Consider the following 60,948-nt stretch of genomic DNA (forward strand, 5'->3'; position numbering starts at 1 on the left):
ACAAGGAAAACAGAGAACAGGCAACACTAAGTATGTTTGATGAAACTAAAATCAGCTATAGTCCTGAATCAAAATAGTCATGGACAGAACAACTATAAATCACTTACTTGAGAGGAGGAAGACGCAGACTCTGTACCTGAAATGCTGCGGTGAGGGGCATGGAGGAGATATATGAGAAGCAAACTCCGGGAAACTCCAGAATTCAAGGCAGCTGGTAGAGATGAGACCAAGGCATTGAAAAGAAAAGACCTGGCAGTGCCCTTGACGGTTCCCCAGATATGTCTCTTGCTTCAACCATGTTTGAACAAAACAGACCCAGGGATACTCCATCTTCCAGCCTCTGACCACCCTGCAACCTCTTTTCCAATCACCACTTTCAGGTTTTGACTTTAATTCCTTATTACCAAACAATCACGAGCTCCCAAATTTGTCAGAATTATTCCACTGAAGAGGAGGCTGCCATCGACTGCCTGGTCAACCTGCATCTGAGGGTCTCCTATACCTCCCTCTCTCGGGGATTCTATTTCAACTGCAAGGACATGGCTCTGAAGGGCATGAGTCACTCCTTTTGGAGGTTGGCTAAGGAGAAAAGCGAACGTGCAGAGCATCTCCTAAAGATTCAAAACCAGCATGGTGGGCTGCACCCTCTTCCAGGACATGCGGAAGCCTTCCCAAGGTGAGTGTGATAAATCTCAGGACACCACGGAAGCCACTGTGGCCTTGGAGAAGAACCTGAGCCAGGCCCTTTTAGATCTGCAGGCCCAGTGTTCTACCTGTACAGAACCATGTCCTGGGTTCTCCTCATCAAGAAGATGAGCCCTGGCTGGTGTAGCTCAATGGATTGAGCACGGGCTGTGAACCAAAGTGTTGCAGGTTCAATTCCCAGCCAGGGTACATGCCTGGGTTGCAGGCCATAACCCCCAGCAACCACACATTGATGTTTCTCTATCTTCCTCCCTTCCCTCTCTAAAAATAAATAAATAAAATCTTAAAAAAAAAGAAGAAGATGGGTAACCACCTGACTAACCTCCACAGGCTGGCTGGTCTGGGTGCATATCTCTTTGAAAGGCTCACCCTCAAGCAGGACTAGGAGACTTTGGAGCCCAGAAGTCTCTGAGAGGCCGCTCTGCATTTCCCTGGTGTCTGGCTTTTGCCTGAGCCTCTCCCCGAAACCACTAGGCATGCTTTTAACCACCTGGAACCCTCTCTCATACATTGGACAATTGAGAACAATACAGGTTTTTGCAGAAGAAGAGAAGGAAGGAAGGAAGGAAGGAAGGAAGGAAGGAAGGAAGGAAGGAAGGAAAGGAGGGAGGGAGGGAGAGAGGAAGAAAAAAGGAAGGAAGGAAAAAAGGAAGGAAGGGAGGGGTGAAGAAAGGAAGGAAAAGGGAAAGGAAGGGAAGGGAAAAGGAAAGGAAAGGGGGCAGGGGTGGGGGAGGGGAGGGGAGGGGAGGGGAGGGGAGAGGGAAAAGACCTGTCTGAAAGTCTATGTATATGGAACACTTAGGCCCTAGGTCCCACTCCCACCCTACACAGTCAGGTAACTCTCTCTCCAACTGCTACCACAGACACAGGGAGTTTTCTCTCTGACAATATTTCCCCTGGAGAAAGTGAATCAGAGAGACCAGACATGAGTTACAGAGAAAGGTGGGAGTGATGTTCTGCATAGTAAACAAACTACGCCTTCAGATTCTTCCCTTTCCTGAAGCTCAATGTGAGAGGAATAGAAGCAAGAAAGTATTCTACAACCCTAACTGCAGGAAAACACATTGATAAGCTTTTTGTGAAACTGTTGGACAGTATGGGAAGACTTCAATATATATTCTTAGAAAACTAAACAAATGAAGAAATTAAGTCACTTTAAATTATCACCTCCAGGTAGAAGAAAAAGTTGTACAAAAGAAAAAAAATAATCATGGCATACTACTTGGCTTAGTGGACAAATAACAGTCATAACAACAGAAAGACTGAACATTGTATTTGAGCAGAAACTGAGAACTATATTGGAGGAAGTCTGTAAATATATGAAACTGATAAATCGAAAGACTGAAATACAAGGTTAATGCCAATAAATACATATAAAAGAGTTTAAAATTATTGTTTCTGGGGATTAGGGAATGGGTAGAGATGAAAACAGGCAACCAGTGTTTTCTGTGATAAGCCACTCAACATTGTTTGGCTTTTTAACTACTAATAGATACTACTTCAACAAAAATTTAAATTAATTTATTGAATCCACTAGAATTAGTTGGAAGAATAATAGTGTCATGAGCACTAATGAATTTTCACTACACAGCAGCTGCGAACTGTTAAACTCTACCAGTGATGACATACACGTGACGGACGGTATCACAGACTCACCCCAGAGCACTCGGTTTTCACATCTGTAATAGGATGATGATAAAAATGCCTTGAATACATTGCACTGAGATCTCTCCTTTTGCTTTAAATTATTTGGGCAGTAAATTAGGCATGAAATAATTTCAGAAGTGAAAATCCTTTTAAAAATTAAAACTGACACATTTGTGAGCAGAAACTGACATTAGTAATTGCAATATGGGACAAAATGACAATGTTATAATTGTACTCATTTCACTTAACACACAACACTTTTAATTTAAATGATTTCATAGAAGATGTCAGTGAAACTAAATATAATACATTCAAATACAACATTTACAAACTAAAATCTCAGTAAAAATTTATTGATATAAATGTAAGCATTAAATATACATTGTCATTCTAAAATACTCACAAATAATATTAATAAAAATAAAGCAATGCTCAAAATCAAAGTCACCAACATGAGGTATGTAAGAAATAGTAAAAAGTTAATAAGGAATAATATTTAATACTTTCAAATGATATCTTTTTAAAAAAATCAAAGTGTGCCATCTTTAAATAACACAAATTTTCATGTAAAATTTTCCAGCTGTTGAAAAAGCTTTTTCAGCTTCTAATAGTCTGAAGACTGGTGAGGAAATAATTTTAAGCCAATTTCAAATATTTTCCTTTGTTTCTTACATCTTCAAATAATACCATTTCTTAAACTTTTTTTTTTTTGCAAAAGCTGTATTTTACTGATAGCAACCCATAGTTTTGTTTCAAAGAATATATTTATGGCTTGTTTCATCTATGTTTAGAGTTCAATACTTTCAGTACTATTGTGTTCATATTTCACTGGTTTGAGAAAACTGGACGAAACTAAGAAATATTCTTGCAGTAGTTCGCAATACAATACAGTTGCTCAAAGCCTCTCTACACAGAACAAATCTGTCTAGACTTGTAGACTGTGTGTCAGATTGTCTTTTCATTTCAATTGAAAATTGAGTCATTGTTCTTGATCTTGAAATATAATTGATTCAAATTTCAGATATTTTAGTACTACCAAGTGAAATGTGATGATTTAGTATGTTAAAACAGTACAGTATACCAGACTACTGGAATATTGAAAGCCAATAATGCTATCCTAGTAGGCAGAAAATTTAAGTGTTCTATACTCTGGTCCTCAGTTTATCTTAAAAATTTGAAGTGTTCACTTTATCCATAATACAATATTATTTCAACAACTAGTTTATAAATATCAGTTTGTATCAGATACAAATATCTAATATAATCAGAAATTCTCAGTGTAAATATGCATTCTGGAGAAAGAAATATATGGTTATGATCTAATCATAATTATTTGGGGAAAGCAGTAATTCAAAATTCTTGTAACCAGACTGGGAGTACAGAGATGTGATTTTGCCAGAGTCACTCAATATTAATTTGTCAAAATGTCACTAAAAGAGAGTCTGGGACCTAATTCCTGGAAATTACCAAGTATATGTTGACATAGAAAGAAATTAGCTTAAAAATTAGTGATGGCTTCTAGTCTCTCCTCTTGAAGTCTATTGAAACTGTTTCTCAATTTACTATGTGCTAAATAGTGAGGGAACTTGTCAATCTATTCCCCACCTTTCTGTCCACACTGAAAAATAAACAGATGAAGCTCTTTGAGTAAGCTGGTATATGAATAACCTGAGTGGAAAATTCCCTAGTGGATTTTAGGGGTTGCTATAAACATGTGCCCTGCAAATGACTTACGTCAATCAGATACCACAAGAATCAAAGGCCATAGGTAGATATTCACTTCTGGAGTTCAGCACTGTCCTCTGTGCTCAAAACTCTCCTTCTGCAGCCTCGGGGCAGGAAGCACGTTCACTCGCTATTCTCTCAGTGTGGACTTGGGCTCCAGGTGATGGCAGGACAGAGATGGCGCACAGGACTGTACTCAGTGTGAAAAAATGCAGAAAGGAGAGATCAGGAAACCAAGGACCATCTCTCCTGGCTCTCAGGTTTTTTCCTGGGCTCAATCTTAACTTTCTTAGTTCAATGCCACTCTCTACACAAATCCCCAACTCCATTTGTGCTAGGCTCATCTCCACTCTATTTACATTTGGAAGGGTCAGCTGCCCACTCCCAGCTTTGAACCAACAACAACCTGAAGTTAATGCGGTGTCCTCACAAATCACAACAGGAAAGAGAAACCACTCTGAGTACTGACAACACCGAAGAAAAAGGACTGCAGAATGAATAAATGCACAGAGCGATGCATTAATGATTTGACACTACACTCTTGAAGTTTGGGAGGTTAAAAATACTTCTCATGGATGTGCCCGGTCTGTCTTGGTGCTTCCTGTTTTATACATCGAGACTTTGGCATACAGCAGCTGGACTTCTGCTGGAGAAGGTACGGAAAGTGGGAAATACTTCCTTTTAACCCTCTCCAGATAAAACACCCAGTTCAGCCTAATTAGTTATAGCATTGCACAGAATTCTCTTCTGAGGACTGGACTTAAAGACAAAGAGGATCCTCATGAACTGGTACAGATTTTCATAAGGTCAAAAAAGTGGCAAAAAATTACAAATATAATTAATTTGAAAAGGTAATTTTGCATGATAGACAAATCTATGAGGAGCAGCATCTTTGTGGAATATCCCGTGCAACACTGAGTATAAACCTCTCTGCAGATCATCCCATTTGGTTTTCTTTTTAAATATATTTTATTGATTATGCTATTACAGTTGTCCCATTTGCCCCCCTTCACTCCACTCCACCCTGCACAGCCCCTCCCACCCACATTCCCCCCCTTTAGTTCATGTCCATGTGTCATACATACAAGTTCTTTGGCTTCTACATTTCCCATACTATTCTTACCCTCCCCCTCTCTATTTTGTACCTACCATCTATGCTACTTATTCTCTGTACCTTTTCCCCCTCTCTTCCTCCCACTCCCCTGTTGATAACCCTTCATGTGATCTCCATTTCTGTGGTTCTGTTCCTGTTCTAGTTGTTTGCTTAGTTTGTTTTTGTTTTTGCTTTAGGTGCCATTTGGTTTTCATCATGCATACATTATAACATAATTTGAGTTTAATATGCTCAAAGACAGCCTAGTGAGATAAGACTAGCCTCTGCCTATTTCATTACATTTCATTATTTTCAACCTTAGAAGTAATCGTCAGAGCATAGAACTAGGATCTTCCTAGGGGAATGTGTGAACAAGAGAGGTGAGAGGGAGACCACGGCCAGATGACCTTTAACCCAAGGGGTGAGTCAGAAAGTGCTCCGGAGTGCAGGCTTCCTGGTAATGTGAAGTGACCTTATCTACAGCTGGTCAAATTCAGAGTCAAAGAATGATCCTTATTTCAGTTCACTGGGGAGGGAAAAAAACAGAGACAAATACAACTACTAAGCAAGTGTCCAGTTATACAGTGAGTAGTGAATGCAGTTCTATCAAATAAGCTAAGAGAGTCCCTCAATGTCCGGCAGGGGGCCAGATTCCCTTTCAGAATAAAGACATCAGAGCAACAGGAGAGGACCTTGAGTTCTGTATGTCAAATGGAGGGCACATATCCTAACCTAAATTACAAATGAGCTTCTTGTCATCAGACCCAGCAGCAAGTACAACTCCCACAGCTGAGCCCTACCTAATGATGATGAACCAGTAGCACCAATTCTGATTTTCTCATCTTCTTGTGTGCTGTTGCTGCTGATAACTGGGCTAAGACTTTAAGAATAATGTTAAACTAAAGGAAAATTAGGTGATCATGAGACATTTCAACTCTTTCTCTTTGTTCCTAGTTCTCAACAGGTGTCTTTTTGACAGCTTTTCAAGGCTGTGCCCTAAACATTGCATTTCATCAGTATCTTCCCTTCCAGACCCGACCTCTGATTTTATACACCAGGCAGAAGTGTTTCTTCGCCTGGGGATTCTCGGGTTGCCAGACTCGGCCGAATGGGAGCAGCTTTCCTTCTAGACCACAGTCCTGTGGCCCACCTTGGAGGCTGAAATAAGGCTACTGTACTCAGCCTCCCAACCTCCCCACTGCCCACTAATAACATCTGCTTTATAGCCGTCATTCCTACAACCTGCTCTCTCCTTGGCTCCCTCGTCCTCTGGGAGAGGATGTGCTCTACTATGCGGCAGGTCTGGTGGAAAGTTGACAGTCTCCAAGCCAAGAGCAAACCCAGCCAGCCTCGGATAAATGACTTGAAGTGCTTTCTCAAGGGACCCTTTCCAGGTACAGGAGCCCTTCTTAACCAGATTTGGCCTGTGCTGGCAGACAGCCTTGTTCAGGAGCACATTAAAAATCAAAATACAGACACCGTTTGGAAAGCATAGAAAATTTGACTCTAACATCTTATGTATTAAAACATTGTTACATAAAAATGACCACAAAGCTCAAAATTCATACTTTCCTACCTTGTGAGACCAGTTGCCACCAGGAATAAACCTGTGAAAGTGTGAGGTCGACTACAGAACCTCAAGAGGCCTGGGGATACGCCCGGGGGTGCATTCCAAGCCTTGGGGGTAAGATCAATGCCTTGGCCCTTGAGAGCAGCCCAGTCTGAAGCGAAGTGGGTGAGCTGGTACCCTCATCTCACCACACGATGGGCTGGGGGCAAACACCCAACCGAAGCCAGATGGAACCGATAGTCTCTTCCGTGGCCCCCTTTCATCTGACTCATAAAGACCCAGACAAATTGGCACAGCTCGCAGTTTTTAATGAAGCTCGGGCTCCTGGCTGGAGCCGAAGGGGCATTACAGACTCAGAATGAGGTTCTTTCATATCCTCTGCGATGGTGATATAGAAGGCCAGCCTTCTGGAATAACTTTCTACTGAGGAACTCAATACTTGTCATATAACTCACTTCATTTTTCCTTGTCAAATCTTAGTGACACCCAGAATGGATCATTTCCAACTTTATTGTGAAGATCTGATGTGAGGCCTTAAATAACTGAGTTAACAAGCTAGTACTGGGGCTCAAATGGGAATCTCCTGAGTGCTAAGTAAGTGTGAGGACAGGTACAGAGAGCTTACAAGAGGCCAAGCAAGCACTGCTAAGCTTTACATGCATTACCTCATTCAATCATGGCAATATCCCTGTGGGAAACTTAGCATTTCCCTTTTATAAAGATAAGAAAACCCAAGTATAAAGAATTGAAGGTCACACAGTCCCATTCTGTCCCTCCTTAATAGACATTATGCCCTTGACCTCTGTTCAGATGTGAATGAATAAGCCATGATGTAGATGACTTGGAAGACAAAGTATTTTGAAGTCAATTGAACTTTGTTAAATCCTGACTCTAATACTACTCAACTGTGCAATCCTGAGAAATCTGTTTCTTTATTTATAAAATGAGGCCATCTCTAGACTCAGGGCCTCTGCCCTGGAAAATACAAAACAAGAGACAACAACTTAAATGGTGCCACCTAGAATTGTATCCATTGATATTTCTGGACAGATATTGATACATTGGACAGATTCTGATACATTGATATTGATACTTTGATTTGGAACATCAAAGTTCCAAATCATTGATAAATGGTTTGCCTTTTTTCTTTCAGAGAGAGGATATTCGTTGGGGTGGTGGGGGGTGGGGGGCAATGCACTTTGGAATTGGTTGTTCTTAGGTCTGAGTCATTATTCCTCCATCTACTGGCTGTATGACCTTGAGCCAGACATGACCCCGAGTCTTCATTTCCCACCTGGACTTGAGAAGAAACGTGTCCATCTGGAATAACTATTGCAAAGCTTTGGATACTTGGAAGTGGAGCACCGTAACAAAAACCTTGAATGTGGGAACAGCTATGGAACGGAGCAGTGGGTGGAAATTGGAAACGCTGTCAAGACTTTGAAGAGTGTTAGTGTTGAATGCACCGTTCATATCCTTTCAATCTTCGCAAAAACTCTCAGTGAGATCTTAAAGGAAATTGAAGAAAATTTCATTGGAAACTTGTTTGGTAGTGGCAGGAAGTTCAGCAACACTGTCACCTGCAGCTACAGGGCAGGTAGAAAACGTGTCCAACAAGCTGGGTGATTGAGCTAAAGATATCACCAGCCAGGGTGTCCGAGCGGCACCTGGTTTCTTCTCGCTGCTCATGAGAGATAAGACTGTTATATGAAAGACTGCTAAACTGAACACACCAGCAAACCATTAAAAACAATGGCTTTGAACATTCTTGGCCCTTTTGAGATGGCAATCAATTAGAAATTGTAGAAAAAGCTTCTAAGCCAAGACAAAATACAGAATGCTCACTTCCTGGAAAACATTGTGCCTCAGAGTTCTAGCCATTTAGACTAAAGGCCCTGTAAAGACTTTTTTTAAGAGTTTGACTCAGATTTGTTCGAAAAGGATGTTTAAGATGCTTGGGGACATAGTTCCTCAGTAGAAGCTTAAAGAAGAGCCTCTCTCAAAGAGTTTTATGGGTTCTTATCTAATGGAGTAAACCCCAAAAGAATTCACAGAAGGCCCATAAAACTTTATAAAGAATGATTTCAGATAGTCAATAACATTGTCATAACTACATAAAGTGCTGGTGGGTAGAAGAGCACTTTGTAAAGTAGATGATTACCTAACTACTATGATGTATACTTGAAACTAGTACAAAAGAATATTCAGTGTAACTGTAATTGAAAACTAAAGTTTAAAAATAAAACTAAAAAAATAAAAGTGTAACAGCACAAGAAAAAAAGGAATGGCTTCAGCTTTGACTGAAAGTCACAGAGAAGAGGACAAAATAAAAAGTGGCCATTGCCTGGCTGGTGTGGCTCAGAGGATTGAGCATTGGCCTGTGAACCAAAGGGTCGTTCATTCCATTCCCAGTCAGGGCACATGCCTGGGTTGTGGGCCAGGTCCCCAGTGGGGGGCACTCGAGAGGCAACCACACATTGATGTTTCTCTCCCTCTCTTTCTCCCTCCCTTCCTCTCTAAAAATAAATAAAATTTGTTTAAAAAAGAGGCATTGGACCCCCAAAACTCTACTGACAAGGAGCAGGTTGAGAAAAATACTCAGCTGCAACCATGTGCTAATTTTCCTCAAAAAGGAAGGATGCCTCAGAGGACAGAACCAAGAGTCCGAAAGGAGAGCCAAGAGTGATATAGAATAACTCCTCACCACGGGTATGACTGAGTCCTAATCAGGGAACTTTCTGGTTTGCCCCGTTGAATTTCAAGACCACTAGGGACTCCGGTATGCCTTCCACTTTCCCCATTTTTAAGCAGAAATATCTGTGGTGGCTATCCTATGTCTATCTAAACATTGATATGAGTGTGTGGGGCAGATGACTTGTCTTTTAGTTCACAGGCTTGCAGAGAGAGAAGACGGTACTTGAGGAACTATACATAGGAAACTCATCTGAGTGCCTCATCTGAGCCCAGGCCTGACTGAGATGATGATATTCTAGACTTTGAGCTGATATTACAATGGGACGGGACTCTGGGGCACCTTGAGAAGGGGTAAATGTATCTTGGACGTGCAAAGGATATAAATCCTTAGGGCCCCGAGGATAGATGTGGTAGCAAGCCTCCAAGATGGCACCCCATGATTCACACCCAAGTGTAGTCTCCTTTCTTCTGTACCAGAATTCATCTGTGTGACCAAGAGAATATGGTAGAAGTAGTATTATATCATGTCTGAGATTAGGTTATGGAGGACACCATGGCCTCTGTCTTGTTCTTTCTTTTGGATCCTCACTCTGGGGAGAGCCAGTGCCAAGTCACAAACAGCCCTAGGAAGAGGGCCCACACGATGAAAAACTGAAGCCCCCACCCAATGGCCATGGGAATGGGCTTAGAGGTGAATTCTTCAGCCCAGTCAAGTTTTCAGACAATCGTAGCTTAAGCTGACATCATGAATGAAACTTCATGTAACATCCTGAGACAAAATTACTCAGTTAAGTTGCTCCTGAACCCTTGAACCTCATTTCTGAGGTATGAATAATAATTACTTTTAAACTGCTAAGTTTTGAATAATTTGTTATGCAGCAAGAGAACAAACACAGATAACTAATACAGAAAAACATCTTTAAAGTGTTGCATTAATATAGTTAAAAACAACAAATATCTATGTGGTCAAAAGGATTTATTATCGAAAGATGAATTGTACTAAAAGTTAAAACATAATAATTAAAACCCAAATAAAAATAAAATAAAATAAAAAAATAATTTTTAAAATAAAGCTCATTTGCTACATGTCACTTTACATATGTGAAAGACATAAACATACAGAAATACTTTCTAGAGTCGAAGTGTCATCTCAAGAGAGAGGGACACAGACCTATATACCCTATTAGTCTTCAGGTAGGTAGAAATGTTTTGCTTTTAACAGTATGCCAAGAATGGCTTCTGAATAAATTCCTATTGATACACATTTGGTACCAGAACATCTCTATAATTGGTGAAAAATGCTAGTGTTTATTATTTTGCATTCTCCCCACCTGGGGGTAAGGAAGGAGGAGACTGAATCTTAATCCACTTGAAAGAGCCCAAGAAGACACAGGAGTGAGTGAAAGCAGGGGGTGGGCATTCTAATTGCTCTGATCCCCAACCTCAGCAAAGGGCTTCCAACCCAGTGAGACAGCTGGCCCGGGTGGAGCCTGGGAGAGGAGAGACAGAGGACTGGAAGCGCCTAAAAAGAGTAAATTCTGTGAACCAAAGTTTCCATCCTACTGAGGATAACTGAAGCATCTCCCCAGTGCCTGACGGTGACAAAACAAGCTGTAACTGGCTGTAACTAAATAAAGCAACAGGAAAGGGAGGACATTCTTGTCAGCATCCCCAGTTTCAGCGGGATGTTTTGACTACAGGGTGAGTAGCACTCATCACTGAGAATGGACAAGAATTAACCTTTTCACAGTCAAAATACCCCTCCTTGGGTTCTTTTATTTCAGAAAACTCTGTCTCCTGCTTCATTCTGACCACATTAGAACGTGGAGTCCTGGGGCCCAATTTGCTTTTGGTCCTGTCCACAGAGCAGTTAGATGTCTTTCTTTTTCATTACTGTCTTCCTCTCTTTCTTCCGAGTATGAGTCTAGTGCCAGTGAGAGGAGCCAGATGGAAACTAAAGCTCTCTGTTTATGGCTGAACAGGTACACCACAAACAGCAGGGTAAACGTTCCACCCCTCTGCCTCCCACACACCAGACGGCCCCAAACCCCTCCTGGAAGGGCCCGTTTCTAGCAAGGGGACGTTGGTTCCATTTCTATGCCTATTGAGCCTGGTAATATTTGTTTAAGGACAACATTTGAATAGAGGCCCCTCAGAAACCTCACATTTCCATATTTACTGGGGGACTTTTGTTTATTACAAATGGGGTTGAGAAATCATTCTGTATACTTGCTAAGCGAAAATAAGCAGCCTACAAAAGAGCATGCTAGGGATCGTCACACGAATAACCATCTGTTCTCATTTACTATACATCAGGACCTGCGCTGGCCGCCTAAGGTGGGTCATTTACACCCCGTTGATGACAGCTGCCTCCGCGGAGGAGGGTGGAGGTGCGCGAGAAGGCATTTGGTCCTCTTTATATGGTGAGACATTATTTCCCACATTTTATTATTTGGTGCATTTCAAGTGACAAGAAAAAAATTGCATTAAAAAGAGGGGGGGAAAAGCATTTGCTTAAACTCACAGAGCTAGTTAGTAGCCCAGGCAAACTCCAGAGCTAGTTTATCGGGTGCCACAGCACGCAGGCTCCTCATCCCTTGGCGACCTCGGCCCTCTTGTTGAGAAAGGTGATCTGCAGACATTGACCTGCACGGCGCAGAGCGGTGACCTCCGGGAGGGAATCCCGGGACAGAATGGCCACGTAAGCTGTCATCCAGAGGAAGTCCTTCTCAGAGTGAAAGGAGGCGCTGATCGGACTGGAGCTGTCCTGGGTGCACTGGGACCCATGGCCTGATTGCGGATGACTGTTTCCATTGCGCTATGCATACCCCAAACGCTCTGCCTTGAGTGTGTGTCGTTAATAAGTAGGGGGTCAGCACAGTGCATCACTTTTTTTAAACGAAGACACTTTTAGTTATAACACTTGTGGATATACATTTTTTCATTCAAATAATAAATCAAAATTTGCATAATTCAAATTATTCACCATCACCATCATAGCATGCTGACAGCCATAAATGTGGTAATCATTATTACTGAAATGTTAATGTTTAGTAGAAGTGCTTGGAAACCTCTACCTAAGTTACCCGTCACCAGCGGCAGGGCAGCACCCCTAGCACTGTGGCTTTCACGGCGCAGGTGGCAAGCCCGGAGGTGACAGAGCATCTCCCCAGAGTGCCCCCGAGAGTTAGTCAGCTTCTGCTCCACCTGCCACCAACTCCCGCTGCTCCTCCAAGCTGAAATACGGTTTCCACTTCTCTGCGGCTATTCATCACTCTCTCCAAAAAAATAAAAGCCAGCTCTGGGAGAACATATGTGTTACCTTGGCTACACAATGCACCAATACACAAACACAATTTACATCTAGGCAAGACTATCAGTAAATAATGTAACTTGACTCAAAACAGAGCATGAACATTTCTCAGTAGGGGCAGCCTCGTCTGGACCAGTTCAGATGACTAAGGAACCTCAGGAAGTGGAACCATGAATCAGAGGGCAGCCTCCTTTCCTCTGACTCAATGCTGAGCTCATGAGCCCAGGTGGCGTTGGGGGATACTGTGTTTCTGGAGGTGCTCAGCTCCTCGCAAACATACAAAAACTAGGGAAAAACTTATGACCTTCACTAATGCTCCCTAATAGACCAGGCTTTGGGATCATACTGTACAGATTGCTTTACATGAATTATTTTATCTCATTATAGTATATGTTCCAGATTATTGCCCCACTTTAAAGATGAAGAAACCGAGCCTCAGAGAGCTTGCCGAAGCCCCAGGCAAGTTTGCCCATTACCAGTACCGTTTCTATTATACTACACTGCCTCACAGTAAGAAACAATAAGCAAGAATTGAAATGATGTAAAAAGTCATGTGAACCTCCCTTCTACTTATAACTTTTACCATGATTTTTGTCACTTCAACTTAGATAAAATGTATCAGTAGTAATACAGCTTTTAAATAATTTCATTTTTTCCATTCTATTCATGAACATGCAAAAGTACTACACAATTTTGAGTACAACTATAATCACTAGAGTATGGTCTATTTTTCTCCCATATACAGAGAGGCCTAGCATATGGCAGTGAATTCCTAAGAAAGGAATAAGCAGCAGACTCTTCCAGGGGGTGTATTAACTCCAGCCTCAAAGGTGGTGTGTCTGGGGCTCATGTTTCTCTGGGTCCTCTGAATCCCCGTAATGATAACAGAGCCTCAGCTGACCACACATGACCCCTGTGGTCACGCAGGCTGGAATTTGGCCATCTAACCCCTCAAAAGCAGTGTGAAGCCTCTTGGTATAAGCATAGTGCTTGCAGTTTGGATTTTTACCACTAGGTGGATGGTAATGCTTTGTATATTAATGGTTTTGCTGAATAACTAGTAAGTTTTCCCCAGGAACTGATAAAAATTTTAGTTTATGAAGTCAGTTATGTCAGCTTTAATTAAAGACCCTGAGCTCCACTGAAACATTCTATATTTTAAAATGGGTGACAGAATAATAAAACCATGTAGAATTTTTAAAAATTTAATTTATAGTACTAAATCCCACTTAATTATGCTGTCTTGTAAGAAAATAATAATAGTAATCTCTTATGCATAAAAACTAACTAAAATGACTTGGAACAAAGAGAAGCTTTTTAAAAAATTGCTATAATTTGATGCCTTTCTTACAAAATTCAAGTACTACTGATTATGATTGATTCTAATCTTGGTTTTACTTTTTATATTTTTAAGATGGAAAAATGTTCTCTCTCTCCCCCTCTCTCCCCCCCCCTTTCCCCCCTCTCCGTATGTGGAGTTTCAGTTGCCAGGAGAGTCTCAGACTGCAAACGTGACTGAAGCTAGAAGCTCCTGCGGCCTCTCATGCTGTAGCTAACGCACACCTTGCAGACTCTCAGAAAGATATCACTTTCCATCCCTCCTTAGTCTTACATGGTTTATCAGGTGACAGAAGATTTCTTTAAGAAAGACTTAAGTTGCTTTGATTTGTTCCCACCCCCATAACTGTCCTTTACCAATTATAACACTTTCTTTCTCTAAAAAACTCCCCATTCCTATTCCTAGACCTTTGTATCTTAAAACCAACAAATAATAATAATAATAATAATAATAAATGCTTACATTGTACTTAAAATATGCAAGTCACTATACTAAGTATTTTATATATTTAGCTCATTTTAAGCTATGACACACCAAATATTAAAGATCAGTGATAAAACATCCCTAAATAACTTCATACTTCCTTTTTAAAATTTGCTATTTTTGCAGAATATCTTTTGAGTAGTGCCATTTTTAAATAGTGATGGCTTACATATTACCACATATCTTACATATTCATATACATAAATACACAGCCACATATGCACACCTCTTCCACCTCTTCCTTGTGCCCCACTTTCCCAGGTGCCTGGCGGCTCTCTGAAAGGTCATCTTCCTTTTGGTCACACTCCTCCAATGTACCTTTCCACTCAAGGGCCGGGTTCTCTGACCTGCAGCGTCTGCGTTCACTAGGAGCCTGTTAAAAAAAGCAGAACCCTGGGCCCCATCTCAGCCAATGAATCAGAATCTGCACTTTAACATGATGCCCCTGTGAACTCTATGCATACCACCATTTGAGAAGTGCTGTACTTCCCAACACATCTGATGAGGAACGTGATCACCGGACTCAGGAGTTAGGCCTCAGAAGTGACTGGTGGCAAAGTCGAAAGCAGCTGATAAGTGACGGGGGCATGAATGAAATGTGCTGGCACATGAGGAGGGCCACACTTCTCATAGCGAGGGGAGGTAGTGAGGGCAGGGCGGTTGCTTTTTGGTCTTGGGGGTAAAGTGAGGCTCCTTGTCCCAATGCAAAGGAAAGCGTAACAATAGTATCAAAACACAAGAAGTATTTCCTCGAATAGCTGATGTCAGGGACAAAATATTACACATCAGCCATGTCTCTCTTTTCAAAGATGCCTATTCAAAAAGTTATTCAACTATCTCGTCCTTTCCAGATTAATTCAGAGCTAAATGAAGCAGGAACTATGCAGAAGTGGCCACGTGTCATGAGCAGCATTTGTTTCTTGACTCTTCCCAGTGGTTTAATTCAAAAATGCGGAAGGTGAGGGTGGGAATTGCGGTTACTGGAGCATCTGAGCACTGGCTCATCCGTAACCTCAGCAAAACTCTCCAATGTTCGGGGTAGTCAATTGAAACTGAGGCGCACTAAGATACATTCTTTAGATGCCCAAGCGCAATGAGTGTTTTCAGCCACCATGGAAGTATGTGTTTGTGAAATTAAAACTTGGAGAAGGAGGTGATGTGCAAGAGGTTACAGCTGCTGCCGCCCTCGCTCCAGAGCGGCTGCTAAGTTGGGGCTGACAGTTCTGAACTTTAGGAGACAGGAAGGAATTTACGCGTCCTGAGAGAGCAAGAGAGAAGGGACGAAGGGAAGGGGGCTGTGTAGGATTTGGGTAGGGTGGCACCCATTTTCACTGCTCCCACCCCGTGTCAGGACTTCAGAACCTCTTGTGTGTTTTACCCCAATTGCCCCTAATTGATCCTCCCGCCCCCACTTCTCCACACCTGTGCATACTGTCCATGCCCAGAGCTCGCAGTGGTCCCCAGCTGCCCACAGCATCACATGGAAATGGCACTGCTCTGTCTCAAGTTTTCCTAAAATCCTGCCTTTACCCATATTACTTTCATGGTCCTGTGATCCAGTCATTTCCTTGGACTGGAAGCTTTAGTAAGCCTCGCTGGTCCCACCCCACGCAGACTGATTTGTATCCTGCCCCGTCCTGGCCCGGGTCCATTCAGCTTCAGAAAACCAACGTCAACCATGTCTTCTCCAAATGCCATCTCCCTTCCTTAACTTCTTCACACCTACTGCCAGCATAGGGCAGTGGTCACTTTTAGTTGCCACCCACTGTCTAATTCCCTCCGTTCCTCTCCCTCTTCCCAACAGCTCCTTCCTGCCCCAGTCCCCCCTACCCCCCCCCAGACAAAATGATGCGTACATCCTTTTGCTCCTTTGGGGATCCAGGGAAGCTGATTTCAGCTCTGGCCCCAGGGGCAGAGCAGTGACCTTCAATAAAGCAATCAGCCCATTCAACACAATGTCAGTTCAGTGTTTCCTAAGCCACTCCAATCAATCAATGAGCCAATCAATAAGTAAATTTAAAAAAAAGCATAGTCACTTAATAATATTTGTTGATTAAGAATTTACCACATGTACCCTGGCTGGCATAACTCAGTGAATTGAGCTCGGGCTGCGAACCAAAGTGTCGCAGGTTCAATTCCCAGTCAGGGTACATGCCTGGGTTTGCAGGCCATGACCCCCAGCAACCGCACATTGATGTTTCTCTCTCTCTCTCTTTCTCCCTCCCTTCCCTCTCTAAAAATAAATCAATAAAATCTTAAAAAAAATTTACCACATGCAAGTGAGCACCAAATGTGCTAGAATTTAGGACACAGACAGCTTTAGAACAATTAGGTGTCTAAGAGGGAAAAAAAACTTCACCAAATGATACAATAAAATCTATTATTTCCTCACCCATTGCTATGAGTTGACTTGTGTCCTCAGGAAAGATACACCACTACCTCAGAATATGAGCATATTTGGAAAGGGGGGTTATTGCAGATACATTCGTTAAAATAAGGCCAAACTAGGGCACTATGGGCCCTCGGTCCAATATGCCCGTTGTCCTGATGAGAGGCCAGAACAGCATATGGAAACGGAGGCCAGGTGGGGGCCGTGCAGCTGCAGGCTGAGGAGTGCAGGCCACAGCCAAGGGCTGGGAGCAGGCAGAGCAGCATTCTCTCTGGAGTCCCAGGGAGAGCATGGCCCTATTGGCACCTCAAGTGTGCACTTTCAGCCTACTGTGAGAGAGTAAATTTTAAGAAAGAATAATATTTTAAGCCACACAGTTCGAGGTACTTTGTTACAGCAGCCCTAGGAAATGAACGCAACACCGATACGTGGATTTAATAAAGATCACATCTAAACACCAGTCTGTGCTCCATCCCAACGTGACCTAACACCGCACGTGCTCTGCCCCCGCTCTCCACGCCTGCTCATTAGGCCAGAGCCACCCCTTCCTCCTTTCTGCCCCCACCCCATCGTCACCAAGGCCCTACCTTCCTCCAGGCCTTCGACATGCTGTTCCACCCCCTTGGTGACAGAGCTTCTTTTCCTGGCCGGCACTTCTCATCCCTCAGCTTCAACCTCCCTTCCTAGAAAAGCTGGTTTCCCTCTGTCATTCACTTTCAGAACACGGTTCTCTTTTACCTTACAGAATGAATCACAATTCAATTTACATGTTAACTTCTGTGTTTACTTCAGGCCTCATCCCTTGGGCATGTGGCCCCACAAGGGCTGGTTCCGTGTATGTCTGAGGCACTGTGGGAGGTGTGAAGGAAGCACCAGCACCTGTACACACAATCCTATTCCAATGTCCTATAGGTGCCCCATGTCAGGTTCCGTGGCGCCCATGTGCGCATACGCTGGGTGGTACAGATGGCCATAGATTTTTAATGTGATGGGTGCGAAAACATCGCAGTAAACTTTCATGGCTTTTCCCTGTCCCAAGCTTTCGAGGAGCCCTTGGACCCAGCCAGCAGGCCACTTCAGGGCTGGTGAGATGGAAAGACACAGGAAGCACCTGAGAGAGAGGCTAACTCGTTAATGTAAGTCAGGGGGTGGAGGTACGTGTTGAAGAACAGGTAAGAAGCTGGCAAAGGGGAAGAGAGTTCGGGGAGCGCCGAGGAAACTAGAAGGGCGGAAGGGTGAGGGCAGGACACGGGCTGCCCGTGGTGCTCTGGCAGGGCAACGGCCGGGAGGACTGAAGTCCGACAGCGCATTCTCTGTGTGGTGTGCGCCTTCCTTGCTCACTACACCTCCAAGAATATCTGTGTTCAAGATTTTCATTATCAGTCTTGTCCACCAAGGAGTTCAGTGTCAGATTTGTGATTCTTTTGGAAAAGCTACTCCATACACCAGATATCCCAGATTGCTTAAAAACCATTCCTCTTCCCATTTACTATCCATCTGTTCCTGTCCTCTTCCTGCTGATGGAGCATCAGACCTTTCCATTTTCAGGTAATTGCATCCAAGAGGCCTGAATTGTGTGTCTCAGACTGAGCAGCTCCTCTGGGAATCAAACGGGAGTTCAGACAATGGGGTTCAAGTCCCCACTTTGCCAATTAGTAGTGGGTAACATTGAGCAAGTTTCTTAGTAATACGTAGCCTTCAGGGCATACGACTATACATACAGACTATGTATGTTAACAGTGTGCATGGCATGTAAGTAGAGCTCAGTGTGTGGCAGCTATTTTTGTTTCGGCTCTTTTATGATGAATAAAGCAACTTAAATAGTCTCAGCACCATCTGTAACACTATTTTCTTCAATAATGTACAAAGAGCTGGAAGTCTTCAGAGTCACAGTGGAATTTTGAAAGCGAGGGAAGGCATAAAAAGCAATCATTCTGGCTAAAGGAGAGTTTCATCACACAAGGAGGTCTCTGTGACCAAATAAAATCCCAAATCCCGAGCTTTAAGAGAAGGAAACACAGAGTCCTCTCGCGGCCACACCCCTGCTTCTCTTCCCTGCAACGAGGAGGGGACACAGAGCAAAGAGCCCCTGAGGGCAGAGCTCTTAGTGGGGGAGCACAGAGGCCAAAGCTCTCTCCCCTTCTCTGGACACACACCGTCCCCTGCTCTCTGGCACAGCTGGACGAGGGTGGGGCGGGCTGTTTCTCCTTGGGCAGCTCCCTTGTCAATAAAGCGACCTGGACCAGCAGTGAGACAGCTTGAAGCAACATACCTTCAGCTCATGGGGACGAGAGTTTTTTGAGTAAGAAAAGAAGTAAGGACTTGGGGTAGATGCTCCGGCCAGGGACCCCCGTAGTGAGAGAGAGCAGTGTTCTCCATGCCTAAGCTCACCAGAACTGCCCAGGGTTAGGTCTCACCAGCTTCTGCTTCCATAACATTGAACAGGTTTGGGAGGTTTACTGCATTAATGAGTCAAAGGCTGCAAGTGGTGCACACCAAAATCTGTTTTCCGTTCTTCCTTAGTGAGACATCCTATATTTGGTTTCATGTGCTGTATAATGATTTATCACAAATTTGGCAGCTTAGACCAGCACCCATTACTTACACCCCAGTCCTCTTGGTCAGACACCTGGCACAGTGTGGTTGGGTCCACTGCTCAGAGTCTCACAGGCTAAAATCAAGGAGTTGACCCGGAGTTCTTGTCTACAGACTCGGGAGAAAAAATCCATTTCCAAGATCAGCATTTCTGTTGTTGGCAGAACTCAGTTCCCTGGGTTTGTAAGACTGACACCCTCCTTTCCTTACTGCCTATCAGTGGGGACCACTCTCAGCTCCTAGAGACAGCCTGTATTCATTGCCATGGGGCCCCCTCCAACTTCAAGCCAGCAAAGGCACTCTGAATCCTTCTTCTGATTCTAATCTCCATCCTCCATCTCTGACTCCTAGGTCTGGGTTTAAAGGGTTTCGAAATTAAGTCAGGCCTACCCAAGTAATCTCCCTCTCTTCACGTCAATCAGTTTGGGACTCAGCATAATGACAGGAGTGATGTCTGGTCGTATTTGCAACTTCCACCCACACACAGAGGGAGGGGATTACACGGAGGATGTCCTAGGGCTCCGTCCACCACCCACCCCTCTCGTTTAGCTTGGCAGATGGATCCCCATTTCTCAGCCTCCCTTATAGCTAGGTACAGCCATATATCTAAGTAGTGGCCAAAGAACTGTCGTCCAAATAAGCAGCTTCAAGGAAACTTCCTTAAAATACTGCCAGTGTCCAATGTATGTTCCCTTGTTTTTTGATTCATTCATGCCACCTGGAATGTATAATGTAATGGCTGGAACATCGGCAGCAATTTTGGACATGAGTGATCACAGGAATAGAAGCCACATTCAAAGTGGAGCAGTAAAATAGAAAGAGCCTGGGTCCCTGACGCTGTCCAGCACTACACCCAGGGGTGTGCTGTTCAGTGCTAAGCAAAAGGCTCTGTGGAGGGCAAAACCCTGATTGTAGCATTGGCCAATTTCTGTGATATAACTACCCCACCACAGTCAATTCTGAGTTAGCAATGTGACATCATTGGGAAGAGAGGCTAACCATTGGTTCTCAAAAGCCAGGCTAGTCTCAGCCCCAACCCGGCCCCACCCCCCACCGGCTGTACCAGCCCTGGGCTACCTGCCTCTAGGTGTCTGTTTCATTAGAGAAAAATTAACTTGTATCTTATTTAAGGCACTAGATAAGGTTTCTGTTGTATGCCGGCAAACCTAATCCTATGGTAATTTTTCTCTCAACGTTAAGCTTTCTTCACTTGGACTTTTCTGCGTGTGGGATGTGTCCAGACCTAAGCAGAATGGTAGGTATGTGGTGCCAGGTTTCACAGCAGCTGCCGTTTCTCTCCAGCCTCCTCCCAGGAAGCTTACCCCACTCCCCGTACAGACATGCTCAAATAACTCTGCAGAGCTCAGAAGGAACCAGAGGGCTGATTGTGCCAAAGAAGCAATAATCACCACCCTTTACAGAGACCCCTGGGCAGGCGCCATCCTGGGAAATACTCTGAAGCAATGTGACAAATCCAGGAGAATGTGACTTTAAAACCCCACTTTATGAAGCTGTCCCCAAAGATGGGGGGCATCCATTTATAGACCAGAAGACACGTCAGAACAAATAAACGTCAGCATTCCCAGAACATAGCATTTCACCCACCTCCCTGCAAACGGGGCTGGGCACCCATACCGACCACGCCTTTGGCACCCTGCGCTGGAGTCTGCACAGGCGCCGGCCACTCTCACCAGCCCCGCAGCCCAGAGGCCGCAGCTCGCCAGGAAACGGCGCCCCTCTCCACAACTGGAATCCGCACCGGGCGCGCTGGCTCCTTCGTTACAGAGCAGCCTGCTGTGCCTACCTGAGCGCGGAACCCACGAGGGCACCAGCGGTCCTAGGAATCACAGGACAGTCTCACTGGCTGCTTCAGCTCTCCTCTTTCCAGCGTCTCTCCCAGCGAAATGTGGGCGAGGCGCCCTCTTCTTCCCTGCGCGTGAGCTGCTTCTGAGCAATAGCATCAACGTGGGGCCCACCTGGACGCCCTCGTCCACTCCCCTTCTGCAGGTGCGCCAGGTCATGGATGGGTCAAGTCATTAAGTAGTCGACTGGATTTGCCCCAGGGGCCACTTCTGCAAGGCTATTACAGCCACAAGGAATCAGTACTGCTGTCGTGGATGGAGTGTCCACCACATGTGAAACCCTGTGGGAAGCGCTTACAGACATGTCCTCGGGTGATTTTCATAAGAAACCAAAGGGGTGGTCAGTATTGTTACCAGCACTTCTTGCCGGTGGGGAAACTGAGACCTGTGGGGTTAAAACTAGGTCACCAGCTAGTGAGAGCGAAACTGGCACATGCATCCAGGCTGACTCCAAACTTCTTGGAAGGGCCCTCGGGGTGGCCTGCCTGCTCAAGCAGGGGCAGCAGTGCCAAGGCCGAGTGACAGGGGGCACATCCAGCCCGAGCAGCACAGGGCGGACTGACCTACAAGGCACAGCAGGTGCAGCGACACGGTGCTTAGAGCCACCTCAAGCGAGGCACAGGTTTCAGGGACAGCACGGCCCTGAAATGGTTTTGAACGTCTATCCTGCAGAACGGTCAGGGGATGTGTACCTGTGGTTTTAAGTCTCCCACTTTGTGATATTTTGTTATAGCAGCTCTAGGAAACTAATACAGTATCCCCTGTACTTTCACAAGGACATTGTTTCAATTACAGAAACTTTCCTAATATAAGTCCAGCGGGCAAACATGTACACATACACCGTGTTTTATGAAAAAAATCACCTCCAGCCTCAAACCCCTTTCTAGATCTCTTGCCTCTGACTTCTTGTCCTTGCACCTGGCACCATCTCAAATCCACCAGGGCTGGGCGCCACGTGAGTGCTGCTGCCTCTGCTCTGTGCACTTCCTTTCCCTTCGGGAAGCCCTTCACAGGTCCACGGAGACCAGGCCACAGACCAGCTGGCCAGCTGGCCCTCTGTCACTGACCCAACACACTCACTAGCAACAACATCCTGCTAGTTTTTCTACTTCTTTCCATCTCGTGTTCAAATTCTGGTTACTGCATGTTTGTGGCAGTGAACCCAGATTTTACAGAAAGAATGGTTCAGTACGTGACAACAATGTCACTTGAGCCCTGATATGAAGGGACGGAGCTCAGTGTCCACTTACCTGCCTGCTCCTGGGCCCCGGGGCATTGCTGTCCCTCCTGTTTGGGGTAGATCTTTCTCCAGCCCCAGCTAGAAGCTGAACTGGAGCTTCCCACCTGCTGGATGGGTTATGTCCATTGGCAGAAAAGTACTCTTTTCCTCCTGAAAGTCATTCATCAAGAAAACACTACAGTATTTCCTATAAGGAAATGTAATGGCTTGATGAATCAAAAACCTACATTTCTCTTTAGAAAACCCAATAAAGCCTCAAACCTTCCAAACAAAAATCTGCTGTGTACAAGCTTTGCTGTACACTCTGACTTGGGGAGATAAGGAGGTAAAACATTTATCAACAAAGAAACTTCAAAGCAGGAATAAGAAAGGCACACAAGAACTATTATGGGAGGCAAATACACTGTGCCTCAGAGACATACAGCTGAAGCTGCATCCAGAAACAAGTATCTGCAAAAGCCCTATCTCCTGTCACACTGTGGACCAACTGATTAGCTTACTTAGCAAGACTCACAGCTCACTCATCAAGGCTAGGTTAAGATTCTCACGGCTCTGTGCCCACACAGCGCTGTGCCCAATGCTCTTACATCATAAACTCCGCTCGGTCTCAGGACCTGCTTTAAAACCACCCCACTCAGGCCTCAGAGCCTGACTTCCTCCTTCCAAGAGATGACTGAGATTCCTTCAAAGTGGTGCCCTCCCTTACGGCAGTGAATATAAACTTAGCCCTGCTTAATCAACAGGGATTCCCTCGTTCTCAGGCAAAACGATTCCCAGTACTTGACATGACCAACGCCACCTCACGAAGAAAGCTGACTCCCCTCCGCCCTGGCAGGGGTGGCCCCATATCACCTGAAACACATAACCTTGCACAGATAAACACGCTCATCAAGTTGTTTACTGCTTTGGATTATACAGCTCTTAACCAGCACATGTCACGTGGCCAGAGGCCACCTGTCTGAGGCCATGCCTCTTGGCTGTATAACAAGCCCCATCCCCTTTCAGGCACAGAGACCTACTGTCTTGCTGCCCAGGAAACTGCATCTGTCCATACGTTCCTTAAGTTGATGCAGTGCTGGAGTTACCAGACTGTTTCTTCAGTCTCCCAGCCCTGGGAGATTTTCCCAGCACTCATGGACACATAACTCGAGCTGGCCTAATCAGAGTCTTAATAAAGAGTTTGGTGCTTGGGAGGGGATGTTGCAAATTATCTAAAGCTGAATAGGGAACCAGCTAAGTTAAGGGGAGGGATGGGACAGGCAGGGTTCCCCGACCCTTGTCCTCATGGGAGAAGAGAGGCAACTGAGTGCACTGCTGTGTCTTGGGACTCAGACCTTGTAAGACAGTTCTTTGGGAGACTTGGTAGAAACACATCAGGCTCTTGGAATTTGTGAACTACCTCTTCATGATGTCAGTAAGGTATCTGAAGAAAGACATAAGCTGCCAGGCCAACTAGCCCATTCGAAGGTACAAAGGAAACAGCCATCAGCTTTGGTAATAACAGCTCATGTTCATTGCATGCTATGTGCCAGATGTCATTCTGAATGCTTTACATGGATTTTATGACTCAATTTCTACAATAACCCCACAGAGTGTGCAATGTCATTATCTCTACAGGGAAAGAAACTGGACCCAGGAAGATGCAGTCACCTCACCTAGGCCAGGGAGGGGTGGAACCGAAAAGCAAACTCGGCCAGTCTCACTGTGCAGTCCATACATTTAACCCTTCGCTGGCAGCCACGCAACCACAAAGGGGCAGAGAGCCCAAGTCTTGCAGAACTGCAAGAGCCAGAGCCTCTGCTTCAAACAAAGGTGCGTGATGAGACAGTCAGGAAACTACAGCAGGACGGGGCCCTTGGAGACAGCAAAGACACAGGATGGGGGTTTCATCTCCAAACCCCTCCTGCCACGCAGAGGCCGTCATTTCTACTAAAGCAGTGGTCTGTCTCTGGGATGCAATCTGGGGCAAGGGCAGATCCCTTTTGTTTCAGGTTTTTCTTTTTCAATGACATTTCCCATGTAATATTATTTTATATTAGTTTCAGGTGCACTGTTTCAGTTTTTTCCAAAGCTGAAGAGATTGGAGCCACTCAGCTGAAGATGAAGGGCATGGACAGGAAGTCTGTGGCCAACAGACAGAAATCAAAAAGATGGCTCCAAGTTCAAGAAGCTAGATCTAGGCCTGTAGCCCACAGCATTGCCAGATATCAGATCTACCAGCTTCTAACTGGGCCTTTTTTAAGGGTTTTATTGCCAAGGAAATTATTATAGCCCAAGAAAGGGGCCTAGAATTCCTCTGCCTTCACAGAAATCCTGAGGCTTCTTCCACATACCTCCCCTAACCATGCCGACAAGAAGAGGGCTGCCGTATGGGCACGCTCACCCAGGCACGGCCATGGGGCAACCTGCTGCAAAGCAGCACCAGTGGCCCCTGGGCTGGCTGATCAGAAACCCACTCCACCACCGGGGCAGGGAGCCCGTGCTAGCCCCCTCCTGTAGGAAAAGTACACAATTTGGATCAGTGACAGCTGTGTGCAGTTTTCCCTTCCCCCTTTTCCCAAACGGGAATGTGGGACCTGCAGCACCTGTTTCTTCCACTGTAATGCAGGATAACATTCCTATTTACTACGTGGTATTGTTGTGAGGATTAAATAAGTTCTATAAAAAAATGCTTAGGTCTCATGGCACAGAGTAAGTGTTTAATTAGTATTGGATGTGTTGTTTTATCATGTCCTAGATGGGTAGGAAATAGTTCAATTCCTCATCAGTTTATAGATTGTCAGAACAGAGTGGCCACCCAGGGACATCGGAGGGGTGGACAGCCCCTGACCGTGCTCAGCTTGGGGCTCGGTGAGCTGTGAAGTCCCCTATGGATGCAGTGGCTGGATCTGATTTTTGCTTGCTTCCTTTGGGGAAAAGGTCGGTAAGTTTGGGTTTTTTTTTAAATGAGGTGGTAGAATTATTTTAAGTTGAATCACTCTTTAAAATGTCTGTGTAAGAAGGGCATGTGCATTCATGCATGTTCCCATATGGGGGACAATCAAGGATGAAAGGGAAAGGACATCCAGTCATTGAAGCCCGTCTTGTGACAGTGCCCCCAGCCCCCTCCCAGTCAGCCAGTCCTAACTGGCACAATAGAAAAGCAAGGAGCTGTGTGTTTCCATTTTCCTGGAGTGAAAGGTGCTGAGAAGGAACCAGGGGGACAGGTTGGAAACAGGAAGAGATCATGGTGGGTCACAATCGCTACACTGCAGGGCTCAGAACTACAAGGATCAGGAGTCCTCCTCCCAGATGCCTCTTTGGCAAAGTCTAAGAGCCCTCAGTCTGTGCTGCCGCACCTGGCTCTCCTGCCAACACAGTTACCACCTCGGCACCTGGCTCACAGGTCAGGCCTGGCCTCCCTGGGAAGCTCGGGCTTCTCCCGACCCCCAGGCCCCTGCAGGGCCTGCCTCTTGCTGCACCTACTTCCTCCCAGCCCAGCCCTGAGCACGCAGCTGGTGCATACACCTGACAGACAACAAAAACTGATTTAGAACTACTTTATTTGAAGACATTTTCTTCTAGAGTTCTAAACACAAAATGGATGCTGGTTGAGCAAGTGCTTCATAGACATCATTGTATTTAAATGAACCATATGATAATGTTTACATTTTAAGCCACACTTGAAACTGAAGACTCAATACAATCTTTTTAACAATGTAGCAGTCATAACAAAACATAACTATTTATTCTACAAATTATCATTTTTCCAAAAATGACCACTAGATATGAAAACATTGTAGAGACATCTAAAGAGCCCCTATAAGATTTTTTAGAAGAAAAATGACAACAATTACATTTTACATTTTCCTTTTTTAACGAATAACAAACTAGGACATCCATGGGAGAAAGCACCAGCCAACCCATTGAAGTAATTTCAGCACACTTTTGCTCCTCAAAGTTGAATCTTTTACATCTAATCTGTCTCCTGTAGGAATGAATAAAAATGGTTATGTCCAGTGCAGAAGTCAGCATGTGCCCACTGGTGTGTACTTTATACCGTGCTCCAAAGTTAACACAGAAAATGAAGAATGAATACACGTGAGTGAAACAAGGATGGGAAAACACCCTGTGATAGTTAACACAAAGGCAAAATCAACAGACTTTTGGTCCAAACTAGTGTCTTACTTTCTTTATGGAAGTGTTTTAAAGGCATGGGTATAAACGCACATACAAACAGCTTGCCTCTCCGTCAACACTCCCTTCCCTGCTTTTGCTCCTTCTTTTCAAGGGCTCAAGCTGCTGAGCCTTCAGCAACATAGGCTGTGGTGCCTAGTAAGTATTTTTAAATAAAGAAGGTCACATAATTCCCCTCGTCCCCCAAAAAATAAGTACAGAGAAGACTATGAAATGTAGTGAGGAAAAAAGCACATCATAAAAGACAAAAACATGATGTTCAAGTTTAGAGAAAAGCGGGTACATGACAGATCACAAATGGACAGATGAACTAGGCTTGAAGAGGGTGTCAAACCAGAGAGCCCGTGTGCCTGACACACCTGGGCATCTCTGAAGGACACTCTAGTTACAATTATGGTGAACACTTTCACAAAGTGGTAAGCTCTTCAAGGTCAGGGATGGTGGCTTATTTATATGTGTCCTTGGTTCTTAACCTTGCCTTCTTGCATGTGACAGACATGCAGAAAATATTTCTGGGAACCAGGGAGCTGAGCTAAATCCCCTCATTACTTCTAAAGCCATTGTGGGTGGTATCTACTCACCTAATTCATTCACTTGTCTGTCTAAGGCAGGGATGACAAATACTTCACCTCTCTGACGAGCTGGTAATGGAATCTGAGAGCTATTCCTGGCACAGAGGAAAGGTGTGCCACTCATTCATAATGCCACCTTGAAAGAATGATGACACGGATGTCATGTATGCCCCACCTCTGGCTAGGAGGAAGGCCCAACACTCAGCCACGTTACCTTTCTGCTGCTACACTAGCTCTCGAATGCTCTGCATCAATCCACTGCTCATTAAATGCTGGTTGACCAGGAAGGCCAAGGCCTTTCAATTCGATCAATCTGCACCACCGGACAAGTAGAGTCATGACTTGAACCTGGAAATCTGAAAACATGGCATCCACGATGCTCAATAAGTAATTGTTTACTGAAGGAGAACGAGCATTTCCTTGATTACTCCTTCTGTGGAGAAAGAGTGCATATATTCCACGTACCCCATCTCAGTAGGACTTTTGGTACTTAAGGCATTTGGAATTACTTGGGATTTTGGTTCAAAGAAATGGCAGAGTCCAACTCTTTGGTGTTCAGGCTTAATCTACTTGCTTTGTACTAGTATCCATAACCTTCACAGTACTTCATTGCTATGACTTACCTGACACTGCTGAAATAATCAAATCTTACAGGTTCATTAGAAAACCTTTCAAAGAACACTAAAGGGAGAGGCCTCTGACACTAGAGGCATAGAAAAGAAAATCAGAAAGAATGAAAGAACCAATAACCACATCCTGTCCCCCCGCCAACCCAAGCTGAAGACTCACTGTCTGCTGTCCAGACCATTCTAGGTAAACAGGGGGCTTCTGGCAGGGTGGCCACCACGGGGGTTCCTCCCAGAACTCCCCTCCCCATAGTGGAAGGTCAGCACCCCACAGAGGCATCCCAGAAAAGACAGACAACACATTCAGAGAAAGGGAGAAAACGGAGGGATAGTATTAAAGAGCAAAATCTTGGGGGATTAGGGAGGCTTTTCAAAGCAACATCGCTTTTAACATAGGCAGAGTCTTCACTATAACATGGGCACCGACAAGGGAACAGAGCTAGATGAAAACAGCCCTCCAAACGTCAACACAGCCGATGAGCAGAGCAGGGAGAACAACACCCCAAATCCACGACCTGCTCCTAGCACACCCTCCGCCTTGCCCGGAGCGACAAAACCTTCCCAGAAGCCTGTGTGTCTCAGGGAGAGCTACACTACGCCAGCACACACATGCACACACAGATACATGCACACACTGACACACGCACATCAAACCTGATTTATAAAAAGAGCTTTGTGCATTAGAACATATGCCATCACTTGGTCCAAGGATCTAGCTGATGGCAGTAGGAAAACAGACCCAAAGAATGTAATCAGGAGGAGAACTGGCTGGCAGGACTAATACTGCATTTTATACAATGTGGTTATTTACAAGCTATCTCCAATTGTTTGTACAGAACTACTTCAACTGGCTAGAATCTTCTGAATACATAAGGTTAAGACTTTAAAAAGTTAAGCTCTGTAGCAACAGAAGTTAATGCTACCTAAAATAAATTAGATTATTAAATATGTGTAATATTTAATAATGGAATACAGGTCACTAGAAATTCAATTCTATAATGAATACAAATGAATATAAACTTATTAAAGTACCATTCCCAGGAAGATTTCAGCTCAGAGTTGTTGTTTTTTTAAAGGCTATTTAAGAATAAATGGGCTTAGAAACCCTTGAATAGTGTTCCGAGTACTGATAAGATTAGTTGGTGCGAGATACAAAGATCTGTCTCCATATCCACAATAAAGGATTACCTCACTTTTCACTTAGTAGTATTCCTGAAAAGGTGTGCAAATAAAATTTTTACAGCCAGACCTCTATTCTAAATAGACACAGCCAGACTGTGTCTATTCTTAATACACGAGGAGACCATGGTTGTAAAGAGACCCAGTAGCGACTCCTTTGATGACTGGAAGAACTCTGTTAACTCCTCTCTTCTGTGTCTGCACCGTGAACGCGGACTGGAGGCACTCAGAGCGTGTCTGGTGATAGTGTGAATGTGCCACGACTGTCTGTCTGTCTGTCTGTGGAATTTTCCGAAAGTGAGGCACGCTGTAACCAGAGTGTGGGAACAGAAGGACAGAATCCAGCACACAGTTTAACTGATTCCATCACAAAAGATGAGAGAATTTCAGAAACTGTTTTTCCCATCAAAATATACTATCTGTAAGTATGTGTCCTATGTGTTTAAAGAAATGCTGATCTGTGATTGGCAGAAGCTTTTATCCACTGTGACCTGACGTACAGAAAACAAACACGTGGTTGAACGAGGACACATTTGATTTAACCACCAAGGCGAGTGGAGCTCCTTATCGAACTTCACAAACACCCCCCCACCCCGTGCCGTTCCACTTCCGTGGGGGCTTCCTGCCCTCTCTCCAGCACCAGCGTCTCACAGCTCCCCTCGCCGTACCCCGCAAAAGCGAAGCACGGATTACAGGGCTAACATTAAATTAGAAAGAGGCATGATCTAAATATAAGGTTATTTTTTCAAATCTTGAAAGAACTGATAAGTCAACTACATTCAGTAAAAGTAACTCTCAAAGGCAATTGTTTTTGTTATTTGGTATTTCTTTCCCTTCTCATGTGAATTTAAATTTAAGACTCAATTTATATATATACACACATATATATTTTTATATATGATATATATACATATGTCTATATCAACTATATAGACACATATACAAATTATATATATACATATATCTCTCCATCCTTTTAAACATGATATCCTCTTTTAAACAATACAGAATGCCTAGCAATGCAACTTATCTGACCACATAAATCTGCAATCTGCCACATAAGCGAAGGGAGTGATTATATCTGCCTATTTGCTCAGCATTCATAACTGCAAAAAAGACTGGAAAAGCAGCTGAGAATGTTTTTATCAAGTTTTGGGAGGACCGGATCCTCGCAAGGCTTCACTGCACGGCTGCGTCATCGCGCACTTCCTGGAAGGCAGCGTGCACACAAAGTATGTGACACAGAACCCTGTGTCCAGCACACCGGAAGCAAATGTGGGTATAACTGGGGGAGAGGTGGGGAGAACACAGTGTGAATATAAGTGTTTGTCAAGTAAATAATAAAAAAACTTTCACTTAAGGTATTCATGATATGTCAAGTGACCCAAGTAAAACAGATTTTAGAGCCATCTTCACCACCCGTGCCAGGTGCTGGCGTTGGCCCCTTACTAATAAGCAGACACAATGAAGATTCTTTGTGATGATCCGTTTTAGTCACCAGCCTAAAGGTATGATATCTGGATGAAAACGTGATCATGGATTTGTTCCCGTAATCTAAAAGCCAATAATTTAAAAAATAATAAAGTTGGTCTCTTCTCTCCACAAGTTTTCAAGTAATTAGTTCAAGTCAGCTTGTTTACAGCTATTGTATAGTGACCTACTTTTTAACCCACAGTTTCCCTTTAGAAATCAGTCTCCCTTGAAATGGGACACGCTTTTTTTGTGGATGATTTTTTTTTTTGTCTTGAACCAAGTGTCTTTTAAATACTAGGTTGGTTCAGTCACGTTTCCACTTTATTGGGCAGATAAAGAGAGGAAACTAGCAAGTTATGTCCGAAGGCTGGGAACCGCCTGAAGGCTTCCCAGCTGTCGGAGAAGATGTTGTACTTGAGGAAGACCCGGTGCTCCAGGCTGGTGGACAGGGTGACGTCCCTGCTCATGATGTAGATGCCATCGTTGTGGAGCGCGCACGTCAGGTTGAGGCCCGATTTGGACGTGTTCTCCTTGAGGTAGAGCCACTGCCGCGTGACCGTGTTGTAGGACTGCACGGCCAGCATGTCCTCGCTCTGGCTGCCCCTCCGGTTGGGCCCCAGTTCATGGAGACACCCGCCCACGATGTAGATGGTCTCCTCCACAGACACCATCTGCTGCTTGCGAATGTGCACGTCACACGTCTCAAAGAGCGTCCACACGTCGGAAGAGGGGCAGTACTGCAAAATGTTCATGTTCCGGTCTGAAACGAGAAGAGTGGCCGAGTGATGACATGGTCCTGAGCAACACCAAGCACGGCCCGCGCTGTGAGTAACCGTCTGCCTCCACCGCAATAACCTGCTCCCCAAAGGCAAAGCCCTTTCAGAAAAGCAGAGCTTGGGAAAGCAGTGCTTAGAGATGGCTGGGAGGAGACCCGTCTACAATTGCCCCCACTCACTTCACATTCACCCACGTCCCCTCCCTGGGAGGCTCTTGGAATCGGTAAGGCCAAGGAGATGAGCAGTTGTAACCTGGGCATGTCCCCCACCCCACCCCATCCCCACCTGACACCCTTACACCTTTTAGAACCACTGGACCAATCAATGAGAAGAAGCAGAGCCTCAGAAACCTCATCAACACCCCCAGAGCACTGCCTTCAGAGTGCAGATGACAGGCTGAGGCCCAAGAGCATCCACTCTTGACAACGGATTCTGCTAAACAAGACAAGTGAGCCAAGCAGGATTTTCAGGGCTGTCAGAAGAAAAGGACACAAAGTTGCAAGTCAGGAGAAATGCAAGTCTCACCTCCGGCCTTCAAGTCCCAGAATCACTGGGCAATTCTACTTCCCAACTGTGACAACAGAGGCACGCTGACAAAGGCCCTGCCTTCTCCCTGACCCATTTCACAGGAAACAGTTACTGTGTGGGTGAAATCAGACAGCAGATGCAAGACTGCTTGCTTGGACATTACTTTGAATGATTAGCTGTTGTAAGGGAAAATATCACCTACTGTCCTTTTGAAAAATGCTTGTGAAATTTAAAATATCTTTTCCACTTTTCTTTTTTTGTTTGTTTTTCTTTTCTCCTCTAGGAAAGAATAAATAGAATATTTTAGCTTCACAGGGAAATTTGCTGAGTTATCAGAAAGAATGAACTTTCTGTTTGCTGTTGTGTGTGTATGTGCGCATATGTTTAAGAAACGACAAAATCTATCTGTATAAGAGAGAACTCGGCTTGGGAACGGGTGGTGGCACACACAACTGAAGTGAGCAGCATCCTGACTGCTGCAGAAGCCGGGAGCACCGCTTCCTCCAGAGACAGCAGGGCCCCGCCACCGACAGCAGTGATTACAGAGCTCCACCCTGTGTCTCGTACCACACAGGTGCCTCCGAAGGGGGCACCGAGAGAACGCAAGGACACCAACCCTGTGTGTGCACAGGCCCCAACCTGTAGAAATTTTAGAATTGTTGTGGCTTCAGGGACTGTTCTCCTGTTTTTCACCCACACTGCTATCTCCCTATATTTCTTCTTATTGTAGCTATTGTGATAAAGCTCATCCTAGGAGACAGCCCAAAGGAGTTCAGTTGCTAATCTATCAGAAAATGCCCCTTAGGAACCTGGCTCCCTACCGCATGAATAAAGGGCTTATTCCAGCGAAGCTTCAGTGTGTTCCCCAGTCCCAGGTCTGGAGGTCCTTCCAGGCCTTCTGCAAATGTTTTCTCTCCTCGCTCAACGAGGGCTCAGACCATGGTGAGGTGGTTTGAGCTGGAGGAATGATCTTTTTGCCTTCACATTTACAGTGGATTCTGAAGTTTAACAAATTATCCTTCTTCCCGTTAGTGGTTACTATTACTTTCTACTGAATTTTTGCAAAACTCTTCAGAGTCTGCCAAGAATTATAATAATCAAATAGCTATCATAAAAAGCACGAACTACAACTTACTAAATTTTAAAAGTCTCACTTAAGAAGTCAGTAGCTAAGAACTCAATTTTAAGTCCTGAATCATTTTTCATGACAATTGTGATTTGTTTTAGGTACAAAGGACTATTAGGAAGTGCCAGGAAGAGCCTAAGCAGAGGAGAAGGGGGGCTTCAGAGTACAAGTAACTGTCCTGCCCTCTCGTCTTAGAAAACTCGTTTCCAACGCTTCCACAAACACCCATCCGTCCACATCACCTCACCATCCCGTCCAGGATATTTGGCTTGGGGAAACTGGGACGGGATTCTCAGTGGGTGGCCCAAGTCAAGAAGGTACGTTAGTAGTGGCTTTGGAAACTAGAAAACACACAAGCAAGGGTTTTCCAGGTCAAATCTAAAGAACATTCACTCGGCCAGGGTCATGGAAAAACCAGCGTGTCCAACAGCAGAGCACTCCGGGGTGCAGTGCTGCAGCTGGGGCCCGAGGCCCCTGCTCAGCCCCTGCGTACTAGAGGGGCTGAGAAGGACATGCGCACAGGCAACCCAAGGGGCTCCTCCAGAGCTACAGAGCCCAGCGGGGAGGCGCAATTCTTAACAATGTTCACAAGTGAGTGACTGTGTTCACGTTCCTGGGAGAAGAGACACACAGACGCTCGGGCACACGCTCACACACGGACTCTCTGGAGGCCACGTGTGTGACCTCTAGGTTCAGCTAGGCACATATAGCTGGCCCGTGAAGCCTGAACACCAGGGTTGAAGATGAACGAATGGAGTGCCAGGTCTCTGTTTTTCACTCATTTGTGAAGGGAAAGCTGGTAACCGTCTTCGGTGTGGGGTCACCAGGGAGGGGCACGGGAAGAGCTCACGAGTGGAGAAGACGTGGGTGAAAGAAAGCTCGCTGCTGCCCACGCACCCCTCCCCGGCGCTGCCTCTCCTTCACTGTGGAAGCACACCACACCCGGCAGCGAGCTAAATGGTGGCCCTCAAACAGGTGTGCCCACCTCCCCGTCCCAGAACCTTTCAGTGTGGCCTTATTTGGAGGAAGGGCCTTTTCAGATCATCCCGGATTCCCCGAGTGGGCTCTACACCCAGTGAGGAGTGTGTCTTCACAAGAGACGGAAGACGAACAGACACAGAGACACGGAGGAAAAGACACAAAGACAGAAGCAGAGATGAACATTATGCAGACACTGGCTGGAGCCACCTGAGCCACCAGAGCTGGAAGAGGCAGGAAAAGAGTCTCCCCTTGAGCCTTCGGGGGGGTGGGGGGAGGGCCTTTGACACCTTGACTTAGGACTTCTACTCTCCAGAACTACACGGGCCACCAAGTCCGTGGCCATTGGTTCAACCAGACACAGGGAACAGACACAACACCCGCCATCCTCCCCACCAAACCAGCCATTTACGGGGTCGTTGTCAGGAGAATTAATCAAAATCGTTTGCTGTCACAAAATCATTTGCTGAGTAAATCAGATGCTCATAAAACACCTTACATTTGACTTTTTCCTCTAACATAAATCCTTAAAACAAAACACGGTTGTGGTGAAAAGAATTTTTGTCGCTCAGGCCTATGTTAGCACACAGATTTTTGTCCTTTACAGAGTTACATACGGTCACTTACAGCTTACTGGGGCCATCCACATCCGTGCCCCAGGCCCGTTGCCAGTGGGATGGAGAGCTCTGCCCCACCCACATCGTGCCACAGAGGAGTGACAGGTCATTTCATCCTGTCAATACAGAGGTAACTTGACCACCTCACTGTGGCTGCAAGTCCTAAGAGTCCAATTACTCCTGCTCTCTAAGTGCTGGACATTGTTCAGTCAAGCCCAATGAAGAAGTAAGTTTCCTTGGTTAGGGGGTAACTGGGAAACAACTGCTTTCCGAGGGGGAGAGAGCGAAGGACAGGTGCCTCTCCTGGGTGGCCACCATCACCTGTCTCACTACAGGGAGCTGTTTTCTGTGAGAACAAGGGAGAGGCTTCCCACCCAGAACAGCAGAATAAAACCTGCCGGAGAAACGTTTTATCTGCACACTATGAACCGTAAAGTGCCCACCAAAAATGTGAAAAACACCCACATACACTGTAACAAACAGCACAGCTACCTCCCACCACTGGTCAGAAAAGAATCTTCCAACATCCCCTTCTCGCTCCTCCTGCGGTGCGTGAACACGAGCCTAGAGCTGAGCTTCCAGGATCTGCAGCTCACATGTTTGTGGTCCAGAGGGGAGGAAATGAACACAGAAACCTGCAAGGCTGTTTGGCATCTGAGCCCACAGCACTGGATGCGGAAGATTCAGGGTGTGTTTGGGAAAAGGACGGGAGTTACCCAGCCAAGTCACAAGATGACAGACTAAGGCTGGCTCTCCAGAGCAGAAAGAAAATCCACTGTTTTCTTCACAGCACCCCCTGGCCCATCTCGTCTCCATGCTCGCACAAAGGCATCAAAGGCCGCTCCTGTCCAAACCACCCTTGTCGACCAGGACTTGCTTCCTTTCCAATGTGTAAATATGCAGCAGGTGATGCACAGAAGCACACTCACGTACACTGGAGTGTTTTCTCTGGCACCTGCGCCCTTCCCCAGGCTGCCGAAGCTGACGTATTAGAGGACCACTTCCTGGGCCCAGGTCACTTACCTCTGGTCGTGTACCCTCCGATGACGTAAACTTTCCCCTTACACTCACAGGCGGAGAACTCGGCCAGAGGGTTTGGTAAGGGTGCCACAAAATTCCACGCATCCTGCTCGGGATTGTAACACTCAACATTAGAAACAGCCTGCCCGCCGATGGCATAGAGTTTTGAATTAACGGCCACAAGTTTGAAGTTAGATCTGAAAGACAGAAGACAGGGGCCCACAGAGTCAGTTCTTCTGATCATTAAGAAATGAGACGACGGCATGAACTACCAAAGTAGAGTGTGGAATCCACCGGGCCGCTGAAGAAAATTCACTGTCCACGTGGACAGCCATTCTGCCTGGTGACCAAGGAATGGCCAAATGACACCTCGAATTTCCCTCTTGTCCCCAAAAGTCCACAGGAAGGTTGCAGTCTCCAAACGTTAGCAGTCGAAGATAAGCAATTCACTTGAACAAGGCTGATCGTTCTCAGCCTCACCACAGAACCAAGGACACTCTGCATGCACTGAACTCAGTACCTTCTTTTCAGGAGCCAGACCAGGTGGTGAGGGAGGAAAGCTCCCGTGCCCCTCCAAGTCTCTCTCTGCTTAGAATGTTCAGCTCGTTCTTCCTCCCGTGCGGGTAAGCTCCATCCTAGGTACACGCCAGCACTGCTTACACAGACAGGCACATGCAAAGCATGGTGCTAAAAGGTGGATCAGCGCTGCCTGGTGTGGCCCAGTTAGTTGGGCATCGCCTCGTGAAACAAAAGTTTGCCAATTTGATTCCCAGTCAGGACACATGCCTGGACTGTGAGTTCAGTCCCCAGAATGGGCGTATGTGGGGGAGAGGTAACCAAGCAATGTTTCTATTTCCCATCAATGTTTCTCTCCCTCTCTTTCTCTCCCTCTTCCCCTTCCTAAAAATGAACAAATAAAATATTTTAATTAATTATTTATTTATTTTAATTAAAATGTTTAATTAAAATATTTAATATTTATTAAATATTAATGAATAATTAATTGATTGATTGATTAATTAAAGATAGTTCAAAGCCTCCATCACCAAGCGCACACCCAAAGAGATCACTGCTCCCCCTTCCTCCAGAGGAGGGCATCTTCTATGGTGCTTTGTAACAGGCGAGGTGGGGAGATAAGCACTGAACCAGTTAAACATATTTTGATCAAGCATTCTTGGGGTGTTTACACGTTAACTCAACAAACACTTATATCAACAAGTGCTCACCTATTGTAATATTAAATAATTTAAGAAAAAAGAGAAATACACTGGTTTCAAGCCCCATACTTAATAACAGAATTAAACGCTGCTCACAGGCTTCAGACACTGGATAAAAGCCTCGTGACCTTTGAATTGATAAGTAAGGTAACATTACTTTCACTGTAGCACGCCGGGATTAATGAGCTCATCGGAGGCCAGGAGGAACAAACATTTGGAAGTGCTGGGTCAGTCTACTGTGGTATGCCCAAGGGTCTCAGTTTACAATAGTAAGAGCATCCGTAGGAAGCAACAGATAGACCAGGACACAAATCAGGACGCCTGGTGTGAGTCCCAGCTCTGGCGGTACCCAGCCACTTCCCTTCCTCTTCTCTCGCAGGGGTAACGCCCCGCACAGGGCGGTCGGCACACAGCACACAGTGTATCAGACCGTACCACACAGAGATAAGATATTAACACTCCAATTCTCCATTTCCGAGTGCCTGAAATAAAGTGGGCCAGACCAGGTGAATTTAGAGGCACGTCTCATGCCAACACAACGAGTTCTTCAAAAGTAACAACATCCGGGGAGAGAAAGGGGAGAGTGGCTACAGGTAGAAAAGGTAGGTAAGAGGGTGGACAAAGAAGCCATGGTGCGCCGGTAATCCACCCTTGATCTCCTAAAAGGTGTTCAAAAAACACTAATGCATCACGAGTCAGATTTTTAAAGGTGCTTGTACTGTTTATAGTTCAGTAAGCTTTAGTTTAGTTTTTTTTTCAAATCAGAGAGTGAATAGAGTACTCTTCATCAAGAAGCCCATATTGTCCATTAAACCCAGCCAACCATTCAAATTTTCATGCCAACAGACCTCACAGAGGTGGCAATTACTGGGGGGTCCCTGGTCAGGCTGCTTACCTCTCCTGCTGCTAATGGTCCTTAAAACCTGACCAGGATGCCCTCTCTATGTGCGCAAATTTGGGGAACCAAAGGAAATAAAGCTTGTAAATAAGCACTAAGTTTTACCAGCCCACAATTTGTTTTTGCTTCCCGTAGGTACACAGATAGTACATTTTCTCAGATCAAAACAGTTTTTAGTATTTATCCAGCATCATCATTTGCCCTGAGCAAAGATGGAAGGGGCTTCTTTTTGAGGCTGAATAGGCAGTTAAAAGTAAATGCCATCTCTCCAGACTCCAACATGCTCAAATTCACTTGAAGAGAAGGGAAACATTTTTTTCAACAGTGAATTTGTTTTAAGGCAAAATTGCCACCCAAAAACAGACCACTTAATGAAGAGGCATACTGCTAGGGATGATGAGCCCAGGTTTGTACAGGGAAATCTCAGCTCCATTGCCCAACAGCTACGGGACCTTGGACAAGCCACTGAAGGTCAGGTTTTCTGAGCCTCACCGTGCCCACCTGTGAGGTGGGGCTAAGAAGAGAGCACAGTCTCATAGGTAGTAAGAGTTAAAAAGGGTAGCACTTGCGGAAACAGGTCACTTAGAAGGAATGCTCTTCTGCACACCACGAGCCTAAGTTTCTCAGCTTCAGGAGGGTCGGGTTCTCGTTTGTCCACTGCAACTGCGTTTGCTACTGGCCACAGAGTACTCTGGGATTCTGCACAAAGTGCTCCCTCATCCACAAATACCTGCCGCTCTCCACCCCATTTCCAACTTTCAAAAATAATTCTTCCACTTTTCATTTCTTGAATGGTAATGGTATGAATTCAAGCTATCAATGTTTTTAAAATTATGATCTCTGCAGTGTTTTTCTTAATATCGATTCCTGATATTATACATTTGGGAGGCAAAAAGAATTTTTAAAACCAGATACTCTGTTGTAGCTACACACTTGACTTATACACAGAAATGAAAATGAACAAAATTAAACAATTTAATTTCTACTTCCCTTAGAATAAATAAAAAGCTCTTTAACTCCTTAAAAGCTATGTAACCTAAACCATGACAAACAGCAGTGTGCAATTATCAGTGGTTAACAACACCTGGAGGCAACGGGGCCCCAGGTCCGAGCAGCACAGGGCACTGGCCCTGTGACTAAATGTGAGTTCATTAAACTCGGGGAACCTCAGTCTCCCCTTCAGGGGAATGGGACCAATAATCATATCTGCCTCACAGCGAGGCTGTGAGCATGAAAGGGGAAGTGACAACTTACAGTAGCGGCCACAATGTGCTGCCCAGAGCGAGAGCTCCAGAAACGTAAACCACGGCTGTGCATTTCTCCATAGAAAGGCTCGTTATTGTTACAGTAAGAATGGGAGAGAAATGGCCAGACCCTCACTCCGGTCCTTCCTCAGCCACGCAGTCTGCGGGCACCCAGGTCCCTCTGTCTCCGTTTTCCCTTCTGCTGCCTACTTGCGGCCACTTCCCTACTATTAGCCTCCCCCAGGGACCAGGAAGAGGGGAGAAGTTAAGAAACAAGTAGTCACCATCTCTGAGAAACTCCAGAGCACAAAGCAATTTAAGCCATTCGCCAAAATTATGTTGGGGGCGGGGGAGTGAACAAACGCGTAGATTTCTTCCTTTCACACCACTCCCGGCTGCACTGCACCACTAACCATGGGGTACTGTCTCTTGATGGTTCCATGTCTCCAGAAAATGCTCTAAAAAGGACAGGGGACTGGTAAGTCTGACAACTCTAACGCCATCTCTGCCAGGAAACTGTTGTTTCTTCAGTCCCTCTCCCAGCCTCACTGTATTCACGGCAGAAAAGGAGGACACATCCAACTCCAATTTCAGAGCGAAAGTGCAGGGCAATGGGAGGGGCTAGAGGCAACGTCAGAAATAGAGGACTTAATGAACTAACTCTGGCCACAAGGGCCAGTTTCTGCAAGTTATCCCTAATTAAAGTGAGCAGGAAAAGCAGGTGACTTTGTGGGCACACAAGAGCTTTTACGTGTGAAGAGTTATGTCCCAATGGCCCCTGAGATCACATCCACGTACAGACCACTTGGCAGTGCTGCACACCTGAACTTGGATGCAGCCTCTCAAAGAGTAATAGGTGCTCACTGCCATTTTCAAGTGCATGGGCACAGCACCGCTCATTTCTTTTTTATCCACTGCTGGTCACACAGCACCCTGTTCTCCAGGGTGCACAGGGTGTATAAAGGCTCCTAATCCTAGGGCTCTTGCCAGCCCCTTGCTAATTAAGATTCTGGGATCGTGACACTGTTCAGTGCCTGGGGGGAAGTAAGCCGCTCTGCACTTGACCCCTTTGTCAACATAGAACAGTACATACACAGCCCAAGAGCAGTGAATCAAAGTGGATGTGATATGCCATGTGAAACGTGCCATTCTGACTTAAGCTTCTAAGTTTCCTCCAGGGCTCCCAGAGCTCGTGTTGGATGCATTAGCCAGAAACAGCTAGGTTTCATTTTTACTGGTCTCATCACGTAAACTCAATTTCAAATTCCTGTGGGCAGAAACCATGTCATCTTTGTTGTTTGTCCAATGGTGACGAGAAAAATGCTGGATATAAAGGCTGTAGTGAAGCTGTCCACACGTGATAAAATTTTGAGAGCAGTGCAGTACCATAAAATATCTGTGCTCCATTTCTTGGAAGAAGATAATTTTTACAAGGAAAACTTAAACATCTGCATGAAGATGGTCACAGCTGGTTTATAAGCCATAACTTGTAAATAATCTAAATAGTTATACATATCCAATAGATATTTACATTTTGGCTACTAAACTTAGTTCACACCTTGAGCAATCTATTTAACTTTCCATGCCTCGGTTTCTGCTTCTATGAAGTGGGAACTTGCCTGAGATAGCCCTTGAGAAGAGTAAGTGGAAAAAATACATGCAAAGTGGTAGGAACAGTAACTAGTACAGGCTAAGTTTTCAATTAAATGTTACATATTATTTTTCAGTGATTCTAAATAACTATAATGATGTAAGATTAGAATGTTCACTATAATGTTATATTTTAAAGCAATATACAATTATACATTGGCTTTTATTATAATAACATAAAAATATATGTCACAATTCAACGAACCATGCATTCCAAGCATCTACTTTTTTTTTTTGGATAACATCTTTGCAATAGGAATATGTAAGCACTGAGTAAGTAACTGGACCTGCCCTCGCCGGGTGGCTCAGTTGGTTGCAGCATCGTCCCATACACCAAAAGGTTGTGGATTTGATTGCCGGTCAGGGCACATACCCAGGTTGAAAGTTCAATCCCCAGTAAGGGCACATGTGGGAGGCAGGTGATCGATGTTTCTCTCTTATGTCAATGTCTCCCTCTCTCTCCCCCAGCTCTAACATCGATAAACATATTCTTGAGTGAGGACTTTTTAAAAAATAGCCTCTTCCATAAATAAATAAACCCAGGTAGAAGGGAGAGAGACACATATGAACAAAACATTTCAGTTAAAGCTGGAAGTCTGCAAGAGGAACACAGCTGAGGGCTCAGGAAGGGACTCCTGGTGCAGGCATATCGGATCTGCACCAAAGGATGAGGGAGACAAAGAAGGGTGCAGCCTCCAATACGGCATCAACAACCAACTGGAAAATATAATGGAAAATGTATCTGTGTAGGAAAAAATAAATAACTAGAAAATATCTAAGATTGATCCTAACCAAAAAATATACAGACATGAAAAGATAATAATATTTTAAAAAGAAGAAAAAACCCTTCCTGGAGGACCAAAAGACCTAGAAAAACAAACCATTTTTCAAGCTATAAAGTATTATAAAACTGTGAATAGTCCTCCAAATTAATCTATCAACATTACATAATCCTAATCGAAATCCCAATAGAACTTGACAAGCTGATTTTAAAGCCTAACTGAAGGAGATGTACAAAAAGTAGCCAAGGGAATTAAAGTAAACAAAGCAGAACAAAGAGGTCTTTGTTCTACCAGACAATAAATAAAATAGTTTATAGTTTTCTATATGGAAAAAGGCATACTGGTTATGATTATTACATTAGTCTTATTAACTCTAAAGAATGTCACTCACAACTGGAAACCTATTTTTGCCCACCCCATAGATTACCAAGCTACCATAATTCAAAAATGTGTTTTTGATACAAGAAAGGCCAATCTGCCAATTTGAAAAGAGGAAAATTTGCATATAATAACTGGTTTTGCAAATCACAGCGAGAAGGACTGAGGCTCCTGGGACATTTAGAAAACATGTTATATAACCTCTCACTATACCTTAAATGAAAATAAATCCCAAAAAGATTCAGATCTAAATGTAGAAAGACAAAATCATACAGTAGATCACTAGATAGATGAGTATTTATATATTTTTAGCTTGTACAATTCTTTCCTTTGTGAGATAAAAAGCTCATAGAACATATAACAAATTTGAATACAAAAAATTTTTTAATATCTTCACATAAGAATACACTATAACCTGCATTCCAAAAACTGGAGGCTCACAAGGCCAGTGCTGGCCTGTACTTTGTTAGGTCTGCAAAGCTTTTATTTTTTTTGTTGGTTTATTTGTTTTTAAATGGCGTAAGCTGCCAACATTTAAAAAGTCAGGATATATAAATGTCTGGCAACACCATTTCTCACTTCCACTTGGCAATAACCAGCTGTGGCTGAACGGTGGAGCCCTCTTGTGGTGGGGCAGTAGCTCTCCGGTTCATCTTTATGCCCACTCTACTGTCCCTGGTCACTTTAAGCATTTTTGAACCTTATGATAAAATAAAGGCAAGGAAAACATGTGCAACATTACCTAAAAGACAAGAGACTAATACTCATATACATAACTTACAAAATAAATATGATTTTTAGGAAATTGGCAAAGATTACTTATAAAAGTATACAAATGGCTGATAATCACATGAAAAGAATAATATATTCACACAAGTCACCTATCCAGGGATTCCAGGAACTTGCCATGTAAAACTAACTCACATATGCCTAGTAAGGTATATACACATATAAGAAGATGTTCAATACAGTGTTGTTTATAATGGCAATGGAAGCATTCCAAATGTTCACATATAAGGAAAGGGCTAATTAAATTATGGTATATCCATGGGCTGGAATACTATGTAGCCATTAGCAAGAGTGAGGTAGATCTATGTTTGTTGACACAGAAAAGAGCCATCAGATACAGGCAGGTTAAGTGGGAATAACAAGTGCTATAATAATCAGCATAACTGCATTTGAGTAAAAATAGACATGTATAAGTTACATATACACCCCACACGTGCATCAATCATATATAATATATGAGTACATTTACTTTATAGTTTTTCATGCCATTTGCAATTTTTCTAAACATGTATTCTGGCATTACTTTTCTTCTCAAAGGGGACAGAAAAGGTATTCCTAGCGGGCAAAGAAAGACGACCAAGTGTCTGTCAGGACAGAAAAGAGAGGCACGGTGTGAGCGTTGTGGAGCTCCGTTGTGGAGCTCCGGGAGGCAAGCCGAGCTCCAGCTGAAAGAGCTGGAGACTCAGGAGTGGAGGCGACGGACCGCCTGCTGGGCCTTCCACCCCGAATCTGGGCACCACTCACAACCGCTGAATGTTTCCTTGTTGCTTCAATAAAGCTCCTAGAATCTGTTTAAAAATAATGCTTCTGATATCAAAGTTTAAATATGACATCATCTCAATGGTGTAAGTAATGCACTAGAATGGGGCTGAAAGACAGTGTGTGAACCTGCAGATGGTTATTGCCACCCGGAAGGAGGAAGTAGGAGGGGCAGCCTTTCTGCTCCTTCATTCTTTTCCATTTTCCCAGTTTTCTAGAATAACTACAAATTATTTTTAACCATCAGAAAAGACGGAACGCTTACCAAAATAAATTTCCCATTACAGTAGAAATAAAGCTAGTGTTCCCCCAGGCTGGGAGCCCTTCAAGTGAAGCAAATCTGTGTGATGACTCCTTCGGCCCTGCTCAGACTTTCTTTGACCCAGGCGGCAAGTCGCCGACTCCCGCTCCATACTTCAGGGCGGGAGGCGCGGTGGGGCTGAAGATGGACACAGGCGGGCTAGGAGAAAGGCTACTCTTGCCCTTCCTTGGATTACGTTGATTCTTCTCCCCACTTCTGAATGGCTGTGGGGCCATCTTGGTCCCTATGGTCTTTATTTCCTACCACCTCCTTCTGTTATCTGCCTTGCTCTCGTTTTCCCACTCCTTCCCCCACTCCTTTCCCTAACTCTGCCCCCCACAGCTCCTTTTCTCCTCCTTTCCTCAAGTCACCCAAGTGCACATCGGAAGGGTTTTGAATGATGGGACGGGAGAAAGCTGAGGTGGGCGGTAAAATCCCAACAGTGTAGGTAACCACTTCAGGCTCAAGCTTTGTGTGGATAACAGACTGTCTGGGAGGAAGTGAGACGCAGAAGAGAGGGAAAGACTAAGGAAGGCAATCCTGTACAGGTAGTGTTAACACGACCCTCAAGATTATCTCCTGATAGCAGATTGGCGCCTCAGGGTGGAAGCCTTCTGCACTAACAACACCCCAAAGTCCCCCAAAGTCATTGTTACAGGTCACTGACCTGTGGGCCATCACTATCAGGATCAGAGCGTTAACGTTTTTTAAAAAGTAAAAATCAAAGCAAAACTAAAGAACGGCTGTAAGCAACCTAGGAAACCACAATGTTTTCCCTCCACTGGGATAAAGGCAAAGAGAGCAGTTTGCCTAAAGACACAATACCTGCAAGGAAACTACTCAGCTGGTTGACCTCACTGGGGCGACTTCTTCCTTGAAAGTCCTTAGTTCCTTGGGAACTTTGCCAGGGTCCAGGCCAACCACAGTCCCACAGATGCCATTTCCACCTCAGCACAACCTCATGGGAATGCTCACTAAACACGAGGGGAAGGAATTCTGAATCAAGCGCAAGAATGGGAAAGCAGCAGCTCTCTGCTGGGTGCTTACCTCTTCTGGTTCATGGAGGCCACCTGGAGCCACTCGTTGGTGCTGGGGTTGTAGGAATGCGCCGCGGAGATCTCCTGGCTCGTGATCCTGTACCCGCCCACTATGAAGAGGTAGTTGTCCAGGATGGCAGACCCATAACCCCTGACATTCACCAGGTCGGGGGGAAGGTTGTTGGCCAGCGGAAACCAACGTTCAGTCATCTCCTCATACCTGAGCATGGACGGGGGCTCCCCCTGATAGGGGTGAGGGGCCAAGGGTCCCCCCAAGAAATCCCCCAGGGCCACGAGGACAGGAGTTCCAGTCATCCGGGCCTCCCTCAGCCTCTGTTTCAGGCTGACATCCCCCGGGGCTTGAGCAGGAGACCCCACCAGGAGGTGGAACTGGGGCTTGCACAACACCTCGTGAAAGTGGACGACCATGAAGCGCAGGCAGGCCTCCTGCAGGTCCGGCAGCCCGTACACCTGCGCCAGGCGGTACAGCTCCAGGCAGTTGGTGAGCCGCACCTGGGACAGCAGCAGCTGCAGCAGGGACGTGACCTGCAGGAAGGAGGCCGCTTCCACCAGCTCGGACAGCAGGCTCACCTCGTCCATCTCCTCCTCCTCGGCCGCACCCCCGCCCTTCTCTCCCCGCGGGCCCAGCAGCCAGCCCTCGCGGGCCCCGCCGGCGTTGATGAAGTCCAGCACCAGGCGCAGGCCCGGCGCGCTGAGGCCGCGCAGCTGCTGCACCTCGGGGCCGCCGGCCTCCTGGCCACGGGCCTCGCGCATGCCGGAGCGGTAGAGGGCGCGGAAGTAGTCGCTCTGCTCGATGAGCTTCCTCTTGCTCACCGGGTAGCAGCGGTCCTCCAGGCGGATCTGCACCATCTCCTCGGCCGACATGGCTGGGGGGCCGGGGGCCGCGGGGCCGCCCGCCAGCTCGGCGCGCTTGCCTCCCCGCCCGCGCGCTCGCCGGGTTCCGGGTGGGGCGCCCGCGGGCGGAGACCGGGCAAGGCCGCCCGCTCTCTCCCACGCTCCTCCGGCCTATCTGGGTCGCAGCGGCGCCCCCGAGGCAGCCCCTCCTCCCGGCCCGGGCGCCCCTGCCCTCTGGTCCCGCTCGGCGCCAAACAAGGGCCGCCTGCGCGCCGGGCGTGGGGAGGCGGCCGCCGTGCTTGCGCCGGCAGTCCCGGGCCGCGTCAGCCGGGAGGGTGTCCCAGCCCCCAGCCTACAGCCTCCTCCCACGCCCCGCTTCGCACTTCCGCCCGCAGGACCCCTGCGGCCGGCGGGGCCCGCGGGCTGGCCCCGGCTTCCCGGGCTGCGGGCGCTGGGTGGGGGCAGGGGGCCGGAAGGCGCGGCCCGCAGCCTCCCCTGCAGGCGGGGCGCGGGGACTGGAGCGGGGACTCTGCAGCCGGCGGGGGTCGGCGCGGTGCCCGTGTTGGGGGGGCGGGAACGGGAGGCGGGAGGCGAGCTGCAGCCGGTTTGCCGTTTCTCCCGCGCTGCTGTACGAGGGCGTGGGGAGAGGGAAAAAGCAAAAGAAACGGGCGAGGGAGGAAAGGGATGAAGTGGAGTCCGGGGAGGCACAAAAGCACCACATCTGGGCTCACACGTCTGGCCCAGTCCGCTTCGTGTTCCGGGTGGGGGGCTGCGGCTCCCTGGCCGTCTCTACTCCAGTGGATGACACCTAGAGCCGAGTCCGGCAGGTCGCTGCGTGGGAGCCATCTTACGGAAAGTCCAGCCAGTTGGCCGCAGGTTCTGCGGGGCTCGGAGCGTGGGGTGCACCGGATAAAAAGGATGGGGAAGCTGGGGAGCTTGGATTTGCTGCGATGGGCCGTTATCCAATTTGTGCTATTAAAAGAAAAGTACAATTCAACTGAAGATAGATCTCGTGCCTTCTTTTAAAAATATTTTCTAACAAATGGGAAAGCCATTGCTTTCCCTATTTCGGCTTAGTTGGGCTGACCATTAGGAAATGTTATTTTTGGGCATAAGGGCTGGTCACTTCTGCTCATATTTGGCCACAGAAGTGGCTTTCCTTGCCACCCTCTAATCCTCCCCCCGCCCTTCCACCCCACTCTGCAGACTACTTAGGGAAGGACTACTTCTTCCCTATCTTCTCGCGTATTGCAAATACAAAGCTCAACCCAAATAATAGGTAGGAACTTGCGTTGCCACGAGGGATGAATTAATCCTGGGGAGGGGTAGGATTGAGTGGGAGCAGAGGGTGTGTTCACTCTTGTCGTACCAAAAAAAAAAAATATCCTTGAAAACTTTCCTGTACCAAGATTTGAGAACCAATCATAACAGTCCTTACCTTGGAGAGAATATGTGTTTGGACTTTGTTTTCATTGTTACAAGCTTCAGCTTTCTTCTTAAATGACAAGTTATTAAATAACACCTTCTTCATAACTACCTCTCCCCTATTTCAAACAGGATAAACTTCAGGTGATTAACATTTTATCTTCAGGTGGGGGGAGCTAACCAGAGAAGAAAGTCATATATGCAAAACAAATTCTTCCAACACGTTGTTTGGTTATATTTGTGCCTCTTTTTATGTAAGTGAACTGCTTCATAGTAAAAGTAACGCCATCCATTATTTTCTTTATAATACACCATGAATAAGGAAGTAAAATTTTTAAAGACATAGACAAAAATTCTAGTAGATTCTGGGCCCCTGGGAAAAGTGAAAGAAGTAAAGGTGAATTTATGACTTCCCTGTTTCAGTTTTCTTGGATTCCGTGAAAAACTTCTAGCCTTTCAGCTTGTTTTACCTGGCCTTTATCATCACTGATAAAACTTCATTCACACATGGACCTCTCCCACTTGTCCTCATTGAGGGTGCAGCTGAGACATCCTCAGGTCCTTTGGGGGTGAGTGACCAGGAATTTAGCAGCCCCTTTGGGAAGACAAGGTGCCATGTCCAGTGTTAGGCATTTAGGTGGGGAACTTGTGCCGAGAGGTGCCCCCTGATTCAAAGTGACCTGGACCTGGGGTGTATTTGTGCCTCCATCAGTGACAATGCCAGACTCAGTGGGTCAGACAAGAACAGGCTCTTAGTCTCTCCTCGGTCCCTTTAGAATCTTTCACCAATAGATGCTTTTGTTTCCTTACTGTCATAGATATGCCTCAGACTGGTATTTGCTTGCCTTTTAAAAACAGAGCAAAAAAAAAAAATCACGCTGAAAGAATGATGTGCTTTAGAAAAGCAATTCCCACACAGTAATATTATCAGAGCAAGATCAACTCCAACAGGGAGTCTGGGGTATTAGTTTGACAATCCTGGGCACCGATCCTGTACGCTTTTTGGCCCTGACATGATAACATCATCAGGATTAGAAGCATCTTAGAAGATGAAGGTCATTTTAAAAACACGCAGTAAGCTTTCAGTTCTACTAGAAAAGCAATATAAATTATTTTATTTACAAAAGGCCTAAAATATTATTTCTATCTAAGCTTCACGAAAACATTGCTTGTGTGCAACTGGAGGTATAATATTATAGATCTGTTCTTGGCTGATCATTGCAATAAAGACTGGCCTTTGTGGTAAATGTGATTAACTTCAAGCACTTGACATCATGATCTGTTTTACAGAAGACTAAAATAAGGGCCAAACACAGAGGTAAGCTATTTCTTTAAGAATTTGTGGGAAATAGCCCTGACTGCTGTAGCTCAGTTGATTGGAGCATCGTACCGGGTGGGGGTTTGATTCCCCATCAGGGCACATGCCTAGGCTGCTGTTTCTATCCCTGGTCAGGGTGCGTATGGGAGGCAACCAATCAATGTTTCTCTCTCACATCTCTCTCTCAAAGCAATAAACATATTTTTAAATAAAAAAAGAATTATGGAAAATACACCTTTTTTCCTAGAATGGAAAAAATCTAAGTACAAAGTAGTTATCTTAGTGTTGCTTTTAATAATAAAAAATTGGAAAACAGTGTATAATAAGAGCAGCTAACATTCACTGAATGCTATAATGTTCATTATATGCCACACACTGCTAGGCTTTACATGGACTACCATACTGATTACAGTACTGTTTTTATATACAGCTGAGGAAGCTGAGGTGCAGATTAAATTTTTATGCATATGGAAAATGAAATACCATAGAACCATCACAACTTTCGATGCAGAGTCCAAACACACACACACACACACACACACACACACAGAGTCTCTAAAGAAATCCTTTAATCCTGTATTATATATTCTGATTAAAAAACATGTTCTAGAACAGCATGAATCCATTTATGTGAAACTGTGTACATATATCTGTTGTTTACAGATGTCTAGAAGGATGTTTACCAAAATGTTAAGATTATAACATCTTGAATAGGGGTTTTTTTTTGTACTTTTCTACATGGTTTGAATCTTGCAAATGAACATACATCAATTTAATAAAAGCAAAACAATTTAAAAAACTAATGACATTTAAGTTGCTTAGATTCTATTTCTTTAAAATAATTTATATCAGTTTTATCAAGTGATAAAATTAAAATGTTAAGTAAAGATACAGTTAGCAGCTTTAAAATAAAGATGAAATATTGACTGTTTTGGACTTCCGGCCAAGATGGAGGCATAGGTAGTTGCACTGTGCCTCCTCGCGCAACCAAAACTAAGGACAACAAGAATTTAGAAACAAAAAAACAACCAGAACTGAGAGAAATTAACCGAACGGAAATCTGACAACCATTCAGCCAGACCAGTAAGGAGGGGCGGAGTCGGAGGCCTAAGGAGAGATGTCGAGGGGTCCTGGCAGGAAAAAGCAATGGCTGGCAGATGCCGGCGCACAGGACACAGACGGCAGTTGGCGGACCCCAGAAGCGCAGGGGCAGCTGACAGACCAGTGGCAGACCCTGGGCGTGGGAGGCAACGAGCAGACCCAGTGAGGTGAGCAAGGCAGCTGGATGTCCACAGCCACACATTCTCGCACAGACAAACTAAGCGAAAATGGGCAGCAACAGAGACTGCGCAACCCAGGGACCCAGTCCCGGGAAACAAAGCCTAAAGGCACCGACTGAAAACACCTGTGCAAGTTGAGGCCAGGAGATTCTCTCAGCCTCACAGGAGGCTCCTTGGGGGAAACCCACAGAGTCCGAGAAAGTGCACAAGCCCACTCACCCAGGGGCCAGCACCAGAAGGGCCCAATCTGCTTGTGGGAAGCGGCAAAGGGGACTCAAGTCCTAGAGAGAGTAGAGCAGGCTCCATTGTTCCCTCTCAGACTCCGCCTCCACATACAACGTCACACCCCAGTGACTGAGGTGCCCCACCCTGGTGAACACCTAAGGCTCCGCCCCTCATACGTAACAGGCGCGACCAGCCCAAGGAAAAAAAATAAAAATAAAATTAAAAAGATGGCTAAACCAGAATTAAAAGCCCCAGAGCCAGTTTTTTTTTAAGTGACCAAGAGATAGCCACCCTATCAGATGTACAGTTCAAAGCACTGGTGATCAGGATGCTCACAGAATTGGTTGACTTTGGTCATAAATTAGATGAACAAATGCAGGCTACAATAAGAGAAATTAAGGAAAATGCACAGGGAACGAATACTGATAGAAAGAAAACTGAGTTTCAAATCAATGAAAGGGACCAGAAGGAAGAAAGGAACAACCAAACAGAAAAGAATAAAGAAACAAGAATTCAAAAAAATGAGGAGAGGCTTAGGAATTCCAGGACATCTTTAACGTTCCAACATCTGAATTATAGGGGTACCAGAAGGGGAAGAGGAAAAACAGCAAGTGGAAAAATTATTTGAACAAATAATAAAGGAGAACTTCCCCAATCTGGCAAGGGAAATAGACTTCCAGGAAGTCCAGGAAGCTCAGAGAGTCCCAAAGAGGTTGGACCCAAGGAGGAACACACCAAGGCACATCACAATTACATTAGCCCAAGGTAAAAATGAAGGAGAGAATCCTAGAAGCAGCAAGAGATAAGGAGACAGTTACCTACAAAGGAGTTCCCATCAGACTGTCAGCTGATTTCTCAAAAGAGACCTTGCAGACAAGAAGGGGCTGGAAAGAAGTATTCCAAGTCATGAAAAGCAAGGACCTAAATCCAAGAATGCTCTATCCAGCAAAGCTTTCATTTAGAATGGAAGGGGAGATAAAGTGCTTCTCAGATAAGGCCAAGTTAAAGGAGTTCATTATCACCAAGCCCTTATTATATGAAATGTTAAAGGGACTTATCTAAGAAAAAGAAGATAAAAAATATGAACAGTAAAAAAAGACATCAAACTCACAGTTAGTTACAACCATACCTAAAACAAAAGCAAACTAAGCAAACAAATAGAACAGAAACAGAACCACAGAAATGGAGATCAAATGGAGGGTTAGCAACAGGGAAGTGGGAGGAGGAGAGAGGGGGAAAATATATAGAGAATAAGTAGCATAGACAATAGGTAGAAAATAGACAGGGGGAGGGGAAGAATAGTATAGGAAATATAGAAGCTAAAGAACTTATGACACATGGACATGATATAAAGGGGGGAATGTGGGTGGGAGAGGGTTTGCAGGGTGGAAGGGAGTGAAGAGGGGAAAATGGGACAACTGTAATAGCATAATCAATAAAATATATTTTAAAAAATAAAGAAATATTGACTGTTTTTTAAGTGTCTTTTTTTTTTTTAAGAGGGGAAGGGAAGGAGAAAGAGAGGGAGAGAAACATCAGTGTGTGGTTGCCTCTTCTGCACCCCCTACTGGGTACTTTGCTAGCAGCTCAGGCATGTGCCCTGACTGGGAATCAAACCAGCGACCCTTTGGTTTGCAGACCCTCACTCAGTACACCAGCCAGGGCCAAATGTCTTTTGAATTTAGTAAACCTATGCTATTATTTTACTACCACTTAAAAATAATCTTTATTTTTTTAGTCCCTCCAATATTCCTAAAATGTTTTTTTCTTTTTTTTAACAAGTAAAACCAAATTTTCTATTAAAGTCTATAGGGCAATTTAAATGAGTTAAAAGTAGCATGGTTCATTAAGTGTCTCTATTTAAATCAGGTTGAGCATCTACACCTCTGGCAAAGCTTCCATTCAGTCACCTATGTCAATGTTTTTCAAACATCTTAGGAGATCACCTGGAGCAACTACTTACACAAATAAGAAACCTGCTTCCCACAACAGAGCTACTGAATCAGGCTCTTGGGAAAGATGAGTGGCTTTTAAGGTAGAAATCTGATTTTTGAACCCCTGTCAAAAGTGCCCACTGGAAATTAAGTACGATATACTACTGCATTGCAAATAGTGCAGTGATTCTGGGTGTTTGATGTAATTTGTACAAAAGCTGTTTGGCCTGTTATGTAGAGTTGATGTTGCTTTCTGGTTTCTGCAACTTCATCTCACAGGGACAAGTTCCGAGCCTGGATGTTTCTGGGCCCCACACCTCAGCCCTGCAGCCCTTGGTGCATCTCCCCTTTTTCAAAATACTTGGCTTTCTGAAGCTACTCATTTCCAGACTCAATGTTTATGCAATTATCAAATTGATTTTAAGATTTTAAAGCATGCTTTCACATTGGAATTTGTAGATCTTTAAAATGCAACTTTGACCTTCCCTTGAACATCATTTGATAGCAAAAGGATGAATGAAACAATTGTGGATTGTTCTGTTTTCCCTCCAGGCAACATGAGAACTTCAAGGAATTATATATCACACAAAAGAAACTACATTTAATGTGACTTGAAAGATGTGAAGGTTAGAAGGTTAGAAAGTAGACTTTTCAGTTTATGTCCTCAGGGTATAGCTGTGCAATCTCTTAGAAACCAGAGCGTAATTTTTTGTTCATCTGTCCCTTGCTTTGCCCTTAGGATCCTTGTTCTCTCTCCCCACCTGGAACAGATGGAAGTCAGATTGTTAGCAGGTAAGCAAATGAAACTTGCTGTCTCTGAGTTCTTAGAATAAATATGTATCATTTTTAGTGTATTTTTTGTGGCTTATGCGTGGTTAGGAATTACTACATGATATAATTTTTGCTTGGAAGAAAGTGAATGTTTTGTTTTTGAAGTTATTCAGTCTTTTGAACATTTTTCTCTTTATTAAAGATAATTAATATTTATGTTTCTAAAAATCAAAAGATTTGTGATAATTAGGCTATTAGAAAACAGGTAGAGAGAAGAAAGTTCAAAGAACGTGAACATTTGTGTGTCAGTGAATGAGCCATTGTGCAACAAGTAGGAAAGAAATACAGATCACAGGGTGGGAAGAGTTTATTTAAATTAAAAAAAAAAAGTAGTACAGTACTTTATGCCTGAAGCTGACTGCCACCAATGTTTTGTATGAAATGGATTCCAAAAAAGCAACAGTTGTCTGCTCTGAACGAATTTCACCTTGGATACCATGAGACATAAAACGTACAATCTTCACGAAAGTAAGAGGCCATTGTCACGGCCTTTAATGTATTTCGAAATGTTTGGCATTGCAGTTGAAGTAATTTTATTAATACTTAGAAATTTCAAAACATGTTGTTATTTTCCTCATACACACTCTCGGCAACTCCTTCGGCTTTGACCAGAGACACGGTGTCTTTCACGGGGGTGGGCTCTCTGAGAAGGCTGACTTATAACCTGCAGACACAAACATCAGAAAACAGATCAGACAACCCCCAAATTGACCTTCTTCACAATTTTCACTGCGAATTACACTTTCTATTCTTAATGGAACAATATACACCTTAATTGGGTGTTATATTCCATCTGCATTATGAGGCAGTTCTTTGTGCTGAATCTTCAGAGTCTTCTTTTAAGAAAGCTTTTGGCTAGCCTTGGCAAAAAATGCCTGGGCCTGATAAGTAACCAGGATCCATACTCAATGTTTTCAAAATCGCAGCAAAATTAAAATTTTAAATTTTTATTTCTTTCAGTTTCCACTTACTTTCAAATTTTTTTTTAGTAAAAACAAAAATTTCAAACCAGTACACAAATTGGTTTTCTAGTGAACCTGAATACTAGAGTTTAAATTCAAGTAAAAAAAAGAGATAATTGAGAAAAAAAAATCTGTAGTCACAAGTTCCTTGCAAAACTATGTCTTGTTTCTGGTGAAATGGATCCTTCTTTTATCTGATGTCAACTGACTAAACTATTGTTTTCCTCAGAAAGATTCTCAGCTAGGATTTCCACTTGTCTTTATATTTACTTAGTAAAAGGTGTTTGTGACAATTCACTTTCAGAGAAAGAAGAAGAGAGAATCCACGTCTTAAGAGGCTAAGGGACCAGGGAATGAAATGGCCTGGAAAGTGTACAGCGTTAACGCCAGCGGGTCAAGTGTTCACCTGGGGCTCCACTGGGAAGAAGCAAAAGAAAACTCAACATGTAGTCAAAGAACAGCCTCATTTTTCTGGAAAGTGACACTCTAGATGAGTTCCAAGGAAGCTGTTCCTTAGCAACAGCCCCGAAGTCCAGAAACCGTCCTAAACCGTGATGGTCAGCTCCAGCTTCTGCCTGGAAGTCACACTCACTGCTGCATCCTCTCACCAGGGAAATGCATGCGGCAGTGCTGGCAGCAGACGTGATACTGCTCCTGAGCATGGGGTGGGCGGCAGACTCTCTCTGCTCACCCACTATTTTTTACAGAGACTGCTGGATCCGCCGCTTCCCAGGTCTCCTGCTCGACCTGGAGGAGTCTCAGAAGATGGGGGCGCAGTTCTTGAGATACTATACCGAAAGCACTGGCCAGAAATGCAGTCGGAGCTGCTGCCTTAGGAAGGATGGTAAGTATTAATGGTATGTCTGAGCAAAAAATAAGAGGAATCTTCCAAAATGAAGACCTAAGGAAGGAGTCCTAGGCAGAGGGTCCTGTGAACAGTTGAAAACAACTAGGGAAGATGGATGCCCGGAGATGAGAGAGAGGGAGAGACACTGGACAGACGCAGTTTGGGACAGTGTAGGCCCTGTTTACAAGTCTGGTCATGACCCAGAATGCTACAGAGCCTGCAGGTAACAGAGAATCCTCTCTTCTTCTCCAAAGTGCTAAATGGAAATCTTTCTTCAAGTGTCAACTAACAATATTCCTATAGCCCCAGATATAGCATATTTAATTTCAAACATGTTTATAATACTTTCCTTTTCAAAGTTCTTTGGTGATATCGGTATCATTTCAAAATTTTTAAATGTGCTTGCTTGTGTTGACCAAATGTGGGATGTACTGAACAAGAATTGAGATTGTGATTCATATTTGGAAACAAGTAGGAAGATATATGTCAAATAGAAAAAAAAGAAGAAAGGGGGAAGAGAGAGAGAGAGATTAAGATTAATTTTCAAAACACCCTAACAAATATGTTCTGTCTGAAATCTGGAATTAGGGTTTAATATCATCCATATAACAGGACCAGAGCCTGTACTTAGGCAAATGTGTCATTGTTGCAGAACTGCAAGTTACAATTGTCTAAAGACTTCTTCCATTTATTTTTCATTCTTCCAAGATTTTAAAGCTTCTTAGAAAGAAACAACAAAGCAACACAACACTTTAAAGCAATTCTCTTTGTTGCTTCTGACTTACCAGTTGCCAATGCCTCCCATCCAATTATGCACACAACATTTCTGATGCAAAATGGAGCTGCTTGGACAGCCTAAACTGTCAAAAAATAAAACACAAATAAACCGTCAAAAGACCACAGCTGTGAGTTGTCACAGCCTAAGTCCTCAGAAGTTAATCAGGCACAGAAGACAGCAATTCATCTATTAAAGGAAAATCTTTTGGAAAAGGTGGCCAATCCAGATTGTCACCGTAGAGAGGCTTCTGATGCCGGAAACCCGCACTGAGGGGCAGTGGGAGAGCCGAGGTACTGTCTCACCCAGTGTTTCCTCAGGGCGTCACTTTACCTCTCAACACCAGGGAAGCCGAGGCTTCTGGGCTTTCAGGGCACTGCAAGCCTCCAGGGGAGTTCCATGGGTTTAGAGCCTCTGCAGCTCCAAGCTGTGACTTTCTGCAGAAGCAAGGGCACAGGCACACGTCCCAGTGTTTAGCGGGAAGCCAGAAGAACTTAAAAATGCCACAGTCCTGCACAAGCTAACCTGCTCAAAGGGGTCTCTGAAATGTACACAAAGAGGAATGTAAAAACACTTTTAAAAACTATTTCCTACAGCATCAACCTTCTTATCAGAAATGTAATGTCTAAATTGGAGTATCTTTTATTCCTTTCCCTTCAACTTTCCAGCAGTCTCAGGGAGTGCATTTGTGATTTATAATGTATTAGCAGTGTATTAGTGCCTTTTGTCCTCTTCTTTCTCCTACTGGAAAAGTGTTCAGAAACATGGGGTGTCCCAGAAGTAATGGGGGTTGCAGCTGCCGCAGTCAACCTTGCGCAGGAAGAGTGCAGGTTCAGTGACGGCAATTCCACAGCAGCTGTAGGCATCCCTCCGGCCTGGCGATCACACACAGTCGCTCTGTACTCTTTCAGTAAAGAAGCTGCTATCTTCTGGCTAGGGGATACTTCCTGTCACCTGGTTTGCACTGCACTGCAGCAGGGAAGCACGTGCTGCACTTCAGGGCAAAGTGGCTGAAGATCTGCATTTAACACGGATGACTTCAGGTTCTCCAGAAATAACACGATGTATTTTAAGGAGGACACTTACTTAGAAATAAGGGAGATAGCCTGAGCAAGTAATGTCCTCCTACCCACTAAAATCCAAATGCTAACATCCTTACTTATCTACTGCTTTCCTCCTTGAAGGACACTGATGAGGCTGTTCATCGGATGTTGTTTTGCAACATGGGGCTAGAGCACACCTGCAGTCAGGGTCAAGGCCAGCGGCCTTTCCACCACCTGGCCTCTCCCAGTAACGTAGTCATTATGTTTTTCACCCTTTCTGTCCCTTTTCTGTTACAGTATTTGTCCTCTTATTTTCCTATTTCTTTCTCTGCTGAACCTGAGCATTCTGAGAGAGCATTCTGCTTAGAAATCTGGGGTGTGTATGTGTGTGTACATATAAACACACATATGTGTGTATACATATATATGTGATACGTATTTTCTTTTAAAAGGGTGGTTGCTATAGTTCCTAATGTTCTGTAAACAGTCTGACTGTAGCCCTGCAATGCACTGTTAATCCCGTGTTCGTGACAGAGATGGGCTAGCAGAGCTCATCACACGGGTAGAAACCAGGACCAGCTGCAGGGCCCTTTGCTGTTTCCCTTCCAGTGGCCTGTAACTTGGCCGTCTTCTACCACGACCCCATTCATGACAGTGTCAACTGCCTGCACATTCACTGCCCAGCGACGGAGAGCTGCATCCTGGAGCCGGGGACCAGCGCCATTTTGTACACCATCACAGACGGTAACGATTTCTGGGTTTTGTCTGGCTTTTGGAGAATGTTGGTGATAGCCTCCTCATAGGGGCATTAAAACTGGCTGGTAATAGCCATGTATCAATCCCTAAATCATCATGTTTTTCGGTGAATTCTGTCAGGGTGGAAGAGTTTTGAACATCCAGGATAGAAACTAAAAGGAAATTCCCTTCAGTTGGACATGTTCAGCAATGATGAATTTATTCCACATGATAGCAAATCAAGTGATTGAACAAGCGGTTAAGCATTATATTTCATTTGTCACTAGCACCTTCAGCAAGAGCCAAAGTAGGCATTTCTACTGTGGTGGCTAAGGATACCACCAAGAAATAATAATAATAATAATAACAATAACAACACCAATAAGCTAAAGGGCAGCTTTGGGGTCCACTGACACTGAATACACAAATCCTATGCACCACCACTTACATACATTAGCATATCATTGGGCCCAAGATAACCAGTGTGTTTTATTTTAGAAAACAAACAACTTAAGTGTCCTTTGCCCAGATATGTAATAATCTCAGCGTGTAAATTAGTAAACACAAAACAATAGGTTTCTATCATGAGAATACAATGGAGGTGACTTATCAGTTTGTACTTAACGGATCAGCTAACACCGCAGGCTGTGCCATTGCAGGAGGTCGCAGCCCGAGTCTGCCGTCAAGTCCCTTACAATCTGGTTGATGGGGCAAGTCTTCCAACTGGTGAACGACATAATTAAATGCAGTAATGTATGGCACTGCCTCAAGTACAAAGGCTCAAAAGAAGGGAAGAATAAGGCAAGCTAGACAGTTCAGAGGTTTCAGGGAAAAGGCAAGACTAGCTCTGTACCGCACCATGGGAGGTAATAAAACCAGCCTGACTACAGTAAGGGCACCCTTGGGGCTGCACTGAAAATACAGGTGAGGTAAGGTAGGCTGTGGGCAGAGCAGAGTTAGAAACCAACAAAGTATTAAGTGATAAGAGGCCATCATAGGAACAGTATTTGCAGCAGGCAGGTCAGAAAATGTAGTCAGGAGGCATTTTCTGGACAAGGTCATGGGAGCTGCAATACCGAGGAAGGATGGTTATTGGCATACTGAGAAGGAACTGGGCAGCATTAGTTACTTTTGGACATTGGAAGAGAAGGATGGAAAGTCACTTTGCAGAACAGATTCCACCACAGGAGCTGAGATAACAGCGATGCCACTGAGTAGGACAAAGAGACAAAAAGATTGTGGCCTTGGGGATGCTCAGTGATGCTGTGCAATGTCTGCCTCCAACAGAACCTGGGAGAAATGAGATCAGAGCTCAAGAATGAGGGAGAAGCTGGTATGTGTCATCAGTGCAGTGGACACAGCTGATGACAATAGTGTCCTTGGAGGGAGTGGGTGTGCAATGAAAGGAAAATACAGCAGACCAAGAACTAAAGATTGTGGAAACTGTGCAACCAGTTGAGGCCAAGAAGAGAACTAGGGTAACAAGGGGGAAAAAATGAGAGGGAGGACTCTAGGGCCCTGGGAGTCATGGAAGAATTTACAAAAAAAAAAAAAAAATGGTGCCAGCAGTATCAAGGACAGGAGGGAGCCAAAGCGATGAGACACAGGGATCAGGACACAAGGGAACTACTGGTTATCTCAGAAACATAATTTGACAGAACAGCTAGAATGGAAACAAGATGACAGAAGGAAAAAAAAAAAAACAAAGCCAGAAAGGAAATGAAGGAAATGGATGTTGGTGTGTCTGGGGAGGGAGGGATGGAGGGAGGAAGGGAGACCTTAGCAGCAGGGACAACTGGACAGCTGCTGAGAAGGTTTCTTCCTCTTGAAAGTCAAAGCAGCATTTGCACATGTCTGACGTCACCGGAAAAGGAGTTAGTTTTCAAGAAGAGAGAAAATATAGCAGGACCCTCAGGCACAGGAAAGGGTGAGACTTAGGGCTTTGCTTGTGATTTAGAATTTTGCCCCATTTTGTTTATTTAAAAATGCTGTAAGATATCTCAAATGGTTCCTGTTTCTGTAGCTCTTGCACTAGCACTCACTATTGTTGCCCCGAAGCCCTGGCAGAGGAAGTACTCCCCATGATGGAGCCAAATCTGTCCTTAACAGGAAGTGTCCTAGAAAGTTAAGTTCAAATGTGCTCCAGTATGTTTCTAAGTCTTTCAGAAGTAAGCAACTATCTTAGTTCAGTAACTCATAGCAGCAAAACCTGAGACTTCTCCAAACTACACTTCATGGTCCTTTTATTATTTTTCTTTAATTTTTACTAAATTTATTGGGGTGCCACTGGTTGATAGGAGCACATAGGCTTCAAGTGCACATTTCTCTGACACTAGAACTCTATGTTGACTGTGTCCCCAATACCCAAAGTCAAATTATCTTCTCTCACCATGTATCGGGCCCCTTCCGCCTCCTCTGGCAACCAACACATAGCTATCTGTGTCCACATATGAGTGAAATCATATGATTCTTAGCTCCTTCTGACCTATTTCACTTAGCATAATATTCTCAGGGTCCGTCCATGTTGTCACAAATGGCAGCATTTCATCATATGGCTTCCATACTATCTATATGTACCACATCTTTCTGCAACCCTATGGAAGGGCACTTTGGTCGTCTCCATGTCTGCGCCTCCGTGAACAGCACTCCAATGAACGTAGTGGTATATGTATTTTTGCAAATACACGTATCCAAGTTTTTCAGGTAAATACCCAGGAGAGGGATGGCTGGGCCACAAGGTGACCCTATTCTTCATTTTTTGAGGAACTGCCAGACTGTTTTCCATAGTGGCTGTACTAGTCAAATAAAATGAACAATGCTTTATTTATCTTTCAGGTATAGATCCAGATTTGCTGGTTTTTGGACAGGCACCTCCCACGTATCTAAATACCCGTTCTTCATCTAATATATGGGACGCACTAAGAAATCTAAAAGATACAAATGTAGATAAACAGCAGCCCACCATGATAAAACAAATGCTACCATCAACAGAGGCTCTAGCATCAACCACACATCAAGATTTGGTTGTCAACACAAGCCATACCAGATATTCCAAGGAATTAACCACAGATTCTTGGGCAAGAGTCATTTCCCTGAATGATTCCATTGCCACAAAGGTAAATAAGGTGTCACGCAGTGCTGACTTCATCAGCAATCCAGATAACAAGACTGTTTCTGCTTTCTTTGTGCCCACAGACACAAAACCTTCTCATATGCCCATCCCATCCCCACTCAGCAGCAACAAGCAATTGCTGAACAAAACCAAAGGGTCCAACAGCGGGAACCACACCTCTGAGAATGAAAACAAGACACCTAATGGGGCACCTGTGACTTCAAAGACATGGCTGGTGCCTGTGGCCCTCTGCGCCTCCGTCGTCTTTCTCTGCTGCTGTATAGTCCTCCTGGCATCCGGATGCTGCCGAAAGCAGCAGGGCCAGTATACACCAGGACAGAGAAAGTCAGCATCCAGGCAAATTTTAAAAAGTTACATTCTGAAGGCGAACTCTTAATAGCAAGAGTTATAAAAGATTGTGAGCTTTCAAGAGAGTATCATTCCTAGTTTTCTGCAAGGGCTGTTTAGTTAAAAAATAAATGCATAGGATGCCCACTCCGACCAATAGCTACAAAAGGCTAATGCTGGATAAATGTAACTGCTTTTTTATTGCCTTTTTTGAATAGTGTACCCTTTTGTCAAATTTCCAAAATTCTGACCTCTGCAGTTATTGAGCATCATGTGAGAGATACAGTTCTAAGTGCTGTAAGTGTACAATTCTTTGAGTTACGTATACTATTATTAGCCATTATGCTATTATTATCACATTATGCAGATGAAGGAACTGAGGAAAAGACAAAGTGTCTTGCCTAATGTCACACAACTAGGAAATAAGTGAAGCTAGGACATAACAAGCCATCTGTTCTAAAGTTCATTGTCAAAATC

General features: G+C 44.7%; 2 protein-coding genes across 2 annotated transcripts; one reads left to right on the plus strand and one right to left on the minus strand.

The window, feature by feature from the left end:
* Nucleotides 1-26,179: 26,179 nt before the first annotated feature.
* On the minus strand, nucleotides 26,180-45,815 carry KLHL42 (kelch like family member 42). The gene is made up of 3 exons (XM_045829231.1): nucleotides 44,792-45,815; nucleotides 35,730-35,923; nucleotides 26,180-31,441 (listed from the first exon to the last, which is right to left on the minus strand). Exons 1-3 carry the CDS (start codon nucleotides 45,664-45,666, stop codon nucleotides 30,990-30,992), a joined length of 1,521 nt encoding a protein of 506 aa, XP_045685187.1. The 5' UTR covers nucleotides 45,667-45,815; the 3' UTR covers nucleotides 26,180-30,989.
* An 8,411-nt stretch (nucleotides 45,816-54,226) lies between these two features.
* On the plus strand, nucleotides 54,227-60,520 carry MANSC4 (MANSC domain containing 4). Its single transcript, XM_045830122.1, has 3 exons — nucleotides 54,227-54,455; nucleotides 56,886-57,020; nucleotides 59,847-60,520. Exons 1-3 carry the CDS (start codon nucleotides 54,227-54,229, stop codon nucleotides 60,518-60,520), a joined length of 1,038 nt encoding a protein of 345 aa, XP_045686078.1.
* Nucleotides 60,521-60,948: the final 428 nt, after the last annotated feature.

This window comes from Phyllostomus hastatus, unplaced genomic scaffold (assembly GCF_019186645.2).
Source record: "Phyllostomus hastatus isolate PE091 unplaced genomic scaffold, TTU_PhHast_1.1 phas_scaffold_93, whole genome shotgun sequence".
Taxonomy (NCBI): domain Eukaryota; kingdom Metazoa; phylum Chordata; class Mammalia; order Chiroptera; family Phyllostomidae; genus Phyllostomus; species Phyllostomus hastatus.

Bases quoted from the DNA above. Each gene is read 5' to 3' on its own strand.
- KLHL42 (XM_045829231.1), bottom strand. From the start codon at position 45,666: ATGTCGGCCGAGGAGATGGTGCAGATCCGCCTGGAGGACCGCTGCTAC. The intron at 35,924-44,791 runs GTAAGCACCCAG...TCTGTCTTTCAG, and splicing joins GCCTCCATGAACCAGAAGAG to ATCTAACTTCAAACTTGTGG. The intron at 31,442-35,729 runs GTAAGTGACCTG...TTCTCGTTTCAG, and splicing joins CGGAGGGTACACGACCAGAG to ACCGGAACATGAACATTTTG.
- MANSC4 (XM_045830122.1), top strand. From the start codon at position 54,227: ATGCATGCGGCAGTGCTGGCAGCAGACGTGATACTGCTCCTGAGCATG. The intron at 54,456-56,885 runs GTAAGTATTAAT...TTTCCCTTCCAG, and splicing joins CTGCTGCCTTAGGAAGGATG to TGGCCTGTAACTTGGCCGTC. The intron at 57,021-59,846 runs GTAACGATTTCT...TTTATCTTTCAG, and splicing joins TTTGTACACCATCACAGACG to GTATAGATCCAGATTTGCTG.